This window comes from Rhinichthys klamathensis, unplaced genomic scaffold (genome assembly GCF_029890125.1).
Source record: "Rhinichthys klamathensis goyatoka isolate OS25496 unplaced genomic scaffold, OSU_Roscu_1.1 h1tg000249l_1, whole genome shotgun sequence".
NCBI lineage: Eukaryota > Metazoa > Chordata > Actinopteri > Cypriniformes > Leuciscidae > Rhinichthys > Rhinichthys klamathensis.
The window spans coordinates 2,755,111-2,827,199 of record NW_026606771.1 but is presented as its reverse complement, the minus strand read 5'-3'; the positions used below and the strand labels follow the sequence as shown (position 1 = coordinate 2,827,199).

At 38.0% G+C, this 72,089-nt stretch overlaps 1 protein-coding gene across 1 annotated transcript; it reads right to left on the bottom strand.

The window, feature by feature from the left end:
• Positions 1-44,868: 44,868 nt before the first annotated feature.
• On the bottom strand, positions 44,869-70,096 carry tamm41 (TAM41 mitochondrial translocator assembly and maintenance homolog). Its single transcript, XM_056266468.1, has 8 exons — positions 69,757-70,096; positions 68,841-69,023; positions 65,417-65,509; positions 56,579-56,729; positions 52,962-53,107; positions 48,897-49,062; positions 45,392-45,454; positions 44,869-44,997 (listed from the first exon to the last, which is right to left on the bottom strand). Exons 1-8 carry the CDS (start codon positions 69,892-69,894, stop codon positions 44,921-44,923), a joined length of 1,017 nt encoding a protein of 338 aa, XP_056122443.1. The 5' UTR covers positions 69,895-70,096; the 3' UTR covers positions 44,869-44,920.
• Positions 70,097-72,089: the final 1,993 nt, after the last annotated feature.

Here is a 72,089-nt window from a genome sequence, read left to right as displayed (position 1 = left end):
AATACAAGATGCAATACTTGATGTGGTTTGAATTTGCTTATTGTGGACATATAAGACGATACAATACTTTTTCCCTCTAACATTATTAAGTATTGCCTTTAGATTTTGAATATAATTCGAATTTTTATAATATTTAAGAAAGCCATTTTTACAGCCCTAAACTGCACTGGAGGATTGTAATGCAAAAAAAAAAAACTGGGATGCGTCTCTGGAAGCGTCATTACAACACTGTGCTGGAAGATTCCTCTCAATCCTCTCTAATATGAGATGCAGCACAAGGGCACTCAGTGCGTTTGTGTGGGAGTTAGGCCGGAAAATTACAACTGGCACGCTCTCTCCAATGGGACTTTCCACTTGCGATGAGGTTAACTAAGCTCGAGAAAGTGTGCATGAAGCCAGACCTGAGTTTCACAGCACTGCATGGGTGCATTTATTTACAGAGTGAAATGATAAATACAGATGGTAAAAAATAACCTCTCCCACACTAAAGCCTCATAAAATAAGCCATGCATGCATTCACTCGACTTCAGAGTCAAGTAAACGAGGGATGAAGCTCAGATGGACAAGCTCACGAGGTACTTCCCAAAACAAGCAGCCTATTTTCCCGACTGGCATGTTTCGGCTCGTCAGTCCGAGCGTCATGGCAACGGCGCTGACATCATCGTTTTTGGCAAGAGCCGGAGCTGCTAATAGAGAAAAGCTTTAGACGAGCGCAAACGACCACAACACCCCGACACACGATCGTTTACAGGCGAACCAAGACATTCAGACACCAGATATAATTTCTGATATTGTTTTACTAGTGTGATCAGGACACTATAGTGCATTTATGTAAGTCAGGAGAGCAAAATAAAGTAAACTGTGACATATTATACCCAAATATTCTTCATATAGTGACTACCAGTGAAACTTTGGGATCAAACATTATTCCGACACTTTGAGCTGATCATGTTTTCTTCAGTGTGTTTTCTGTAATTGCTAATGCTCTTTTTACACAGACTGAACAACATGAAGCATTGCTTGGTCACTGGTTGAGCTAAACTGGTATTATCTAATTGTGTAGTTAAATTTAACAGCTGACAGATATTCAACATAATTCATGTGTGAGAGTCTAACAAGGATGGACAAAACCAGTAAAAATATCCACTGATCTGATAACCATATTTATTACCTCATATTTATTACCATTTTCTAAACTATCGCGAATAAACTGTGATGATGTGAGAAATGTTGAAGGTGTCTGAATAGTACATTTTGGTTTGACTGTATCTGTGTGTGTCTCCAGAGATGTGGGCTGCCCTGGTGCTATTCGCCTTTGGCTAAGCCCCGCCCCCCTTAGTTACTGTTGCTACGTCCGACAAACAAACTTCATCTGGGCTCTGGTATCAACATGGCTTATGCTGTGTCAGCTCTTCCTGCTGAAATTTTATCAAACTTTTATAAAGCAGCAAATAAAGTATCCGATAGAAGTAGGCAAAAGGGGCTGCAATATACGTTCGAAGGCTATATTCACGACATACAGGTGAAACGCAAGGAACAACAAGGCATCCAAACAGAGGCAAAAGCATACCGGTCACAGTCAAAAAATGAACCACCGCATATCCTACTAATCGAGACGGAGGCTGCGACTAACAATATCAAGGAGCAACACTGTTCATGCAAAGCTGGGTAGGTCTCTATTCACTTCTATAATCGTTATTACAAAGCAAACGGACTACGCGAGTATAACGTTGTATTTATTAGCAGCGTGTGCTAGCTAGACGACACTTGTCAGGATTTGACTTCGGTTTTGGGAAGGGAAAAAAACGCACACCCCCCTCCAACCTCTCTGGGAAACGCGTATCTGTGTTACAGATGCCCCAGGCACAACGTTTAACCATATTTTTGATAAAACTACGACGGTAATAGCCTGCCGAGACCAAAAATATGAGACGCCTGTGTTAAAGGCAATGGAGCGCTGTGAAAAAGTGTCGGACCACTGTGGGAGCTCGTTCTTGGCTGCTCTGTGATTGGTCAATCTACATTCTAGGGTGTGGCTTAGCCAAAGGCGAATTGTGAAAGTTAGTGGCGAATCATTTATTAATTTATCATCAATGAAGAATGCTGTACAGAGAAAGGCGTCGAATGATGAACACCAGTGTTTGCAGAGGAACAGGGTTGGGAAACACTGAACCACACAGTGGGTTTTCAACAAGCATTAAGTGTTGTCTATATAGCACGCACTACTGGTCTTGAACAGGATTGGTTTCTCAAATGATAAATAAATAGTTTTACAGACAGATGTGAGGTTTCAAGAAAGGAAAAAAATCTGGAGGTGGTCCAAAAATTACAATAATTGTTGTCCAAATAGTGCTCGAGTTGCATTTAATCAACTATCCTGCCATGCACTGATATGTCTGTAGTTATTACTAAAGTGACAGTGATTTGATCAATTTCAGTCACATAAGAACTGAGAAAAATGGTTTCTGTGAATCTGAGGACAGCTGAGCCAAACCTGACACAGGAAATATCACTGTCTAAAAGACCAGAATTAACTCTGAATGTGATTTGCTTTGTATGACAGCAATGTCATGTGGTTGAAACCTCGAAAAATTAGAATATCGTGCAAAAGTTCATTTATTTCAATAATTTAACTTAAAAGGTGAAACTAATATATTATATAGACTCATTACATGCAAAGTGAGATATTTCAAGCCTTTATCTGTTATAATTTTGACCATTATGGCTTACAGCTTATGAAAACCTTTTCACAATATTCTAATTTTGAATTGGGGGTTTTTATATTAAAGATTTATATGAAAGATTCATAGTGCTCTCTACTCCAGTGCTGTAATCTAACACACACCCGGGAGAAAGGAATATGATTTAGAAAGCGCAGAAAACTCCAGCAAAATAAAGTAATTTTATGTAAATTATAGACCTTTATCGACAAATAAAGTATAATAATGGGAACATTGATCTTGAAGAGAGTGTCGTCGCGTGGCTGCCGTAATCGAACGCGACGCGCTGTTTGATGCTGAATGGAGAATGACTGAGGAGAGATGAGTTTCCATTAACTTTAACTTAACGACTTAAATATAAATTTTTACCTCACATTATGCTATTGAGTTAGCCTGGGAAAACCCAGACAACTTCCGGCAAATTTAGATTTGCTCTGGAAGTTAGTCTGGCAAAGAGCTCATTCAAGCCCATTTCTAATCCGTCGAAATCGCGGCACCAATCAGAAACGTTGGGGCGGACTTTACCCGATGACGACAACACAGCAATGGAATTAGGGGTGTGAGGGTTATAGTTGAACACCGTCATTAGAACTCTATAACCGGCAAAACCATGTTATTAAAATATTTTTTTCACAAACATTTTTTATCATAGAGAATGTTGAAATACTAATGTCAGCTTACGAGGGAAACGGAGGTGGAGTTAGTGGTGCTTCGGAGGCTGCTACTGCTGGAGATGATTCGGGAGAGGTCTGTGCCCCTTTACCGATCAGAGCGCGCGCTGACACGGAGTAAAGCCTTGTTTATACTCGACGCGTCCGCACGAGGGCGAAGGTGCGCGCGGCAAAAATGACACGTTCAATGCGCAAGACCCCATTTCTCTTGTCTGTGTGCACGGCTTTTTTTTTGTAACAGCGCGCGTGGCGCCGCGTCCGAGGATGAACGACTTCAAGCCGAATCTGCCAGAGCATGTAGGCTACTACGTCTCACCGCACTGGCACGCAGTTTGCGCGTCTAAATGGCAAAGTTCATTGCAAAGTTTTTTTCTTAAGGTTTTGTTTACTGTGTGATTTATTTAATGGAAAGCACATTTACTTCTAGTTGTCTTGCTGTTAATTTTAAATAAACAGAGCAAGTAGCTAATCAGTGTCTGCTCGTTTATTCAAACTACGATGTTCTATAACAGACGAACGCCGCTCTGCATACCCTAACCTCTCCTTCATCGCTCTGATTGGTTTTAGGTCCATCCAATCGCGCCCAGAGGCATTTGAGCTAGCTGCATCCGTGGCGGGATGATTTTAGGTGTGGCGGCCCACCACGGCAGAATGAATGTAGCAGAAACACTGTAATTATAACACTTTATATAGGGCCATTTTGCATAATGAGAAGTTTCACGTTCAGTACATTTTGCTGACTGCTTATGTACAGTACTTTTACTTAAATACTATTTTAAATATGTAATTAAACATTTTCAATATGGTATTATTACTTTTACTTTAGTAAAAAGATCTGAGTACTTCCTCCACTGGTAGAGACAAGAGGAATTAATACTAGAAGATAACAAGGTTTTGCCAGTGACACTTTTGATATATTTATTGATATGTTATTTTTAATATAACATGACTAAATGAAAAGACAGTCATTAGTGAAGTTAAAGTGAAGTTAGTTAAAGCTTTATTTGCCATTTGTACCGGTACAGCTATACAGGTACATAGGAATTTTTTGTGGCAGAGCTCGTTGAGTCAGCATAAAAGATAAACATTAAAACAAAGAAAAATAGCTAACAAGCTACACAAAACACACTACACACAATAAATAAACTTTAAGAAATACAATCAAGACCTAAAAAAATACATTAAACGAAGGGCATCTTAAACCCATATCAAGCAACCCCCCACACTTACAATTGTTACTTTAAGATTACGATAAAATTTAAGATTGCTCCACGCTGAATGAAAGAAATATTGCACTGTCCCAAGATACTGCGTGACATAAATATTTAAAAACAAGCTTACATTTAGAATAGAATATGCAATGCAAACTAGTTTGGTTACATCTCAAATGTATCATTCTCGTTCTATCATTCACCCCGCCTCCATTACACATCTGTCACACAAGTGTTTGATCACCACATTTGAGTGATCATTGCAAAAAACATGTTTATATATATATATTAGGGCTGCAACGATTAGTCGACGTTGTCGACAACGTCGACAATAAAAATATGTCGACAAATATCTTTGTTGTCGAGTAGTCGTTTGATCTCACGTGACCTAATGTAAGGGCCTGCAATCCCGCGATTTGACCGCTACGGCGCTGTAGCGCTAGTGTAGTGCAGCCCTTACAAATGCTATTGCGGTAGAAGAGAAAACAGCGCGAATTATGACAGTGCAAACGAATCCGAACTAGCAAGGTTTAGGTTTGGGAAAGTTTCACAAAACTTCAAATCAAGAATGCTGTCGTGTGCAATTTTCACGGGAGCACAACATGCATGTTGGAGTGCAAGAGGAAACATCCCGGCAAAAGAGGAGCCGGTGAGAAGTGAGTGTTCTCCAGCTGGAGCTTACTAACCAGCGGCAAATCTCTCTTTATTAGAGAATGCAATACTACTAATAATAGTAATAATATTATCAATAGTAATATAATTACAGTAATGTGATGACTTATTTTGCATAGAATAAAGCTTGATCGAGCTTAGGAGTCAGGGCTGTTTTTATTATTGTAACACTATTAGTATATTAGGTATTATTATAGTCTTATCACTTGCCTGTATTTTGTTCAATAATCATGAAGACTTACAAAACGAGATGTTATATCCTTCCTATGATATAGGAAGAATATCATGGCAGTTACTTTATCATACTATAAATTAAAAGGTGAATGAGAACGTCTCTGTCAGCTCAATTGTCATGTAAAAAAAGATTGTAATTTTATAATTATAAAAAATTGTTTGCAGATTAATATTTTACCATTCTTTGTGTCCTGAAGTAAATGTCCCTTTTTCTGTTTCAGTTCTAAGAAAAGCAGTGGGCCTATTAAACAATGCTTAGAGAGCATTTGTGTGTGATTTGAGTTGGACCGAAATCTGAAAACTTAAAGAGAATGACCTGTTTAGTTGGCTCAAAGTTCATTAAAACAACTATTTCAAAAGCTGAAGTGATTTTCTTTTTTTATACTATAGTTAGAATATGTATAACTCAATGTTTTAACTAATTGGAAAAGCTGAATAATCGTTCCAAACTTACTGATTAGTCTGCGAAATAATCGATGATTAGTCGATTAATCGTTCTAATAATCGTTAGATTAATCGATTATCAAAATAATCGTTTGTTGCAGCCCTAATATATATATATATATATATATATATATATATATATATATATTCTGTTTATGTATACTGTATTCTATATACAGTACCAGTCAAACGTTTGTACACACGAATGAGAAAGTGTCCAAACGTTTGATATACACATAAATAATACTGCTACTGTATTATAATATACACACAAATAATATCGGTCGATATATCTGGCTTTTTTTACTCCCAAATATCGGTATCGGCCCCCAAAATCCCCACCGGTCGTGCTCTAGTTAATAGACTTGCTCCGTTAGTGAAAAGTTTTCAATTCAAATGGCACTGAAATCAAAGTTCGTCTGCGATATACTAATTCCCCGGTCTTCCTCAAAACAAATCTCTAGCTTGATTTCCTCTCTGCGAAACTTCTGAAGTGCGAAAACAACACGCAGACACCTTTCACATGCTAACGCCTGGAGAAAAGAGAAAACTGAACAAAGCCGCTTTCAACCAACTTGTTGAATTTCACACTTCAGTGAGTCTGTATTTTCTGAGACAACCCAGATAAAACCTCTCAACAGCCTTCGCTGGAACTGCAGGAGCCATAAAGATGCCTATCAGTGTTAGAAGAGATGAAGCCAATGTTTGATCTATTGAAAGACTGTCATTATGAGCGCAAGTGATCAAAGTCTAGCTCTACTACTGGAGACTTCAAACGTCAAGCCAGAATGAGATTGTGTTACAGATGTGAGCCAAACCCAAACATTCAGGCCTCGTCCACACTAATACGTTTTCGTTTGAAACCCCGTATTTTTCTCTCCGTTTTGGCCTTTTATTAATGAAAACGAAGCTTTTTGTTTATCCAAAAATGGATAAATTTGAAAAAGCAGTTTTCGTGTTTTAGTGTGGACTGTCTAAATGATGATGTAAGTTTAGTCATCTGACGCATATTGTACCAATAGATATTGATGTTTATAGTACTGTGCCTGTTATCTGCTATTCACTTTCACACTGTTGCTGAAATATGTTCCTTCACACACTCTTCATATCACAGTCCTGCACAGACGACAGAATACACTCGCATCTGCTGTCCTGCGGCGAAACATGAGCAGTTTTAGCGTTTTACACCAAACATATAATAGTGAGTGAGAGCGACCTGGACCATCAGTGGATGAGGAGATATTTTGCTAAATAAAATGATCCTGTCAGAAGAATTGAGCGATAACTTTAATATTTATTGTTCCATCTGTCTCATCTCAGTGAGCTTCTGTGAGGGTTTACACATGCGCAGTAAAGGGGATTGCGTTTTAAACGAAAACGCCATTTTCTAATATATCCGGATTAATGTAGATGTAGCCTCACACACATTTTCTGAAGACAAAAAGACAACATCCAATGCAAATTACACTTTTGGCACTCCTGATCATACTTCCAATGCTTGCAGAACAATGGCCTTTCCTTTCAGCGTCTGAAATCTGATCTTCTCTGACCAGCGATTCATTCGGAGAGATTCATACGTCTCTTTTAAAGCAGAGAGGAAACTTTTAAACAGGTTTGGGTTTATAAGTTATTATTATTAATATTATTTAGGGATGTAACGATTCACTCGCAACCGGTTGAAAATCGATAAAAATGTGTGACGATTCAAGTCGGTTGAAATGTTAAACGAATCGCGATACACGTTTTAAACCGCAGGGCGCGTTTACTATAGCCTACTGTGAAGTTGTGAACCTCGCTTTACAATAGCACAATAGCAGCGAGCACACACTGGCGTGAAGCTAGCGAGTGTTTTCACTTCATTCATGGAACTTGATCTTGTGTGAGCCAAGCTCAACTTCCATAGGAATGAACTGAAAACGCTCGGTTTGCTCCGCTCGCGCCGCACCAGTGTGTGCCATAGACTGGTGTGCACGTGCCGTCAAACAGTAGACATGGCTTTGGCGACGGCAAGCGTAGATGTTGACGTTGACTCATTCAAATCGGAGGTGTGGCGGCATTTTGACTTTCCGTAGACTAATAATAATCACCACCGTGAGTAACACCAGTCACCTCCGTTTTCATGTAAAAGTCATTAATACTACAATTGCGAGAGCCACGGAGATCACAAGGTGCATCAGTGTTTCCGTGGCAACCAGGTGTTGTATTTATTTTACTATCTCTTTCTCTAAATGTGTTTTTTTTTTACTCTTACTAGTGTAATGATACAAATTATAACAAAATTAGAATCTTGCCTTTATTACAATGTAAAACCCCTGTCAATCTGGTACTACTAATTTTACACAGTCTTTTACATAGTGTGCGAAGGTACCAGTGTCCAGCCTCTTGACCAAACAGACAGAAAGACTGAGTTGAAACAACCTTGAAGGGAATTTTTTTAATGTAGTTTTATTATTTGACAAATATATTCTAAATTAAAAAGAAATGTGCAGCATTTTGTCTGAGAAATAATAAAAGGGACACTTTTGTCTTAAATCTCATTTGTTAAAAAAATCGTGAGAAAATCGTATCGTGAAACCAGTATCGTGAATCGTATCGCATCGTGAGATGAGTGAATCGTTACATCCCTAATATTATTATTAACAGTTCTCAGATTTAAAGATATGTTTAAAAGCTTTTAAAGAAAGTATTTGTCAGAGCCCTTGTTATTCTTAATTTTGACATTAATTTACATTTTTACACCAGAGATATATCGGTTCAAAATATTGGTTATCGGTCTACTTGATCTGTAATAATCGGTATCGGCCCTGAAAAACACAACGGTCGACCCCTAAGACACACACACACTAGGGATGTGACGGTGAGGATATTTTCCCACCGGTTAATCGACGTGTGACAACACCGGTTATACCGGTATCAACGGCGGGGGCTTTTAAATCGCTAATTTAAAGGCAAACGTAAAATGCGCGCGTTTGCACAGGCTGTCAGAATGGTGCGGTCGTGCGGAGCAGCACTGTTTTGTTATTGTGCCCTAATTTGGCACTAAATTGGAAACGAAACTAACATGTGCACGGCCGCACGTCAACCGGAGCGAGCAGAACAGAGCGAGAACTTTTCCATAGGAATAAGCTGAAACGCTCGCTCTGTTCTGCTCGCTCCGCACCCATTCAAATTAGCGCCAATTCGGGGCGGATTACTCCACATCACCTTGTCAGTCAGATCCTCACTCTCATGATTAATGAAACCTGACTCCTGTTGCTGATCTGTGCGGCGACTCTCGTTCAGCTCACGATTTATTAAGCAGACATGTTCAGTTTAATAGTGTCTGTTCTCTAACTGAACTAAATGATTTTTTTTTTTTTAAATCAAATCGACAGTGGGGGGCAGTGCCGCGGTGGGCAAGAGATGTAACCGGTGTTGCTTCTGAACACCGGTAACACCGACTATCGTACCAAGCCTAACACACACACACAGATGAGCTCAGCATGCCACCGCTGCTGCTTCTAACACACAGACAGACACACACACACACAGATGAGCTCAGCATGCCACCGCTGCTGCTTCTAACACACAGACAGACACACACACACACAGATGAGCTCAGCATGCCACCGCTGCTGCTTCTAACACACAGACAGACACACACACACACAGATGAGCTCAGCATGCCACCGCTGCAACACGGAAAAGGCCAAACTTTCGTTCTGCTTCTAACACACACACAGACAGACACACAGACAAACAGACACACTCTCTCTCTCTCACACACACACACACACACACACACACACACACACACACACACACACACACACACACACACACACACACACACACAGATGAGCTCAGCACGCCACCGCTGCAACACAGAAAAGGCCAAACGTTCCTCCTGAACACGTCTGATACCTGTGATCCAGGGAAAACATGCTCTCCAAGTCAAGCGATGCATCCATACACAAAATACACACTGCCCTTCAAAGGTTTGGGATCGGTACGTTTTTGGATGTTTTTGAGAGTCTCTTTTGCTCACCATGTCTGCATTTATTTGATTAAAAATATCAAATAAATGTAAAAATAAATAAAAAAAATATCAAATAAATGTTGTAAAAAACAGTTTTAATATGAAATATTATTTCAATTTAAAATAACAGTTTTCTATGTGAATATATAGTAAAGTGTAATTTATTCCTGTGATCAAAGCTGAATTTTCAGCATCATTACTCCAGTCTTCAGTGTCACATGATCCTTCAGAAATCACTCTAATATGATGATCTGATGCTCAAGAAACATTTATGATTATTTTTAATGTTGAAAACAGTTGGGGGTTTTTTCAGGATTTTTTTTAAATGGACATTCATTTATTCTAATTCATAGGGACAGAAATCGCTCAGATTCCATTTAAAATATCTTTATTTGTGATACAAAGAAGAACGAAAGTCTTGCGAAGGGTGAGAAACTGATGACAGATTTAAATTTTTAGGTGAACTATTGCGTTATAACATAACTGTCTACGTTTACATAAATTTTGGATCAATAAAGCATTTTCAGATGCAAGTTTTCATCTCTGCTTACACAATCACACACAGCTGCTGTCCGCTAGGTTAAAAACTAAACTCAGAATCGATTCAGAAATTCTCAGAATCAATCGTCGTTGAAGAGAGAAATCGCGATGCATCCGAGAATCAATTTGTTTTCTCCCACCCCTAATTAGGGATGCAGCGATTACCGGATTTCACAATTAACCGCGCTTTAAAACGTCACGGTTAATTAATCGTAAAGACTATGCTACACCGAGTGTTCTGCAAAGTACGGAACTTTTGCACCTAACACAAAACGAAAACAGTTACACCAGCGGTGCACCAGCTTAAAGTGCCGTGCTCGTCAACCACTATGGCAGAGGGACTAAGCAAGCAGCGACGCTCTATTTCCACCGAAAAAACACCTTAAGTGCGTGTTCACATATCGCGTCTTTTGCGCGCTCAAGTTCGTTATTTCAAATGTAGGCGCGCGGTATGCACGCTCATAATGGAAGCGACGCGCTCGTTTTTTCCAAACGTTTTTTTATCGTGATAAAAACATCTCTACTTTTCAGAATGCCGCAAGCGCACCGTAGGTCAAGTGACAAGAACCAACACAGCAACGACAGACGCCTCCGGAGCGCAACCGCCCTATGGAAACCGCCCTTTTTCCCTTTGGAAAAAGGAGAACGCGGCGTGCAACTTTCAGCTTTCAGTGCAACGTAAAAAAACAACAACAAAAAACAGCGGAATGTTTTGGTTACGCAAGTCTGTGGAAAACAGAATGTGACGTGCTCTCAAGAGTTTCAGTCAGTGAACATTTAACTTAATATCCTATTGCTTTCTCCTGTCTGTGTTGAGTAAATGTTAGGCTTTGTAGTTTTAATATGCCCGGTGTAAAACACTAACATAAGATCATGTAGACTTCTAGGACTACCAATTAACTGCATTTCAGTTATTAATAACACAGCATGAGAGATGTTCTCAGTTTCTTTCTATAATTTTTACTCAAACTTCAAACAAACAAACCAAAATAATGAGATTATAATAGATGATTTTCTAAAGGCACATGTAAAATTTGGATTAATAATTAAAAAAAGAGTATTAAAATAAGTACAATAATATTGGTGGATAACATTTGGACTATATTTGTTTTATTTTAAAAGAAATACATAGGCCTAATATTTAGCTTGCATTTAATTCAATAGAGCCAGCCAAATACTTTGTTTATTCTTATTTTCATTGGGATTTATTATCCCTTTATTTATGTTTTTAAGTCAAATACCAACAATATATTGTTTTCATGTTATCAAGTTTTCTACCTCAGGTTGAAAATAAATTTAGAACAAACTAAAAACTTAATAATTTTGTGATCTATTTCAATCAAAGAGCCCTGCAGCCTTTGACTTAATTTGTTATTTTTAAAAGAAAAATGCTGGATGTTTACAAAGCACTTCTCTTTAATTCCAAAGGAAGAGATTGATTATTGTTTGCCATTTTATAATTTTGTACTGTGTTGTGGCAGCAATAAATAACACATTAAAATCTAGTGTTGAGTGTTCATGTGATATTATACATTAGTAGTGTTGTGAAATTAATTGATGCATAATAATCGTGATAATCGTTAAACCGTGATTATTTCTCAGACAATAATCGTACTTACAAAATCTGTAATCGTTGCATCCCTACCCCTAATAGGGCCATGCTTAAAAATATTCTTGTTTGCCCTAACCCGACCGACCCTGTCAAATTAGGACCGACCCAATTATTTATTTTTTTCCCCTTTTAGTCCGACCGACTTGCCGGTTGTAAACTTGCATTAAGACCGACCGATTTTTTTTTTACTCTTCAAACAACTAATACAAATGCAATAAAATAATATACATTTATTATAGTAAGTATTGTGAATATAAATTGCGTAGGCTACGTTCTTTCTTTTAAATAAAAACCCGTGGCGTCATCTATTATGATTATGTTTACACCATTGGTTTACGCATGTCACACTATGGCCTGTGCGTTCGCTTCGTTTCATTCACTGTCAATGGTTCGCGCTCGGTGATGATGGCTGCGGCGCGGCTGCTTGTGAAATACGTCTGTATGAGCCTACATTTAGTCGCTCATTATTCGAAATTCTTAATGGTCAAATAGGGAATCGATGTTAACGGCCTTTTCTCGGAGCCCGTCCAGCTCGTCATGACATGCCCACCGCGAACGCGCGTCACACAGCAACTGCAGGCTCTGACAAACAAACACACATAAGTGTGGGAAGCCAAACACACCGAAAGGGGGACGAAACGGCGCGGTGTGTTACAGAGTTCGCGCTGCGCTGACTTGTAATCTGCGTGGCTCAATGGACCGAGACGCGCGAGCGCGACAGACTCGACAGCGCAGGAGAAGTCTTTGCTTGCGCCAGCCAATGGTCAGAGCGGCGCGAATTAATCTCACCAGCGCCGCGCTGACCAATAAAACAGCACATCCCATACCGAAATGTACTAAATTGCACAAAAGAAAATCGACCATTCCATAATATGTCAGGACTACTTAATCGGCCTATAGTTTCCTACAATGCGCCTAGCTATTTGACCACACTGATTTCCGTTAATAATAGCAGATGTTTATGGGTCAAATCTCTCACTCTCTCCCTGCAACTTTTTGTTACCCTCCTTTCCTGCCCCTAGACCAGAAAGGGGGCTTGTAACAGTATGGGTCAAATGTAAACGAATGGTGCCAAACGCGCTGTTTTATTGGTCGGCGCGGCGCTGGTGAGATTAGTCATTTTAATTTATTTGTTTCCCTCTGAAAATCCACTTTCATTGAAATCTAGTGGCTCCTTTTTTTCTTTTGATTCTGCCTATTTTTTTCCAAATGAATGCAGCTGGAATTAATGCAATAAATATGTTTTTTTTTTTACAAAGATTTCAAATTGTTTGTGGTCTATAACCTGTATCAGAATGAGGTTCGCAATGGTGCGCCCGAAGGCATGGGGGTTGAAGACCCAGTCAGTGACGTCACGATATGCAAATTTGTTTAAATTCATACCGACCTAATCACCATGACCAAAATTATCCTTTTTTTTTTACATTGAATCTTGAAAAAAATATATATAGACCTACCTACCGACCCTTTTTTTTTTTTTTTTTGCTGTTACTGCAAACCAAAATATTTTTAAGGATGGCCTAGTATCAGTTCAACTCGTCAATGGAAAACATTTCCGCTCTCACATTTTTAAGTGAATATTGATTAAACAACCATTCACAAGGCGACTATTCCATTAACTTGCTCAGTTTTATAATCTTCCCAGCTCATAGTAAAAGAGTCCTCAAAACCATCTCTGGTGTGAAGAACAATGAACATAAAGATAAGAAAGCTTGTCTGTGACCTTTGAATGGCTGCGTTCAATCAGTTCCAGATAAAGCGCAAAAGCAAAGTTCAGCGAAGCCATGCGTCTCACCAGAGAGCTGCACGTTTCGACTCGGCAGAGACGAGAAGTGATGCAGAAACAGAGCTATTTCCAGGGACGATGCTGTAATAGATTAGCCATGTGCTCAGGACATTCTCTGGCACACATTATAAATAGCTGAAGCGGCAGCCGTGCAACAGTGAGCAAAAACCGGCTGTGATTGTGTATTTCCATCCGCTGTCACTGGGTCATGTGACCGGCTGCCCGAGCCGAGGGCATTAAAGCGGGTCACGGCAGATTCTCAGAACCGAAGCCCGTCGAGAGACACGTTCGGTTGCTGCTGGAGTTTTTCCACTTCATGTTTTGAAGAGTTATCTGGAAAACACAGGAGAGCCAGCGACCGAGGAAGACGGTGCTTTCGCCGTCACTCACAGGCGTAAACAATTCACAATCAAAGAATTAATCAGAGAGTTACAGACAGGCCCCCACCACAAATTACAAACGCTTTTTAGCTTTATTAAGCAAAATTTAGAACACCTTTAAGAGAAGCTTTTAAAATCTCACAGTATACACTATTGTCTCCAGGCATTCCTGAAACTCATATTTTAACAATTCAGAAAAGATTAATGAAAACATGAGGAGTCTCTGTTACAATCTCTAAAATTACATTCTGGAATTAGCAATTGAGGCTTAGGATGAGCTGGGTACCAAATTATTTCTACTCACAAGAAATGGTTTAAAAGACAAAAACCTGACAAATGTCTTGCAATTAAGGCCATCCTTAAAAATATTTTGGTTTGCAGTAACAGCAAAAAAAAAAAAATAAAGGGTCGGTAGGTAGGTCTATATTTTTTTTTTTCAAGATTCAATGTAAAAAAAAAAGGATAATTTTGGTCATGGTGATTAGGTCGGTATGAATTTAAACAAATTTGCATATCGTGACGTCACTGACTGGGTCTTCAACCCCCATGCCTTCGGGCGCACCATTGCGAACCTCATTCTGATACAGGTTATAGACCACAAACAATTTGAAATCTTTGTAAAAAAAAAACATATTTATTGCATTAATTCCAGCTGCATTCATTTGGAAAAAAATAGGCAGAATCAAAAGAAAAAAAGGAGCCACTAGATTTCAATGAAAGTGGATTTTCAGAGGGAAACAAATAAATTAAAATGACTAATCTCACCAGCGCCGCGCCGACCAATAAAACAGCGCGTTTGGCACCATTCGTTTACATTTGACCCATACTGTTACAAGCCCCCTTTCTGGTCTAGGGGCAGGAAAGGAGGGTAACAAAAAGTTGCAGGGAGAGAGTGAGAGATTTGACCCATAAACATCTGCTATTATTAACGGAAATCAGTGTGGTCAAATAGCTAGGCGCATTGTAGGAAACTATAGGCCGATTAAGTAGTCCTGACATATTATGGAATGGTCGATTTTCTTTTGTGCAATTTAGTACATTTCGGTATGGGATGTGCTGTTTTATTGGTCAGCGCGGCGCTGGTGAGATTAATTCGCGCCGCTCTGACCATTGGCTGGCGCAAGCAAACACTTCTCCTGCGCTGTCGAGTCTGTCGCGCTCGCGCGTCTCGGTCCATTGAGCCACGCAGATTACAAGTCAGCGCAGCGCGAACTCTGTAACACACCGCGCCGTTTCGTCCCCCTTTCGGTGTGTTTGGCTTCCCACACTTATGTGTGTTTGTTTGTCAGAGCCTGCAGTTGCTGTGTGACGCGCGTTCGCGGTGGGCATGTCATGACGAGCTGGACGCGCTCCGAGAAAAGGCCGTTAACATCGATTCCCTATTTGACCATTAAGAATTTCGAATAATGAGCGACTAAATGTAGGCTCATACAGACGTATTTCACAAGCAGCCGCGCCGCAGCCATCATCACCGAGCGCGAACCATTGACAGTGAATGAAACGAAGCGAACGCACAGGCCATAGTGTGACATGCGTAAACCAATGGTGTAAACATAATCATAATAGATGACGCCACGGGTTTTTATTTAAAAGAAAGAACGTAGCCTACGCAATTTATATTCACAATACTTACTATAATAAATGTATATTATTTTATTGCATTTGTATTAGTTGTTTGAAGAGTAAAAAAAAAATCGGTCGGTCTTAATGCAAGTTTACAACCGGCAAGTCGGTCGGACTAAAAGGGGAAAAAAATAAATAATTGGGTCGGTCCTAATTTGACAGGGTCGGTCGGGTTACGGCAAACAAGAATATTTTTAAGCATGGCCTAAGCATCTGGTAATATTTGTATTATAGCAGAATAATTGACTCAGGGCAGTTGAATTATTAGAAAAATATTGCACAGCCTATGTGTAAAGGCCCTTAATCCTTGTGTTGTGTTCGGATCATTTTGACCCGGAGATGATTAACTAGTATTTTAGGGAGAAAGAAAATGTTATCGCATTGGACTGAAACTTAGTGACTTTGTTCATAAAGGGTATTAACTACTTCTCAAATCTTTTGTGACGATTTTTCATACTTTTTTGTCACCTTATTTTCAGTCTCGGTCGGTCATTTTTGACCGGGAACACGACAAGTGTGACTCTGCCATTTTTTACAAAACACATTTCCTGGTGAAACATTAAAGTAGACTAGTGTGATCAACAGTGCCAATTTTTTTCATATTTTATATTTCCAAAATTATTCAAGAATAATGCTTTTTTTACTCAAAAAAATTACCGTAGATGCCTACTCTCAGATAAATGAGGCCTACGATTAATCAGATGCAAATAGAAATATAAAACCAGTCCTAATTAAAAGAGAACAAGTTGACAAAAATATTGAATCCAATATTGGGTGATGATATAACATAAGTGATTTATAAGCTACTTTTTATAGGTCATTTTTGACCGGGAACATCACAAGCGTGGGTTTTGAACAACACAAGGGTTAACATATTTCAAGCAAAATTGAAGAACGAACTAGCTTTATAACGCTTTGTAAAGCAACTATAAATCAATGAACTTTTATAGCACAATAAAAGAAACAGTAGTTGGCCATTGTGCTGTACAACAGGATAAATATTAGAAAAAAAGACTGCAAAACAAATGATAAAGGGAGTTTACATCGAAAACACCAATCAGAAAATTCAACATTAAAACTAATACGGTGTTTGAAGCCAAAACGCTGCATGAGCATTGAAGGCCAATTATGCAGATGTCAATCACTCTGAAACCCTTCTAGATCGAAAACATGAAAATTAATGTGCAGATGTTTAGCATTTCGCCAATAAACAACCTGCATCATATTACAGAACAAACTGTTAGTAACACTTTATTTTACAGTGTCCTTGTTACACGTTACATGTACTTGCCATAGTAATAACAGTAAATTATGTATAATTACATGCAACTAACCCTCAATCAAATCCTAACCCTATAGTAAGTACATGAAGTTAATTAATATTACTCTGTACTTAAATGTATAATTACACTGTAACACAGACACCTTACAGGGCTCTAGAGTGCGACCAATTTGGTCGCATATGCGACCAAAATTTGTAAGGGTGCGACTAAATTTTTTCCAAGGTCGCACCGGTGCACCTAACGTCCTCGCGTCCGCTGCCAAGTTTCCACGAGCGAAGCGCTTGTTCTCCTTTGTCGGAACTCACAGCACACTCATGGTTGGATCATATCGTGGTCTAAACCAATCAGAGACAGAGATAGGGCGGGTCTTTGCCTCTGATTGGCTGTGGTAGGCCTACACTGCTCCGTGCTGTGTGACTGAAATTGCGACCTGAGCACCAGAGAATCAGTTACGGCAATCAGCATCAGCAAAAGAAACGCAAGAAAACAGACGACGAACAATGAAAAGAAATAGACCCATAGAGTTTTTTCTTTTAGAAAAGTAGGCCTGTTTCCCCCAACACTCTGCCCGGTACGGATGGGTACCGAAACCCGGTATTCAACTTCTGAAAGACCGCTGTATCGATCAGCTCGGACGTGAGTTCTGATGTCGGTAACTTACTGGAGAAATTAAGAAAATACACATACTATTTATTATTACTATAAAGACGTTATTTAAAAAAAGAATTTATCTTGCGAGCCTTTTCTGTGTATAATAATATTACACCATTTTTGCTATTCGCAGTCCGAGAGAGAGAGAGAGAGATCTCACGCGGAGCCACAGCGCGCAAAACACGACAGCTCTGCTTAATGAGTGACGACGCAGAACTAAACATTCAAACGTAGCCTGGTTACACTTTAGGTCTGTGATATTAGTCTGATTTTGTTTTAGATTTCGGCTTCCAAAGATTATAAAAAAATATATTGAGGTAAAACCATTAAAAACTACAGACACATTCGGTCTGGCGCAGCTTCCTTCCATTCGCAGCAGTGCGCTGTCACTTCTCCCTAAAACTCAAACTTAACGACAGAATCAGCTCGTGATTGTTGTAAAATGCAGTCTAGTTGCTAAATTGCGGGACGCGTTTAATAATAAAAAGAGCTATTAAAAGCACAAAAGTCTGCACAAGAGATGCTGTTCCCAAGGCGACGCGCGCTCTAAAAACAGAACGTAACGAGACATAATTATACTTTGGGTTTCATGTGCGTGTCTAAACTATCAAATGTACACAAAAATATGTCAAAATGACCGGCTTGTATTCACAGCTCTTGAATTAATAACTTCAGCTTTAATAAGCATTATCTATCTATGATAAAATATGCAGTGTTATTTTACATTTGATTACTTTATTAGATTTCTTTTTAGACCATACTTGAACAGTAGCTAATGTTAGTAGACCTTCCTAAAATTAAAGCACTGTGTAGGCCTATATAATGTGCATCTTTGTTTAATTGTTTATCTTTGTTTATAAAACAAAAAGAACCGATAAGAATACTGTTAAAGTACCGGATCGCTAAGGAGTATCGGTAAGAGTAGTAATACCGTTAAAACCTTATGGATACCCATCCCTACTCCCCGGTCAATGCTCCGACAACAGCCCAGACATGGAGCTACTTCAGCCACCCGTCTCCCCAGTCCCTGTAAGATGCCAAGCCCTGGTCCTTCCTCGGTGAGCCTACCGAGCCTGAGCTAGAGACTCAAAATAGTTAGTTTGGCAGCTCAGTGAAGCACAAATTTTTTTTTTGTATACAATATAATTGTGCTTCAAATTAAAAAAAAGTATTTACCTACACCTTATTCTTGTTTAAAATCATTTACATAATATATATGCATGTATATGGAGCATGATAAAAAGCTGAGCTTGAAATTGTGGCGTTAAAGGCGACACGAGCCGAGGAAACATTTGGGTGCACCTAAATTTTGTGCTGGTGCACCTAAATAAAAAAGTTAGGCGCACCAGTGCAACCAAGGCAAAAAATTAGTCTGGAGCCCTGCCTTAAAATAAAGTGTAACCAAACTGTTAATAAAGCAGGGCTCAACATTAACACTTGTCAGGGACAAGTGGATTTTTTACAGGGGACAAGGAGCCTGATTAAAACGTCAAAACCAAAAAATAACTAGGAAATTAAATGAATGCAGAATCATTCACATTTTGGTAGTGTAAGTAGCAATTGATAGTGAATAATAATATAGCCTAATATGTAGGGATGTAACGATTCACTCATCTCACGATGCGATACGATTCACGATACTGGTTTCACGATACGATTTTCTCACGATTTTTTTTAACAAATGCGATTTAAGACAAAAGTGTCCCTTTTATTATTTCTCAGACAAAATGCTGCACATTTCTTTTTAATTTAAAATATATTTCTCAAATAATAAAACTACATTAAAAAAATTCCCTTCAAGGTTGTTTCAACTCAGTCTTTCTGTCTGTTTGGTCAAGAGGCTGGACACTGGTACCTTCACACACTATGTAAAAGACTGTGTAAAATTAGTAGTACCAGATTGACAGGGGTTTTACATTGTAATAAAGGCAAGATTCTAATTTTGTTATAATTTGTATCATTACACTAGTAAGAGTAAAAAAAAAAACACATTTAGAGAAAGAGATAGTAAAATAAATACAACACCTGGTTGCCACGGAAACACTGATGCACCTTGTGATCTCCGTGGCTCTCGCAATTGTAGTATTAATGACTTTTACATGAAAACGGAGGTGACTGGTGTTACTCACGGTGGTGATTATTATTAGTCTACGGAAAGTCAAAATGCCGCCACACCTCCGATTTGAATGAGTCAACGTCAACATCTACGCTTGCCGTCGCCAAAGCCATGTCTACTGTTTGACGGCACGTGCACACCAGTCTATGGCACACACTGGTGCGGCGCGAGCGGAGCAAACCGAGCGTTTTCAGTTCATTCCTATGGAAGTTGAGCTTGGCTCACACAAGATCAAGTTCCATGAATGAAGTGAAAACACTCGCTAGCTTCACGCCAGTGTGTGCTCGCTGCTATTGTGCTATTGTAAAGCGAGGTTCACAACTTCACAGTAGGCTATAGTAAACGCGCCCTGCTGTTTAAAACGTGTATCGCGATTCGTTTAACATTTCAACCGACTTGAATCGTCACACATTTTTATCGATTTTCAACCGGTTGCGAGTGAATCGTTACATCCCTACTAATATGTGACCCTGGATCATGTCACGAGTCGCACTGGTATATCTGTGGCAATAGCCAACAATACACTGTAAGGGTCACAATTATCGATTTTTCTTTTATGCCAAAAATCATTAGGATATTAACCCTTTAAGTGTCACCCCCCTTTTTTTGAATATACATGAAAATGCACATTTCGAACTTAAATGGTTGTAATTCAAGAATGCTTTGGAATATAGACGTAAGATTGGTCTTGTTTTAAAGAAGACATTTGGCAGATTTTTGTAGAAGTGAAATAAATTAAGAAAGTGAAACAGAAAAAAAGTTATAGAAGTTTGAGTTTATGAAAATGTACAATGTAAAAAATTTAATTATTCATATTTTATATAAAATATATATTTTCAAAACCTGGGCGACTCTAAAACTGCAAAAAAAATCAAAGCCAAAAATCTGAACAAGTTGTGTTTCAAATTGTAGGTTGATATCTCAAAAAATGAGCTTTCAGTGAGATTTTGTTTGGGCGCAGTACCAAACTTTTTCACTAGATGACAACCAGACTCCATTACTGCCCATATAAGGGCGCCTCCATTTCCATATGTGTTTTGAGTGATATGAACCATTATTTCCACAATTTTCATACAATTTATGAAGTAGACATCCTATTCAGAAGTAATATGAGAAGTTTGGCAGATTTTGATATGATTTCAACCTCTAAGAAACATAAAAAGAACACGTATGTGCGTTTTAGCTTCCTGCCACATCATATAATTTTTTTTCTTTATATAAAAAAAAAAATTCAGACCTTTTTTTTTTTAAATAATTGAATGGATGCTATCTTTTGAACTCTTGGCATGAAAACAAACTGAGGTTTCTACCCTTCTTTCATGATTTTTCATGTTCATCACTATTTCAAAATAAAGGTCTAAGAGTATGAAAATATTATTGTTGCAAATTGATAAATTACGGCTCCTCTGTAATTTATTTTGAAAATCAATCACCAAATATGGAAACTAGAGATTGTAAGCTTTCAAATGATATATAGTTTGTCAAGATTAGTTTAGGTTTAGTATAGGATATTACTGTTTTAAAAATGTAAAGGATTTGGGCCCACCGGTGGGCCCGTGACACTTAAGGGGTTAAGTAAAGATCATGTTCCATGAAGATATTTTGTAAATTTCTTACCGTAAATATATAAATCATGTATTTATGTGAGTGAAAGCAGCACAATCACCAACATAAATGCACAACTTTAAAGGAGATTTTCTCAATGTTTAGATTTTTTTGCACCCTCAGATTCCAGATTTACAAATAGTCGTATCTCGACCAAATATTGTCCTATCCTTAATTTCAAAACCTCCGGTTCTGTTGTGGATCCGCGTTCACGAGTCCGCAGTGACGCTGGTGACGTGTATCTGGTGTGTCCGTGTATTCGGGTTCAAATAAATATGGCTGGGCAAAAAAATGCAAGTCCTTCCTCTGCGTGGAAATCCTTAGACATGTTTGTGAAGATTGTTTTGTTTCCAGCGTGCGTCTCCCTCAGACTGTAAACGAAGCTCGGGCGCACCAGATAACACGTCAGCAGCGTCACTGAACGCGGATCCACAACAGAACCGGAAGACAATACAATGCTGAATAAAGTCGTAGTTTTTGTTATTTTTGGACCAAAATGTATTTGATGCTTCAAAACATTCTAACTAACCAACTGATGTCACTAGGCCTGTCGCAATAGTCGATAAATCAATTAATCGCACGATAAAAAAAATGAGCTCGATAATTTTTCCGGACGCGATAATTTCCATTTGCATGCTTGTTTGTTTTCCTCGTGTCTCTCTCTCTCTACCAAAGAGACTGGATGACAACTCTCGGTTCCTTAGCTTGAACTAGAGCTTAGATTCTCTGCCCGAGCTCGAACTTGACCCGACCCGGCCCGACACTATCCTCGGGCCGGGTCCTTGATCTAGAGACGTGCACTCCCAACGCAATAGAATGCGGCGCAGCACTAGATTTGATGGCCAAGTGCGAGCGCGGGCGGTAATGCACTCACTCTGTGTGTGCGGTTTGCGGGAGAATAAAACGATTCGCGGGACTCCCGCAAACTAGAAATATCTATGAATAAAACATATAAAAACTAATAGATTTTTATCTGTTGCAGAAAAGCAACAAGAACAAATAAAACAAAATAGAAACGATTTACAGGCCAGAGTTTCTATTCATAACATGTTTGCAGCGTTGAGCGATGTAGCCAATGGCAGACATATGTGTTGATTTCTTGAATGCAATGGCCAATCAGAAGAATTTAAGATAGCCTCCCCTCACACCTCAAAACGGACTTTTTGTTCAGTGCTGAATTCTGTATGCTGGCAAATCCTCTAATTATAACAAACAAAGTGTGGATATTATGAAAGATTCATTGTGCAGTCAGCTTTATTGATAATAACAGAGATGTGTGAGATCGCGATGAACTGTCAGCTTTTTAGGAATTATTAAGGGAGCGCACTTTGCTTTAATAACAAATAATTTAGGGTTGGGTTTGGTTTACATCCATTTTATTTATTGTTTTTGGTATTTATTCAAGTGTTTTTTTTTGTTAACAGAGACATTGCTTTTATTGTTTTTGGTTGTTTTGTTCATTTATTGTGGATATTTAAAATGTTTTCCATTTTCAGTGTTAAATAGTCTTTAGAAATAAAAGTTTATTGATCTTTGAAAAGGTGTACCTGCATTATTATGCCATTATCATTATTTTAGATGTAAATGGTCTCGGAATGACAATATTATCGTTTATCGCAATAATTTCTTGGACAATTTATCGTCCAGCAAAATTTGTTATCGTGACAGGCCTAGATGTCACATGGACTACTTTGATGATGTCTTTATTTCCTTTCTGGACAAGGACAGTATACCGTACATACATTTTCAATGGAGGGACAGAAAGCTCTCGGACTAAATCTAAAATATCTTAAACTGTGTTCCGAAGATGAACGGAGATCTTACGGGCTTGGAACGACATGAGGGTGAGTCATTAATGACATAATTTTCATTTTTGGGTGAACTAACCCTTTAAGGTACAATTCTTGCATAGTGTGCCTTTAAGACGCAATATTGACTGTTTTGTTTTATTTCAGCGGCGAAAATAGATCACAACAGAACCATAACGCATCTCACAGGAACAATTTAACCGTGTTTCATTACGGAATGATGCAGTGTTTTGAACGAATCGGTTGAGTCAAAGATTCAATGACTCATCCATAAAAAAACACCTCAACGAATCAGCCGTTTGAACGAATCGCTTTGAACGAATGCCTCAAGGACTCGCTCATTAAGACTGGCGGTTCAGTTTCGTGTTTAAAAGTAACATTCTTTACAACATTTCTTATTTGTATATCCAAAAAATATTTAGAACAATCTCATAACATTATTTAATGCGGTTTAAATTATTTAGGCCCTAATCTGATTGGTAACAGCCCTATAGAGTCGTATTATTGGATTTTAATTTATTGATCAAATTTAAGAATTTAAAATAAAAGATGACGCATATATTTTAAACGATTAGGGAAAAATGTCCTTTATAAAGCTTAAAATATCATAAATATGCAGATTTAAATGTTTCAAAGCTGACTGAACACGGATAAGAATATTGCTTCAGAATAAATTATATTTACAACACACACAAAAAATCCTTTTTTCAGGACAAGTGAATGATCAATTTACTTGTCCGGATGACAAACATATGAAAAGGCTTAATATCAAGCCCTGAATAAAGTAAGTGTCTTTTATTTGACCTGATGCATGAAATGTTGTATATTTCCAGGATCGTAAATCTCAAGCCCATCAGATGAAGAGGCATTGGTAGATCATGTCCGGGCGAGTAAACGGGTCTAGAGGAGGACTGGATCACATTTCTACTCTCTTGACATCTGATGGTCGACAACAGCAGGCTAGTGTAGAGATCCACGCTCAATTTACCTGCTTTTCTACTCCATCCACAGCTCTATTGAACCATATGGCCTCACATGTTACTCAAGATAAACCCAAACACAATGTACCACAATATTGATGAACCGTGAGAAAGACAGAAGGCGAGTAGAGCCATGAGTAAATGCTCTGGATTGCAGAACATGTAGCAAAGGAATCTGCATACTAAACATTTCTCATGCACACTTCAGATAATAACAGTAATAATACATTTCTGGTCAATATTACATGTCTTTAATAACCATATGACACAATTTACTTGCATACTTGCTTTTGGTGCATTGTAATTACGTTTAAAGTACTTGCATTTAATTAAACTTTGTAGTTACACTGCTAACATAATCCAACTATTTCCCTATAACCCTAACAATAACTTTACTCCTCAAACAAACTACACCTCTAATTTATTAACTATTTATTCCAGAGCAATCTAAGCCATAGTATTGTAATTATTTAATGTTAGTACATGAAGGCAACCTCATGTAAACTTTAAAGAAACTAAAATTCAGTTTATAATATTAAAAAGAACAATTCTGAGCCGATTCCTGACACGTTCTGCACTTTACTACTTAAAAAATAAAATAAAAAACACAAAAAGTGGCCAAAAGGGCTGAAATATAAACATTGATATTTAAAAAGCATTCATGAATACGTGTTTATTTGGTTCTGTAAGTTAATGCGTCTCCATTTCTTTCAACAATCTTAAACACTTTTTACCTTCACTAGCCTAAAATTGACTAATTTTAAATATTGCGAATATTCCATGCATTCACTTCTCTAAAATGAGCATTTAGAAACATAATTATATAGCTAGGCCTAAATGGTGTTTTCTACATGACGTCAAATAGTTTTGGGAAGTTGGCAACACGTCTGTTGTTATTATTGTTTTTCGTGATGCAAAAAAAAAAAAAAAACTTTTTCCCCCATGAACAAACGAATACTTAACTTCTTCATTCTTCTTAAACCTGAACCTTAAACACCTTAAATCTAAAATCTACGTTAGAAGTAAATAAGCATCGTAAAAGTCGCGTGAAAACTGAAATAGAGAAAAACTGCGCGCTCGCGAAAGTCTAGAGACTCGGTGACGTCACGGGCGTCCGTTATTTTCACTGACAAACACTTCATTTCATTAACCAAGAGTCAGAAAGCAGTAAATGTCTTAAATCGTACCTTCGTAGCACAGGATGCCAATGTTGTTGTTCATTTTGTCGAAGTACTGGTTCAACAGGTCCATTTCGGTAAAAAGCATTTATGGACTTTTAGTCGCAGAAAAACAGCTTCTCTTTTTCTCTCGTCAGGAGCGCGTGTAAAGGCCCAGCCTTTAACTTCAAACAGAGGAAAAATAACTAGTATAACCCGACCTGGTTGAGTACCTAACGAGTAGAAGTACTCAAACGCGAGTTTAAAGAAACTTTAGGAAGTTTTAGCGTATGAAAAGAGTTGTATTTAAGGACAAAGGGGTCGCGCCAGTTCTCCTCACAGCCCGCTGTAAGTCGACTGACACGCGCAGCCTATGAGCGCTGAGTCCTCCTCACGCTCGCCAAATCTCGCGAGAGTATCCCCCCTCCCAAACGCATGGGAATCAAGAGAAGAAATGTACAAAACTAAAAACAAGTTACTAGGGAAAGTCGTTTAAAACATTTTGTAAGTAACTATTCAGACTTGAGTTACAAATGTAACTTGTAAGATTTGTTTTTTTAACAGCCATATTTATCAATCATTACCAATGAAATTGTTATTATTGTAATCATTCTATTGAGAGTAAGTAGTCTATGTACCTATACCTATAGGAACTAATAATCTAAAAATAGTTACTTGTAGCCTACTTTTAAGGAATAAATTAAAACAACATGCACAGGAAGGAATATCTCCAGATTATTATTTTTTTAAACAACTAAACTCTATGGATCCACTTCTGTATTAAATCTTAAATGAACAATATTGTCATTTTTATGCAATGATCAATATGCTATCAGCTCAATAAGTCACATACTATAATTATTATAGAATATTCACAAGACAGAACCAAAATTTGAGTACATATGCTTTAATATCAGCTCCTAAACTCAATGTGAGCTGATGTGATTTATGACACTGCCCTCTGCTGGTGCCTCGTATCATGTGCAGAAGAACAGCAGGCTTTATAAGGGCTGATAACTCACTGATATAGTGATTTACACATGTTATCAGAATAATAACCATGTTATTATCTGGCTCAAAATTGGAGACTGGGGCTCATATTTCTAAATATAATATCTAAAAGGATATTGAGTAAATACTTCTTGAGTTGTCCTTTATTGGCATATACTGTACTGTAACAAGTGTTGCTAAAGTCAACAGATTTAAAGTCCCCCTGTGGTGGAAATCCAGCTTTTAATGTTGTTTATGTGTCTATGTGGTGTTTTTAATATGCTTTAAGACAAACCATGTGTTAATTCATAAGTCAACAGCATTGCTGAGTATTTTCTACTTAAAACTGCAGTGAACCAAAGACAGTCTCAAAAACACGGTTTGAAATCGCTGGTGTTTCTGACGTCACAAACGACCTTGTAACCAATCAGATCAACGTGTGATCGATCGTCAACCAGTGGAGTGAGGAAAAAGGTGTTTTTATGGATTTAATTGATTAGTCTTTTCGATTATTCATATTTAATTAAACGATTGAAATGGAATCCAGAAAATTAAAATGGAAAACACAGAATTTGGTAAAAAATAAATTGTATTTCATGGGTTATAATTCTGTTATCATTCACTCGCCCTCATACAATAGTGAGAAACAGACTGAAATTGTAATGTTTATTTGCTAAAAGCTTGACTAGCTCAACATCAACATTGTTACTGAACTGAATCAACAAAATGAAACTGAACTGAAACAACACTGAACGGAACACTGAACTGAACACTGAACTGAACCAACACTGAACTGAACCACTGAACTGAACTGAATCAACACTGAACTGAACTACTGAACTGAACCACTGAACTGAACTGAATCAACACTGAACTGAATCAACACTGAACTGAACCACTGAACTGAATTAACACTGAACTGAACCACTGAACTGAACCACTGAACCACTGAACTGAACCACTGAACTGAACTGAATCAATACTGAACTGAATCAACACTGAACTGAATCAACACTGAACTGAATCAACACTGAACTGAATCAACACTGAACTGAACCACTGAACTGAACCACTGAACTGAACCACTGAACTGAACTGAACTGAATCAACACTGAACTGTACCACTGAACTGAACCACTGAACTGAACTGAATCAACACTGAACTGTACCACTGAACTGAACTGAATCAACACTGAACTGAACTGAATCAACACTGAACTGAACCGAATCAACACTGAACTGAACTACTGAACTGAATCAACACTGAACTGAATCAACAATAAAATGAAACTGAACTGAATCAACACTGAAATGAATTTCATAGGGCCCAAAAATTTTTATTTTTTATTAAACTTTTAATAAATTGATTTCATAGGGCCCCCGACTGAAACAGGAAACAGGAAACCATGACTTCTCACGTGTTCCTGATCACGGAGGTCTACTTTATACCTGATCACGGAGGTCTACTTTACACCTGATCCACGGAGGTCTACTTTACACCTGATCCACGGAGGTCTACTTTACACCTGATCCACGGAGGTCTACTTTACACCTGATCCCGGAGGTCTACTTTACACCTGATCACGGAGGTCTACTTTACACCTGTTCACGGAGGTCTACTTTACACCTGTTCACGGAGGTCTTCTTTATACCTGATCACGGAGGTCTACTTTACACCTGATCCACGGAGGTCTACTTTACACCTGATCCACGGAGGTCTACTTTACACCTGATCCACGGAGGTCTACTTTACACCTGATCACGGAGGTCTACTTTAGACCTGATCACGGAGGTCTACTTTACACCTGATCCACGGAGGTCTACTTTACACCTGATCACGGAGGTCTACTTTACACCTGATCACGGAGGTCTACTTTACACCTGTTCACGGAGGTCTACTTTACACCTGATCCACGGAGGTCTACTTTACACCTGATCCACGGAGGTCTACTTTACACCTGATCACAGAGGTCTACTTTACACCTGTTCACGGAGGTCTACTTTACACCTGATCCACGGAGGTCTACTTTACACCTGATCCACGGAGGTCTACTTTACACCTGATCCACGGAGGTCTACTTTACACCTGATCCACGGAGGTCTACTTTACACCTGATCCACGGAGGTCTACTTTACACCTGATCCACGGAGGTCTACTTTACACCTGATCCACGGAGGTCTACTTTACACCTGATCCACGGAGGTCTACTTTACAACTGATCCACGGAGGTCTACTTTACACCTGATCCACGGAGGTCTACTTTACACCTGATCCACGGAGGTCTACTTTACACCTGATCCACGGAGGTCTACTTTACACCTGATCCACGGAGGTCTACTTTACAACTGATCCACGGAGGTCTACTTTACATCTGATCCACGGAGGTCTACTTTACACCTGCTCCACGGAGGTCTACTTTACACCTGATCCACGGAGGTCTACTTTATACCATGTAAATTGAAATATACTTTCACTTAGCCTAAAGTTGTATTCATTAAAATTTGTAGGGGTGCCAATAATTTTGGAGAAAACCACATTTCATTAATTCCGCATTAATATTTTGGGTAAATTAACTGAAATTAAAGGTTAGATTTTTCTAAAGATTTTGAATAAGTGGCCAAAACTCATTTTCACAGTCAGTGTTGATCATCATCAGTGACAGATCATCAACTCTCCACGTATGATCAATAGCAACACTTATGATTTGGCAAACACACTAAAAGGCTTTGTATTAGGAGTGTTAAATCTGAAGCAGGAGGTAATGCTGTTCAAAAGGCCGCTGTGTTGAAACACGAAGCTAAGATGATTAATTCTTACTCAAGCTAATGCGGTTTCTCTCCTGTGAGCATCAGATTGGATCAGACTGGGAATGATCACGTTACTCCCTCAAATTTGGCCTGTTTGAACTCCATCGAGTATATAATCATAAACTGGGATGCACCGGATTAATCAGGGCGTTTCACAGCCTTTCTGTCTCCAGGATCAGATAAAACAAGTCGAGTCGATGTTTAAACACATGATCAGCCTTTAGATTGTGTCATATCTGACTAATGAGCCGTTTCCATGCCATTAATCCATTAAAAACTAAGTCAAATCCAAGCCTTAATCAGTCACAGGCTGTCAGTCGAGATCAACATAATACAACCAGTGGCATTACTTAAAAGTTCACTCAAACATTATCATTCTGTTATCATTCACTCACCCTCATACAATAGTGAGAAACAGACTGACATTTAAATCATTATTTGCTAAAAGCTTGATCAGCTCAACATCAACATTGTGACTGAACTGAATCAACGAATTGCGCTGAATCAACACTGAACTGAACTACTGAACTGAATCAACACTGAACTGAATCAATACTGAACTGAACTGAATCAACACTGAACTGAATCAACACTGAACTGAACTGAATCAATACTGAACTGAACTGAATCAACACTGAACTGAATCAACACTGACCTGAACCAACACTGACCTGAATCAACACTGACCTGAATCAACACTGACCTGAATCAACACTGACCTGAATCAACACTGACCTGAACCAACACTGACCTGAACCAACACTGACCTGAATCAACACTGACCTGAATCAACACTGACCTGAATCAACACTGACCTGAACCAACACTGACCTGAACCAACACTGACCTGAACCAACACTGACCTGAACCAACACTGACCTGAACCAACACTGACCTGAATCAACACTGACCTGAATCAACACTGACCTGAATCAACACTGACCTGAATCAACACTGACCTGAACCAACACTGACCTGAATCAACACTGACCTGAATCAACACTGACCTGAATTAAAACTGAACTGAGCTGAATAATGACACTTTTGTCTTTTTTTTTCAGAGCTGCTCTACAGAGCATGTGAATGTGTCTCATATTTGATGAAGTTTGCATCATTGATTCTGTTATTTCCCTATTGATCCCTGTGAAGCTATACATTGTATAAATGAATTATGAAATAACTAGAGAAGTAGTGGCGTTCATTACGTGTGTGTCAGTGTGTTCTTCTAACTCAAACGCCTGATTCAGTTCACACAATGGTGTGTTCTTTGACTTGGAGTGATCATCAGCTTCTCAAGGAACGAACCGATTCAATGATTCGTTCTCAGCAGTCGAAGCTTCACTGTGAGGAAAACTTTACTGAATAGCATCACAAACACAACAGCTGTTCTGGTACTTTAAGGTGCTTTTGAATCTTGACAGCCTCAACATGAGGACGAACAGTGTTATAGGACTCTGGATTGTTCCAGTAGTTCTGTAAGAGAAACAGCCTCTCAGTGTGAACACTACACCATATGAACATGATCCCTCTGAGCCGAAAGTCACGTGAGCGTTCACAGGAGTCAGTCCTGTTCCACAGTCACAATCTCACAAAACACCAGGAAAGGGTTTAGTAACAGAAGAAGCAGCACATTTCTGTGGAAGCTTTTTCCGCCACAGAATAAAAGAAGTCGCAATTGTCTTTAAAAATGTTCTATCTCAGAATTGCATGATATAAAGTCAGCATTGCATGATATAAAGTCCCAATTGTGTGATATAAAGTCAGAATTGTGATATAAAGTCAGAATTGCGTGATATAAAGTCGCAATTGTGTGATATAAAGTCAGAATTGTGTTATAAAGTCAGAATTGTGTGTTATAAAGTCAGAATTGCATGATATAAAGTCAGAATTGTGTTATAAAATCAGAATTGTGTTATAAAGTCAGAATTGCTGGGACCCAGGAATAGACTTTTGTCCACTGTAGTGGACATTATATTTTAGTGTATTTCTCTGACACCATGCATGTCACAATTTTATTCTGGATGTCCTGTAAAGAGCACATTCAGGGCTCTACAGAGATACCAAATGTCTAGAGGTTTCACCATGAAAAACAACTTCTCCTTGGTCTTTAAAAATGTCTAACATTAATTTAGTGATCAAATGTAGCACTCTTATGGAAATATGATAATATATTGTAATTATAATTTAAATCGAACTACTTTTCAAATTGTATTTCATCAACCAACATCTCAGGAAAACGTTATGGGGTTTGGAATCAAAAAATGACTTTCTACAACAGAAAAGGGCATTGATTTCATACATGTCCACTGTAGAGGACATCAGGACTTAAAACATGTTCATCAGGCATTCTGGGAGACACTACAAGTGAATATGTAAATAAATTATACATCAATATTCCAATGAAATATTAGATATTATTATTAAAATGTTGCTAATTATTACTCCAATTCTTACACTTCTTTTTTTTCTTAAATGTTGCTCCATGTGCAAATTAGATACAGTGTATGGATACATTGCATTGAATGGGAATATACATTTATGCCCATTTTACCCACATATTGCATAAAGTAAAATGGTGTATCAATTAATTCTTTCATAACATAGTTGAGAATCATCTTTTTACAAATTTTGGTTTAAAAAAATCCTGAAACCCCAAAATGTATTGGTGATCCCATTGTATCCCAAATAATCCCATTGTTTTTGCCTATACATATAATTTTATGTAATTTAATTGTTTTAACAACTGAGTCCTGGTGTCCACTACAGCGGACATAGTATAACATATGAATAAAATATAATTTTTCAAAAATGTTTTTTTTTTTTTTCATTTGTTTCTTATGCTCTCTAAACAATGTGATGACATGAAAAAAAAAAAACTAAATTAAAAAAAGTTTTTTTCTGGGTTTCAAGAGGATATAGTCAGAATTGTGTTATAAAGTCAGAGTTGCATGATATAAAGTCCCAATTGTGTGTTATAAAGTCAGAATTGTGTTATAAAGTCAGAATTGTGTTATAAAGTCAGAATTGCATGATATAAAGTCCCAATTGTGTGTTATAAAGTCAGAATTGTGTTATAAAGTCAGAATTGTGTTATAAAATCAGAATTGCGTGATATAGACTGGAAGAGTTTGGTTCGTGTTGTTCGTGTCGAGAAGACGCTGTTTTCTGCTGACAAATCCACTTTGATGAGATTGATACGGTAAAATCTACGACATCGTTACTGTTCGGATCACTGTGTGTCAAGAGCTGAGATTCAGATATGATAATGAGCGTTTGCTTTCTGACCAATCACAGCAGAGCAGCTCTCAGAGAGGTGGGGCTTAGAGAGACTGAATCCTTGATGGAAGCGTTTCAGACACTGAGAGAAAGAGCTGATGCTGCAGTGGAGATTATGAGGACATTACAGTGTTTTTGACCTTGGATGAATGTAAACCTGTAGTAGGAGACGCCAAAACAACATTAGGAACCATTAAAATAGCATTATAGGGGCACTTTAAATCAGTTTGAGCAACAGTCCCCCTTAATCTCAGACCCTGCTGTTCTCTAACATGTGAATAACCCCAAACACACACACTCTCTCACACACACACACACACACACACACACACTCTGCATTCCTGCGCTTCATGTGCCGAGCAGCTCCTGGTCTGTAAGATACAGTGAAACAGCTGCACCGCAACCTCTGACCTCTGCTGACCTCATTCCTCATCTGCCTCACACACACACACACACACACACACTGTGTGCGTTTGCTGTTTTGGGATTCTGGGAATTAGGAGGGACTCGGACTTTCTTAAAGTCAACATGAAAGGGAAGTTGTGCTGGTGTTTTCTCCTCTATTGTGTCGTATATAGAGTGAAACGCTTCTGGAACAAGAACACATGTGGGCGGGGCTTGATTGGATGGTTGTGGTTTGCTATTGGCTGATCTCATGTGAGTGACAGGTTGCTCCGCCCACATCATCAGAGAAGAGAAGAGATGCTGCGAGAGCAACTTATTCTGATTCAAGATTCTTAACAAAATAATGATGTGTATATTTATAATGAAAAGCAATATTTCAAAATCAATTTAGATTTCATAGTGACTAAGGCTTTATTGGTCTAACAGCAATAATTTCAACATGACGTCAGTCATATGTGCTCCATAAATACAAATGCCTTTTACATGGTAATTATAGTGCAACTATATTTACAACATATGAAACACCAGCCTAGAAGAAGAATTAACAATGTACTCGTCTCCGTTTCAGTGTCTAACAGCAACAGTCCTCTGCCATCCACACGCTAACTCAACACACACACGTCCATGAGTAACCAGGCAACTTCACAAGGTGAAGTGTTAAAGAAATTAATTAGTAATACACACACACACACACACACTACAAAACATCTGGCACACTTGACTGAATGTGAGTCTCGGGAGGTTTTGAACTAAAGCCTTTGCTGAATTTGACTCGCCTTAAATTTGAAGAGAAATAATAATTTCAGTGTCACGTGTTTTGCTCACTATTCCTGTTTCAACGCATTATTTTTTTTAAATAACAGATTCCGAATGATTTCTGTAGCCATGATTAAATAGCAAGTGTTTGTGTTGATGAATGCATGTGTGCAGATCTAAATAATGATCTTAATAAAAACAACTGCTTCAATATCAAAACACTCCATTAACCACAATATAACTGCAACTACATGTAGGTTATAGTTTATGTTTATTTGTTATAATTTTGATGATTATGGCTTACAGCTTATGAAAACCCCAGAATATTGTGAAAAGTTTTCATAAGCTGTAAGCCATAATCATCAAAATTATAACAAATAAAGGCTTGCCTTGAAATATCTCACTTTGCATGTAATGAGTTTATATAATATATTAGTTTCACCTTTTAAGTTGAATTACTGAAATAAATTAACTTTTGCACCATATTCTCATTTTTCGAGTTTTCGAGGCAACTGTGGATCGACATTCAGTATTATAATATTTTCCTTATATTGTGATCATTACGAGCACAAGTAATCGCTGCCTTACACATTCACTCTTTGCTTAACTGAATATGTGTTGTTAAATAACCACATAAGTTAACATGCTATATTACATCTGTATATCACTGACATATTGATATTCCTTTGACACGCATCTCTGACTGATGACAGAATCCTTCATAAACTATAACAAGCATTTGCTTTGAAATCATATTTATTGTGAAACGCACAATAAATTATTATTATTTTTACTCCTGCAAGCTTTAGTCCACATCGGAAAAAGATCGGTACTTTCCTTTCTGAAATCTATCGAGACAACAGCTTGTGTGCCTCAACAACAATTGTGTGTGTCCCACTTCAGTGACCTTTAACCTTTGACCTCTGGCTCCAAACCCCGGGGTCACCCATGTGTGCTGCTGAAATGAGCCGAGGGCCCCTGATCGGGACGCTTACAACACCACCAGGGAAAATGCTGTTTTTGGCATTAGACTGAAGCTTATGTTTCGACCTTATGTTTCTATTTAAACCCTTTAATAAGGATGCAATGCCTTATTAATGCTCGCATCCATTATTTTGTAAAACATTGTTCTTTCTCAGATAGTTATAAGGCATATATAATCAGACACAATGCAAGGGGACAAAAAGCACTCAGGAACCAATGGGCGACAGCACACAAAGGGCTTAGTCTATTAACACACACACACACACACACGGGCCAAATCAATCAACTCCAACACACTCCAACTCTAGTCAACTCATTTTAGTAAGCTTATTTTTCATTCTTAAATGTTAGTGATGCTTAGAGCATTGCTAAGAAGTTGTGGGTGCCCTGAGTATTATGTTACTAAACAGTTGCTAGGGTGTTGTGGGTGGTTCCCAGAGTGTTATGCAGTTGCTAGGGTGTTTTGAGCAGTGTGTTACAATGAGGTTGCTAGGGTGTTGTGGGTGGTTGCCAGGGCATATCTATGCAGTTGCTAGGGTGTTGTGGGTGATTCTTAGGGCGTTGCTATGCAGTTGCTAGGGTGTTTGGGGTGGTTTCCAGGGTGTTGCCATACAATTGCTAAGGTGTTTTGAGCAGTGTGTTATTATGAGGTTGCTGGGGTGTTGTGGGTGATTATCAGGGCGTTGCTATGTAGTTGCTAGGGTGTTGTGGGTGATTCCCAGGGCATTTCTATGCAGTTGCTAGGGTGTTTAGAGTGGTTCCCAGGGTGTTGCTATGCATTTGCTAAGGTGTTTTGAGCAGTGTGCTACTATGAGGTTGCCAGGGTGTTGCTATGCAGTTGTTAAGATGTTTTGAGAGGATTCTAGTGTGTTTTATTGCAGTTGCTATGGTGTTGTGAGTGGTTGCCAGGGCATTGATATGCAGTTGCTAAAGTGAACAGAGTAGTGCAATTCTATGCAATTGCTAGGGTGATTTGGGTGGTTGCCAGGGCATTTCTATGCACCTGCTGGGGTGTTGTAGGTGGTTACTAGGGCAAAATGCTTTCATTATTTAGAAGCTGAAAACAAAAACAGAATCCAAAACATCCATGTGATTTCAACAGATGACATAATGCAGAAGACTCACTAAAGGAAGGCAGAAACTAGATCCTGACGGCCTCAACAAAAGGACTAGGGTAATTATTGACTCGACTCCTCAGTGTCCTTGTGTTTGGGCATTCCACAGAACAATAACACAGAAATATCAATCCTTCATTAAGAGGAAAGAAAAATGGCCCAGGGACTCAAAGGTCAACTTCCTGTTTGGATCCTGTTTGGACTGCAGGTGCGAGTGTGAACACACACACGTGAACACACACACACACACCCACACGTGACGGACTGACCCACCTCAACGCTCTGACACTACACTGAGACTGTACTGTACTTCTGTTCAAGAGGTGTGTGCGGTTATGATTCTATCACACAATTAAAAGCAAAAAAAAGCTAAGCAGAGAAAAGCCTCACTGCTTGCATTGGGAAAATATGATTTGATATGCCGATGTGACAGATAAAACTATATTTTTATTTACTTAGTAAGATTCAGGACCACTAAAAAACTGAAATCTAAATTCATCAATTTTGAGGTGAATCATTAATTTAAAAAAAAAAAATATTTTTTAAAAAATACTTTTCCATCAAAGTGTTCTATATATCAAGCATAATTATTAAGAATATGATGCATGCATGATGCATGATACATTATACTAATTATTTAATACTTCTTATCATTGACTATGTTTGAAGTTTTCAAAATATTAAGCAGTACAGTTACAGTAAACTACTTTTCTAAAGTCTGAGCGGCTAGTAAGGTTTTTTAATGTTTCTGAAAGAGTCTCTTCTGCTCACCATGATCAAAAATACAGTAAAAACAGTGAAATATTATTCCAGTGTAAATCAGCTGTTTTCTATGTGAATATATAGTAAAGTGTAATTAACTCCTGTGATCAAAGCTGTATTTTCAGCATCATTACTCCAGTCTCCAGTGATCCTTCAGAAATCACTCTATGATGATCTGATGCTCAAGAAACATTTATGATTATTATCAGTGTTCAAAACAGCTTCATATTTCTTCAGGATTATATGATGAATACAAAGTTTACATCAGCATTTATGTTAAAATAGAACTTTTGAATGTCGATAATGTAGTTCTCATATTTTTTTAATAAATTGAGTTGAAATCATTGATTTATGTTTTCATGACTCAACAGAGGTAAAGTTCATCCTGAAACATCTATCATTAGAAATCCATTCTGAATGTGACAAAAAGTAAACATTGATTCTCTTGTCCAGGATGAGGATAAACCAGCTTGCTTTAATCGCTGCTAAAAGCACGATGTGTGTGTGTGTGTGTGTGTGTGTGTGTGTGTGTGTGTGTAATGGCGTTCTGAACACAGTGTAATTGCGCTATTTTGCCTCGGGCGTCTGAGAGCAAGCCGTCACCTGAATCTGCAGATAGAGATACACACCTTCCCTGTGACTGAGCATTTCTACACTGAAGTGAGCGAGTGTTTGCTGGAGCTTGTCAGGGCCAAACGTGCGCGAGCGTGAGCAACGGATCCACGCGTTCCTGCGAGTGAGAACAATCACAAAAGCTTGCAATAAATGCAAACGAGCAGGAGGAGCTGCAGTGAAAACAGGTCAGACACACTGAGGAGACAAAGACACAAAGACATGACATCAGCCCTGCGCTAAACAACACACACACATACACACACAGCGGGGGGAGGGAGAGGAACAACCGCCATCACAACCTTCTTTTGTAACTTTTTTTTTTCAAATGTGACCCTGGACTACAAAACCAGTCACATGGGTAAAAAAATGTTTTAATTGAGATTTATACATGATCTGAAAGCTGAATAAATAAGCTTTCCATTTATGTATGGTTTGTTAGGATAGGGCAACATTTGGTCGAGATACTATTATTTGTAAATCTGGAATCTGAGGGTGCAAAAAAATCGAAACATTGAGAAAATCTCCTTTAAAGTTGTGCATTTATGTTGGCGATTGTGCTGCATTCACTCACAAAAATACATGATTTATATATGTACGGTAGGAAATTTACAAAATATCTTCATTGGAACATGATCTTTGCTTAATATCCTAATGATTTTTGGCATAAAAGAAAAATCAATAATTTTGACCCGTACAGTGTATTGTTGGCTATTGCCACAAATATACCCGTGCGACTCGTGACTGGGTCTGTGATCCAGGGACACATATGTTGAACATTAACAGAAAGGCATTAATAAATGAACGTTTTACAAACAAGACTGAGCTTACATTCAATCATCACAATATGCATACCATTCCCAACAGAATACAAATATACACTGACTGACTGCTTTAGGACTTTATCTCTCTCAATGTCTCCAAATATACTAGAAATTCCTCCATAAAAAAACAATCGTGGAGGAATTTAGAACATTTTTCATTTGTGTATGTAAAATTTCAGCAAAAGCAACACATTATTTATTACATGAGATACCTTTTTATCCTTAATTAACAAACCAAACGTAACAGTTTCCCACGACAGTCTCAGCCTTACTTTGTTGCATCATGTCAGATAGTGTTTACCAAATTGCACTGAAAAAACAAGTGTTCAACCGTTTCTATCTCTAACTTGCATATTTTACATAAATTTGAATCCCCAACATTAAATATAATTCTTAAAAATTCTTTTGCAGGGTATATATGATTCAAAATGTAAGTGCACCTCTTTAGATTTAGGATTAACGGGGAATGAAAGGAAATAAGTCCTAATTTTGCACACTTCCTTCTCATAATACCAGTCCTGGGAAACCTTGTTGTACTAAACAGTCTCTCAAAAATTTGTTAGAACATTTTCTGTCACCAAAGCGTACATTTTCTTTACTAAGTTCTTGTATTTTAGGTATTATGATTGAATCGCGATCCCAAACTCGCGGCTCTGACACCGTGACCCACTTTCCCTTCCCATTCTGGTGGTGAAAATCCAGCTTTCAATGTTGTTTATATGTCTTTTTTAATATGCCTTAAGACATGTGTAAGTTCATAAGTCGACAGCATTGCTGAGTATTTTCTCCTTAAAACTGCAGTGAACCAAAGACAGTCTCAAAAACACGGTTTGAAATCGCTGGTGTTTCTGACGTCACAAACTACCTTGTAACAAATCAGATCAACGTGTGACCGTCAACCAGTGGATCTCTGAGCTGAGTGAGTGAGTGAGTGGAGGCGGGGCTCATTTGCATATTCATAGAACCGCGCATACTAAATGAGGTGAGGGTGTCGAGTTACATTCAAGCTATTTTAAGGCACAAAAAAAAACGTTTAAATATGTAATTTTGGAGATCAAAGATGAGTTTTAAGGGATAAATTATTTACTAAAGGGCGACTTTAAGAGAAAACTCAAGTGAATAAGAGGGTTTTTTTACGTTAAAGTCGCCATGAAATCAAAATGAACATTCTTGTTTTCTAATGTAATATTGTGGTAATAATCCTCTTGCAGCATCTCTTCTCTTCTCTGATGACGAGGGTGGAGCTATAACCTGTCACTCACATGAGATCAGCCAATAGCAAACCACAACCATCCAATCAATTCCACACAGACACAATCAAGCCCCGCCCACATCTGTTCTTGTTCTGGAAGCGTTTCACTCGATATACGACACAGGAGAAAAGAGCATGAAACTCCCTTTCATGCCAACTTTAAAATACTTTCTACTATCTCTGCTTATAGACAATTAGAAGTAAACCATTCATAGGTTGATATATGAATATAAAATAAATATATAGGCTTTTGAACACAGAAACACTGGCTCAACCAATGACCAATATGTTAGTTCAGTTTAGTTAAAGCTGAAGATGTTTAGGTGGGAGTTAAAGCAGTCAATACATTTCATACTTCTAACCAAATCCTGTTGCATCAGTGAACGAACACGACAGCCACACGAACAGACGCTGTAACATGTAGATGTTGTTGCACAATGATTTCCAGCAACACTAAATGCCGACTGAGAAGGATTTGATTCTGCTTAATCTAGGAAGGAATTCCTGAGGGAAACACAGCGTGTTCATGTCAGGCCGGAGGAAGCTTTTTAAAGTCCTATTCTTTCATAACGCTCGTCTCGCGATCATATATCAGTGCATTGAGCTGAGCAACAACAGAACCGAGAGGCATTTAAGAGAGTCGAGGGCTTTATGTGGAGCATTTCTCATGTAAATGATCACGGACTCTCAATGCAGACACTGAATAAAGCCTTATGGAAATCCAGTAGCGTTTCAGAGATTACTTACTGTACGAGGAAAACTTACTGTATAAGGAAAACTTACTCCACGAGGAAAACTTACTTACTGTATGAGGAAAACTAACTTACTGTACGAGGAAAACTTACTGTACGACGAAAACTTACTTACTGTATGAGGAAAACTTACTGTACGAGGAAAACTTACTTACTGTACACGGAAAACTTACTGTACGAGGAAAACTTATTTACTGTATGAGGGAAAACTTACTGTATGAGGAAAACTTACTATACGAGGAAAACTTATTTACTGTATGAGGAAAAATTACTGTACAAGGAAAACTTACTGTACGAGGAAAACGTACTTACTGTATGAGGAAAACTTACTATACGAGGAAAACTTATTTACTGTATGAGGGAAAGCTTACTGTATGAGGAAAAGTTAGGCTACTGTACGAGGAAAAGTTACTGTACGAGGAAAAGTTACTGTATGAGGAAAACTTACTGTACGAGGAAAACTTACTTTGAGGAAAACTTACTTTATGAGGAAAACGTATTTACTGTACAAGGGAAAACTTACTGAATGAGGAAAACTTATTTACTGTATGAGGGAAAACTTACTGTGCGAGGAAAAATTATTGTATGAGGAAAACTTACTGTACGAGGAAAACTTACTGTATGAGGAAAACTTACTGTATGAGGAAAACTTACTGTATGAGGAAAACTTACTGTATGAGGAAAACTTACTGTATGAGGAAAACTTACTGTATGAGGAAAACTTACTGTACGAGGAAAACTTACTGTACGAGGAAAACGCATTTACTGTACGAGAAAAACGTATTTACTGTATGAGGAAAAATTACTGTATGAGGAAAACTTACTGTACGAGGAAAACGTATTTACTGTATGATGAAAAATTACTGTACGAGGAAAACTTATTTACTGTATGAGGAAAACTTATTTACTGTACGAGCAAAACTTATTTACTGTACGAGGAAAACTTATTTACTGTACGAGGAAAACTTACTGTACGAGGAAAACTTATTTACTGTATGAGGGAAAACGTATTTACTGTATGAGGGAAAACTTATTTACTGTATGAGGGAAAACTTATTTACTGTATGTTGGAAAACGTATTTACTGTACGAAGAAAACGTATTTACTGTACGAGGGAAAACTTACTTATTTACTGTATGTTGGAAAACGTATTTACTGTACGAGGAAAACTTACTGTACGAGGAAAACTTACTGTACGAGGAAAACTTACTGTACGAGGGAAAACTTATTTACTGTTAGAGGAAAACTTATTTACTGTACGAGGAAAACTTACTGTACGAGTAAAACTTATTTACTGTATGAGGGAAAACGTATTTACTGTATGAGGGAAAACTTATTTACTGTATGAGGGAAAACTTATTTACTGTATGTTGGAAAACGTATTTACTGTACGAGGAAAACGTATTTACTGTACGAGGGAAAACTTACTTATTAACTGTATGTTGGAAAACGTATTTACTGTACGAGGAAAACGTATTTACTGTACGAGGAAAACTTACTGTACGAGGAAAACTTACTGTACGAGGAAAACTTACTGTACAAAGGAAAACTTACTGTTTGAGGAAAACTTACTGTATGAGGAAAACTTACTGTATAAGGAAAACTTACTGTACTGTACGAGGAAAACTTACTGTACGAGGAAAACTTACTGTACGAGGAAAACTTACTGTACGAGGAAAACTTACTGTGCGAGGAAAACTTATTTACTGTATTTACTGTACAAGGAAAACTTACTGTACGAGGGAAAACATACTGTACAGGAAAACTTACTGTACGAGGGAAAACATACTGTACAAGGAAAACTTACTGTACGAGGAAAACTTACTGTACGAGGAAAACTTACTGTGCGAGGAAAACGTATTTACTGTATTTACTGTACAAGGAAAACTTACTGTACGAGGGAAAACTTACTGTACGAGGGAAACTTACTGTACGAGGGAAACTTACTGTACGAGGAAAACTTACTCCACGAGGAAAACATATTTACTGTATTTACTGTACAAGGAAAACTTACTGTACGAGGGAAAACATACTGTACAAGGAAAACTTACTGTACGAGGAAAACTTACTGTACGAGGAAAACTCACTGTACGAGGAAAACGTATTAACTGTATTTACTGTACAAGGAAAACTTACTGTACTAGGGAAAACTTACTGTACGAGGAGAACTTACTGTACGAGGGAGAACTTACTGTACGAGGGAAACTTACTGTACGAGGGAAACTTACTTACTGTACGAGGAAAACTTGATGAGGGAAAACTTATTTACTGTATGAGGAAAACTTACTGTACGAGGAAAACTTGCTGTACGAGGAAAACAGACATTTCATACATGAAATAGAAACAATGAAATAGTTTTGTCAAAAGACCAAAATAAAACAACTGGTGATTAGGAGTGTAACAATATATCGCAATACAAAAATGCAACAATATGTATCGAGGATAGTGACAATATATATTGTGTGTAGTTCACCCACAATGAAAATTACTGTGTGAGAAAAAAATTCAACTTTTCATAGTTTTAGTGTCAGTACTACATTAAACTACTATATATAATGTTGAATATAATGTATAATAATGCAGTGGGGATATTTGTGAATCCTGATAATGCCAGATGTCTGATGTTTCCAGTAAAAGTGTCCAACATTATTTTAAATATGTCTAGTCAGTGACAGTGAAAGCATATTCGTCTATGATAATTCTGTATTTTCAGCTTCAGAATCATGAATATTGTTATTCTGGTGTCTCTATTGTCCTGTGCTTTGGGTTTCAGCACCAAGTCCAGACCTCTTCATTTACACACACAATCAAACTATTCCGATCAATCTCTGAAATGGACTCACGTTTCTCGTCGTCTTGATGCACTAAAGATGCTGCTCTCGACAAGACATCCAGAGGCGTTTCCATCCTGGCCCAGACCCTGCGCAGGAAAAGCAGAGCGTTAAAGCCATACTTCACCCAAAAATGAACATTATCTCAAGATTTACTCTCCCTCAAGCCATACTAGGTGTTTATGACATTCATCTTTCAGCCGAACACAATCAGAATTATATTGAAAAATGTCCTGGCTGAGCCTGAGATTTTGAAGCGCATCCATCATAACAATAATCCATACGGATACAGGGGTTAATAAAGGCCTTCTGACGCCAAGAAAAATATCCATATTTATCACTTTATAAACTATAATCACTGGCTTCCAGTAACGGCCATGACCTCTGACCCGACGCATGACGTATTGGCGAACATGGAAGCGCAGAGAATTGAGCAAAACAAAACACCGGTCACGAATTAGACTTCTAAAAGGAGCATTATTAAAGAGAAATGTGGGAGGAGCTTGAGTTTGTTGTTTGAACCGCGAGAGGCGTCGACTCTCAGCTGAGCTTACTACTCCTACATCATACGTCATGCGTGGGGTCAGAGGTCATGCGTGGGGTCAGAGGTCACTCTTCCACCAGAGCTCAACTCGTGTATGGCCGTTAACGCAAGCCAGTGATTATTATAGTTTATAAAGATGTAGGCCTATATTTTTCTTGGCTTCAGAAGGCCTTTATTACCCCTGTTATGATGGATCCGCTTCAAAATCTCAGGCTCCATTCAATCCCATTATAAAGCTTGGAAGAGCCAGGATATTATTTAATAAACTCTGATTGAGTTCGGCTGAAAAAAGATAGTCATAAATAAACATATAGGATGGCTTGAGGGTGAGTAAAATAAGGGATAATTTTCATTTTTGGATGAAGTAACCTTGTAAAGTCAGCAACACGTGAATGTAACATTATTTTCATGACGTCGCATCCAGAAGTAAACTATATCAGTAAATACTGGGAAGGTCTTTACACAATCCACATGTTTTCTCGTGCCAGAATAAACAGCGCAAACATGAATGAGAACTGAAAAACACTGCTTGCTCTTCCCACACTGAACATTCCCAGAGCGCATTCCACACACACAGCTGAGCGCCTTCCTACAGGAGATCCCAACTTTACAATGGGAATTATAACTTCGGGAATGCGCTTTGTGGACGCGCAGAACGAGAACGCGCCGCTAGCGCTCAACCGCACGCGCGCGTTTCCTTAATAATGTTTGCGGTGCGTTTGCATTTTAGTCGCGCGCTTTTAAGTTAGTCATTAATGTTTTACTATCAATTGCTCACACGTTACTTATTAATGTGTCGCATGAAACTGCGTGACCTCGCATGTTCTGGAACTCTCGGGTTGTGTTACAGTGTAACGTGTTGTTGTCTTCGACTCTTTCCGTACAAGTGCTGCTTTATTTGCGATTCCTGCTCCTGTAATGATCCTAAACTCCGTGTATAACCACTCTTTCTTACATGTTTAAGAACAAACTACGTACCACTTTGAAAAGCCACTTTGAAATCTCCACAATCACAAAGTCGATGAGAGATCCCGAGCAAAATAGTGGGGCTAAATCCAGTGGGAAAGATCCAGGGTTTGATGCGGTAATCCAGGAGTGTGTGTGTGAGAGAGAGAGAGTGTGTGTGTGTGAAGCAGAGCTGTGAGGAAGAATGCTTGGAATGATGGAATTCTCTTCCTAGCAGGTGATGAGAGCCGAGCATTCTCATTGGTCGAGGTCAAGGGATGAGATCAGCATACATTATGCTAATGAGGGAGTGACGTCATCGTGTCCTTGCAACAGGTACAACGTGAAGGGGAAGTCCGCAAATACACAAACACACACTTTACAAGAATATTTTTAGAAAGGTTTATTGACATTTTCTTAGGAATATAAGACTATGAATGGATCCAGTCATTAGTTTCATGCTTAGACAGTAATATTTCCACAGTTGATATTTATTTACAATGTTTGACACGGTTATGAGTTATTGTGAAATGCGTTTGGAAATAATTGTCAGTCACGAGGGTTTTCTACGCCAGCCTCTCCACATTTTCTGCAGCTTTCTTGCGCTGTATGACACCGTTTTGAAGAGACCTGTAAAACAAGTTTCAACATCAGTGTGTCACTAATAAATGTGTAATCAATATATGAAAACGCCAAAATATTTCAGAAACACCAAAACTTATTCTTGAGTGAATCATCAAAGCATGGAGGATTTCAGCTCTATTTACTGTTACAAAAAAAAGTTTACAGTATGAGCAAATTAAAAACATTTATAAATGTCTAATAAATATCTGGTATTGTAAAAAAAAGAAAAAAAAAGAAATAAACATCCTTCTATTATGCTTTGAGGACATGATTATATCATACTTTTGATCAAGGATAGAGAAAATCAACAAAAAAAATTCAACACACAAGTGATCATCAATGTTTCGTCCCACATCTGAAGAATAAAGGATCAGATGACCTCTGAACCCTGAACTCTCACCCGCGGTGGCGATTCCTTTGGCACTCTGAGTTAGACTGGAAGTTTTCACTATCGATGAGATTCCTGTGAAAACAGTGTAATTATAATTTGGCAATTACAAGAAGTATATCAAGCAGGGATGCACAATATATCGGCCACCATATCGGTATCGTTATCGGCCCGACGAGAAAATGTGGCTGACATATTAAAGCTGATAAATAATGTATTATTTCCTTCAGCTGAGACGCTTCAGATGCACACCGTTCAACATGATGGTTTTGAATTGCTTGAAATATGATTAGAATCACTTCAAAAAAATTAAAATACAGTAAAGTGCAACACAAGTCTGTCATATCGGCTACATATTATAATTAGAACATTATAGTTGTGTGTTTGGGACATGGATTTTAATAAAATAAAATAAAAGGATTTATATTTATCTGCCAATATATCGGTTATCGGCTTTCAAATATAAAGAATTATCGATATCGGCCAAAATGTTCATATCGGTGCATCCCAAATAACAAATAATCTGCATGCAGACCTGCTGTCATTTTTAAAAGTTATTAGTGAATAAATATATTCAACCTAAGTATTATATAACTGAAAAGTGAAATAACTTCAAATGAAATGTATGGTGAATTAAAACAACTTTTGCTTTATGTTGTGAGATATTGTCATGTTTCAGTATTCCTTACTAAATTATGCAATTCATTCTAAACATTGACAGATGATTTTATTTACAGAAGTGGTAATTTCACCAAAATCAAGGTCAAGATCAATAATGCTTCTCACAGTGATTGACAGATGATAGTAATATTCTGGCGAAATGCATTTCAGCAACTCTTAATACTGGAGAGTCAGGAGTTAAGCGTAGGGCAGAGATACAGCCAGGTGTTTGTGCGAAACGCTGACGGTTATTATGACAATGAGACATGAGGGTGAGGCCGTGGAGAAACTCAACACCGACTAAACCCAGCCGGCCAGTTTGGCGAGTCTCTAAAACCACTGCTTGCTTGCCCTTTCATTCATCTCGGGTGAAATGGTTTATTTCGCGCTGTTTATCCAAGTAAATCCAGCTCTGCAGTTCTTCATGCGTTTATTAGACGGCGTCAGTGTTTAGTCCCGGATATACTCACGGAAAACTTCTTTACGTTCTTCGTCCGAGGGTAAAAACAAGTTGGAAACACCTTTGCAGTGATATACTGTTAGTACATGCGCTTAGATGAATGTGTGCTGCATTTTCTTCTCAATAACAACATAAACACCATGAAAATGAGAAAACAGTACAGATGCACCGACATGGAAATTTTGGTTGATACCGATAACCGATAATTGACAGACTTGATAATCATAATAAATGTTTCTTGAGCATCAGATCATCATATTAGAGTGATTTCTGAAGGATCATGTGACACTGAAGACTGGAGTAATGATGCTGAAAATTCAGCTTTGATCACAGGAATAAATTACACTTTGACTTTACTATATGTTCACATAGAAAACAGCTGATTTACACTGGAATAATATTTCATAATATTACTGTTTTTTATTGTCAAATAAACACAGCCTTGGAGAGCAGAAGAGACTCTTTAAAAAATATTTAAAATCTTGCCGATCCCAAACGTTTGACTGGTATTGTATATATACACATTTTTTTTTAAAGAGTCTCTTTTATATACACACACACACACACACACACACACACACACACACACACACACACACACACACACACACACACACACACACACACACACACACACACACACACACACATCAGGGCCTTTGGAACATGTGCAGTGGCTTTAACACTGATATTCACATCTGGTTGTTGTAACATACACACACACACACACATCAGGATCTGGTTGTTGTAACGTATATACACACACACACACACACAAACATCCGGATCTGGTTGTTGTAACATACACACACACACACACACATCAGGATCTGGTTGTTGTAACGTATACACACACACACACACACAAACATCCGGATCTGGTTGTTGTAATGTATACACACACACACACACATTAGGATCTGGTTGTTGTAACGTATACACACACACACACACACCAGGATCTGGTTGTTGTAACGTATACACACACACACACGCATTAGGATCTGGTTGTTGTAACGTATACACACACACATCAGGATCTGTTTGTTGTAACGTATATACACACACACATCAGGATCTGGTTGTTGTAACGTATACACACACACACACACACATCAGGATCTGGTTGTTGTAACGTATACACACACACACCGGGATCTGGTTGTTGTAACGTACACACACACACACACACATTAGGATCTGGTTGTTGTAACGTATACACACACACACACACCGGGATCTGGTTGTTGTAACGTATACACTCACACACACACATTAGGATCTGGTTGTTGTAACGTATACACACACACACACACACACACACACACACACCAGGATCTGGTTGTTGTAACGTATACACACACACACATTAGGATCTGGTTGTTGTAACGTATACACACACACACACACACATCAGGATCTGGTTGTTGTAACGTATACACACACACACACACATTAGGATCTGGTTGTTGTAACGTATACACACACACACACACACAGGGATCTGGTTGTTGTAACGTATACACACACACACACACATTAGGATCTGGTTGTTGTAACGTATACACACACACACACCAGGATCTGGTTGTTGTAACGTATACACACACACACACACACATCAGGATCTGGTTGTTGTAACGTATACACACACACACACACACACCGGGATCTGGTTGTTGTAACGTATACACACACACACACACATTAGGATCTGGTTGTTGTAACGTATACACACACACACACCAGGATCTGGTTGTTGTAACGTATACACACACACACACACATTAGGATCTGGTTGTTGTAACGTATACACACACACATCAGGATCTGTTTGTTGTAACGTATATACACACACACACATCAGGATCTGGTTGTTGTAACGTATACACACACACACATCAGGATCTGGTTGTTGTAACGTATACACACACACACACACACCGGGATCTGGTTGTTGTAACGTATACACACACACACACACACACATTAGGATCTGGTTGTTGTAACGTATACACACACACACCGGGATCTGGTTGTTGTAACGTATACACACACACACACACACATTAGGATCTGGTTGTTGTAACGTATACACACACACACACACACCAGGATCTGGTTGTTGTAACGTATACACACACACACACATTAGGATCTGGTTGTTGTAACGTATACACACACACACACACACACACACATCAGGATCTGGTTGTTGTAACGTATACACACACACACACACATCAGGATCTGGTTGTTGTAACGTATACACACACACACACACATTAGGATCTGGTTGTTGTAACGTATACACACACACACACACACACATCAGGATCTGGTTGTTGTAACGTGTATACACACACACACACACACACACGGTTGTTGTAGCGTCACCTTGCTGTACGACGGATCCGCAGTCCGGGTCCTGTGCCACTTGCAGCAGGATCTCCTCCACGTCCCGGTTCTTCCCGGGCCGGTCCACCAGCGCCGTGATGTTCTGCTGGAGCGCGCGCGGGAGAGCCATGAGCTGCGTGAACTGGCCCTCGGGGCTCTTGTCCACCTGACGCACGGACATCGTGGAGGTTAGCATCATGAAGATCATTAAATCATGAAGATTTCGTGACACCAAAGCTGCCAAGTAGTTCTTACATACTATGTATTTTTTCACATATTGAGTATTGTTTTACAAATTGGTCATTAACTAGCATATCTTAATTGATAAAAAGGCATTGGCATTTCACCATTGCGATATTTTAGAGAGACAATTTTTATGCTTTGACAATTTCAAACGTTTCAAGTATGCTTGTTTGGTGTATAATTAAGTGTTACACAATTGTTTTTGCTATGTTGATTGTTTAATTGTCTTTTGTTTGCACCACCACACGGACCTCCAAACAACATTATGTACTGTATAGGGTTTCAGATTTATATGTAATAAAAATTCTTAAATTATTTTTGAGCTCATCGTCTTCCTAATTTGTTTTTTCACCAGTAATGCTGATGTTATGAGCGCACAGGTGTGTGTTTATAGAGTGTTTTACAACAGCTTCAAATGCAGCTCAGCCTCACATAATCTACAACCACAACTGTCCATTTTAAAACATCATGATTTCATCATGATTTTTACCCCAAAATTGTAAAAAAAAAAAAAAATTTGCAATAAGAAAATAAAGCAGAGATTTTTGGCATACTGACATTTTTATGAAAATAACACGAACAAGCCCTTTAGTGTCAACTACATAATTGAGTGACTTTCGAAATATTAATGCTAATACTCGCAGTTTTCAGCGCTACACACACATCGAAAGCGTGCGCACAGGAAAGGTGATTTTGATGTGATTTTAAACCATTCAGCGCTGCAGGCGTGTGTACTATTGGACAACTCTTAAAGTGACAGTACTAATATTCCTGCCGTCTCGTTTATAACACTAATCAAACTACAGAAGACAAAGAGATTATTCACTCGTTCTTGACTGAATAACTTTTGTAAGTATATTTGTAATTGATATTTTATTTATAAAATGCAGTGTTATTTTACATTTGATTACAGTTTCTGTACCTGAACACCTGCTAAAAATCTTAAAACACTGTTTATTTCAATCATATCTTTGTTCAGGTGTATCTATTTGCTGCCATTGCTTATTTGTTCTTTTTTAATTACTGAGCGTTTACTTGTCTTTAATACACTCACCTAAAGGATTATTAGAAACACCATACTAATGCTGTGTTTCACCCCCTTTCGCCTTCAGAACTGCCTTAATTCTACGTGGCATTGATTCAACAAGGTGCTGAAAGCATTCTTTAGAAATGTTGGCCCATATTGATAGGATAGCATCTTGCAGTTTATGGAGATTTGTGGGATGCATATCCAGGGCACGAAGCTCCCGTTCCACCACATCCCAAAGATACTATATTGGGTTGAGATCTGGTGACTGTGGGGGCCATTTTAGTACAGTGAACTCATTGTCATATTCAAGAAACCAATTTGAAATGATTCGAGCTTTGTGACATGGTGCATTATCCTGCTGGAAGTAGCCATCAGAGGATGGGTACATGGTGGCCATAAAGGGATGGACATGGTCAGAAACAATGCTCAGGTAGGCCATGGCATTTAAACGATGCCCAATTGGCACTAAGGGGCCTAAAGTGTGCCAAGAAAACATCCCCCACACCATTACACCACCACCACCAGCCTGCACAGTGGTAACAAGGCATGATGGATCCATGTTCTCATTCTGTTTACGCCAAATTCTGACTCTACCATCTGAATGTCTTAACAGTAATCGAGACTCATCAGACCAGGCAACATTTTTCCAGTCTTTAACTGTCCAGTTTTGGTGAGCTCTTGCAAATTGTAGCCTCTTTTTCCTATTTGTAGTGGAGATGAGTGGTACCCGGTGGGGTCTTCTGCTGTTGTAGCCCATCCGCCTCAAGGTTGTGCGTGTTGTGGCTTCACAAATGCTTTGCTGCATACCTCGGTTGTAACGAGTGGTTATTTCAGTCAAAGTTGCTCTTCTATCAGCTTGAATCAGTCGGCCCATTCTCCTCTGACCTCTAGCATCAACAAGGCATTTTCGCCCACAGGACTGCCGCATACTGGATGTTTTCCCCTTTTCACACCATTCTTTGTAAACCCTAGAAATGGTTGTGCGTGAAAATCCCAGTAACTGAGCAGATTGTGAAATACTCAGACCGGCCCGTCTGGCACCAACAACCATGCCAAGCTCAAAATTGCTTAAATCCCCTTTCTTCCCAATTCTGACATTCAGTTTGGAGTTCAGGAGATTGTCTTGACCAGGACCACACCCCTAAATGCATTGAAGCAACTGCCATGTGATTGGTTGATTAGATAATTGCATTAATGAGAAATTGAACAGGTGTTCCTAATAATCCTTTAGGTGAGTGTAATGCTTGAAATGTATATTAGCTTGGCTAGTTGTTTTTCTATGGTGTGAGTGTTATAGCCTGTAGTTTTTTTGTTCAGCTACAATTAAATGTTTTGCAATAAGACTAGATGTGAATGATATCTACGTTTTTTTAGTTTTTTTACCTTATTGGAATCGAAATTAGGAATCGATAAGCAGACTCGAAATTGGAATCGTAATCGCTAAAATTAAAAAAATACCCAACCCTAATTTCAAACAATCTCTAAGCTCTCCAGTAGCTCACTATAAAAAGCGAAAAATTATGAATTTATAGGGCAGGACAGGGAGTTTGTTGAGGTCAATTTGGAGAGAAAGACACACGCCTGCGCACATATATATTCAAATGCGAATACCTATAGACTAAACACGTAATACGCATGTGCACGCCGTCAGCGTTTACACAGATTCGCGTTTTTGAAGTTTGTGCGGAGATGATAACTTTTTTTTGTTTCACAATTTTTCACCGCTTGCACCTTGGAACCTGTTTCAAGTTTGGGTTCTCGAGCACCAGACACTGTTGTCGTGCAAGTGAGCGGCCGGAGCGCATTAAGGGTTTTCTGTTAGAACGGTGTCGTGTTAGCGGCCCCTAAGCTAATAACTAATGATCGTTGCGATGGAAGTGAATCAACCAAAACTAACTTTAGCTGGACAATAACTTTATTCTAGAGCTGCTGTAAAGTCAAAACAATCTCTGTTACTTTAATATCCTATTATCACTGTAAAGCTGCTTTGAAACAATCTATATTGTTAAAAGCGCTGTATAAATGAAGACTTGCCCTGACTTGACCTGACCTGACTTGACCTGATCTGACTTTACTTAACCTGACCTGATTTGACCTGACCTGACTTAACCTGACCTGACCTGACTTGACTTAACCTGACCTGACTTGACTTAACCTGACTTGACCTGACCTGACTTAACCTGACTTGACTTGACCTGACCTAACCTGACTTAACCTGACCTGACCTGATCTGACTTGACTTAACCTGACCTGACTTGACTTAACCTGACTTGACTTGACCTGACCTGACTTAACCTGACCTGACCTGACCTGATCTGACTTGACTTGACTTGACCTGACCTGACTTGACTTGACTTAACCTGACCTGAACTGACCTGACCTGACTTGACCTGATCTGACCTGATCTGACTTGACTTAACCTGACTTGACCTGACCTGACTTGACTTGACCTGACCTGACTTAACCTGACCTGACTTGACTTAACCTGACCTGACTTAACCTGACTTGACCTGACCTGACTTGACCTGATCTGACCTGACTTGACCTGACTTGACTTGACTTGACTTGACTTAACCTGACCTGACCTGACCTGAACTGACTTGATCTGACCTGACTTGACTCAACCTGACCTGACTTGACCTGACTTGAGCTGACTTGACCTGACCTGACTTGAGCTGACTTGACTTAACCTGACCTGACCTGACTTGACTTGACCCAGGGATGAGCAAGTGAATCTGCCTGATATCAGAGGAATAATCCCCAGGGATTGTAAACAGAGGAGTGTCTCTCACCTCGAGCCGGCCCTGCTGAGGCTTGTACACCACCTGAGGACACTCCTGAAGGATCTTGCTGTATAACCTGCGGAAATCATGCATGTTGTCTTTCACGATGTTGGAGACCTTGGCTTTATCCTCACCTATCACCATCCTGAAATCCCCTACAGCCACACAGAAGAGAAGCAATAAAATACATACTTATAGATATCAACATACTTCCACATTTGATTACATTAAGAATTGCAAAAGATTTTTTGTATTACAAGTTTCCTGAAAAGCTATGTTAAAAAATATGCAAATTAGGTATTGTTTAATTAAATATGCATTGATTTGCATCCATTTTCAAAACAGAAATTTGAGCATTGGATAAAGCCAGGTTAAAAATACTTGTTTTATTTTAATGACATATTAATCATCTGGTATTGGTCGTGTTTTTGTTGTTGTTGTTGTTGTTTATCAATTAAATGAATGTATTATATTTTAGTTCTACAAAGTTTCTTTGTTTACTTAATATTTTGCATTTTTAGGGGATTTTATGGTAGTAAATTATATTTATAATCCATTTATTTAGTTTTTGAGCATAGACTTAAACGGTCATAAATCTTGAATCCTTTGTAGTTTCAAACTTCTTCTTTTAAAGTTCAAAGTTCTTCTTTTTAAAGACGACACTTGGAAGATTATTGCTGAAGTGAAGAAAAGTTTAACCCTCAGGTGCAGTTCAGTCATTTTTTACCAAAAAATCATGGACATGATTCGAAAAGTTTAACGTGTGACGTGGTTAGACTGGTTTATTTCTTTTTTTACAACTTAATTTAGTAGCCAAATTGGCCGGTGTGTGAAAAAGTTCATTCCAAACCCTGATTAGAACTACAGCATAAATATAATTTAGTACCATAAAATTCCCTAAAATACAAAATATTAAACAAATAAAACACTCAAACTAAATTATAGTAGTCATTTCGTTGAAATAAAAAATAATGGTCATTTTTGACTGACACACGAGCAGTAACAGAGGGTTAAAAAAAAGTGAACTTATATTTTTTTTTAGAATTTTATGTTTATTGTTATAAAAAAATTCACAAAAATACTTTAAACAATTTTTATATGAAATATATATTTTCCAAAACACCTTTTATTCTAAAACTGTGAGAAAATCAAAGCCATAAATCTAAACAGTGTTCAAAATTTGAGCATTCAGTGTAATATTATGAAGCTGCAGACTCCCTGCATCTACAGTCCCCAACCGAGAGTCCCGCATTCTCAGACCCCTCGTTTTTCGAACACAGCGCCTCCTGCTGTTCGAAATATCGTATAACACCCGCACACAGAGTACAGCGCACGCTTATCCAAATGCAATTAAAAACAATAAGATGCAATATTACGGTCTCCAAATAAATGATCCAATAAATATTTGCGTTCCCTGCTTAATGCATGTGCCAAAAAAAACTCATTGCGATGGAAGGGATACAATTACAGATTGAACTATCTTCTGAAATATAGTATGTGATATTATATTGCTACAATGTTTTTTTATATTTTTTTATTCAAATTCCAATTTTTCTTTCAGTTCAACCTATAATGGTCTAATTAACATTACAAAATCTGTTTTTTGATATTTTGAATGCGAAGCAAAACAAATCAGAATAGACAAAACACCAATAATAAACAATTCTGTACTTTATTTAATGATCACCTAAACATAATCTTGCTGTAAAGAAAAAAGGAAGAAAAAACTGTGTTCGTGACTTTACTTTTCGTCTTCAATTGCATTAAAAAAACTAATTTATAAGTCGCTTTGCATAATCATAAAATGATATGTTGCTGGGTTCGGCAGGGGCGACTCCATCGATGTATGGTGTACCCTGGAATAGCCTACAACAGTATAGGCCCGATAGCACATGTCTTATGATGTTTCAAAAAGAAAGAACAAAAAAGAAAAAAGATGTTTGCAAATGTTACCTTCATGTTGCACTGCTCTGTTGAAGTGTCCCTTGAGATGTTTTTGAACTTTGGACAACTTTGTGGGTTTGAAATATATGGGGGCCGGGGCACAAAATGGGCAGTGGAAATCACTGCAGCATTTATGACATATCTACAAAAAGTCCAAGGTTAAAGGCTAACGTTAGCTATCAAAATATTTTCTCGGGGGAAGAGGGCGAAAAAACATACATTAACGGCTCAAATCTTGTTACAAACTATCTTTACAAATATTAAATGGACTATTCATATGTTGTATCGATGAGCTAAATTAGTTTTATTAAAAAATAAATCAAACGAGTAGGCTACTACGATTCGCTAAATAAAATTGAAGATAGCCTACTTACGTTTTGGCTTAAGTTCTTCACATGTTCTTCACATGTTTATCCGATACAATTTGATAGGAGGCGCTGTCTCGAAAAACGAGGGGTCTGAGAATGCGGGACTCTGGGTGCAGGGGGACTGTTAGTCTCAGCCTCAGACGTCACGCCCACGGAACGTTGGCTAAACGTCTGATGCATATGGTACACTTAACTGGAAACACTTCAGGAATGTCGAAGTCGTCATCTGATTGGTTGAATTTTATCGGATTTCCGGGGGCGCGAGTGTCGCATTTATTTTCGGTCCGCCGGGAAACAAAGCGCAGACGTGTGATTGCGGAAGAAAAACTGTTGTGTTTACATGAGTGACAATGAGCATTTATCAAGATCAGCTAAACGTAGGATTCTCAAAAGTATGCGAGGTTCACGGCATAGACTCTTGAAGTTTTCTTCTCCTTCTTTGATTTTCTATGCTGACTGACTTGTTGCACGCTGGTCTGTTGTTGTGGGGACATTTCCACGCCCCGAAACGTGACGCTGAATGAAACGATCTGTAATTGGTTGTTTTACATGTCGGTCAAACGGCCTTATGGGCGGGCCTTGGCCAAAGAAAGCTGCTATGAATTCCAGACCTTCAGCCGTCAGTCTGAAGGTCTGGCTACGCGAGACTAGGGGACTGTAGATGCAGGTCTCCGAGTCTGCAGCTTCATACTACTCATTCAGTGAGATGTTGTCCGGCTGCAGTGCCAAACGCTTCCACTAGAGGAAACTCGTCTCACTCATATCCAATGCGCTCATTTCTGACCGGAAACAATACAAGAGTGACTGTTTTTTTTTCCAGGACCATTTAACCTTTTCAAATCATGTCCATGTTTTTTTTGTGTGTGTTTGTGTGTTCACACAGCAAGTGCCAAAACCTTTACCAAGTTTCGTACCACTACGACGAAGTAAAAAATTCTTTAAAAAAAACAAACAAACAAAAAACCTAAAATGACCACAGAGCACCAGAGAGTTAAAGGTTTTTCAAAGAGTTTTCTTTTCATCCCTCCAAAAATCAAGTGAAAGAAAATAAACAAATGGATATACATGACCAGCTCATCAGAATATAGAGGAGTCTGGTGTGTGTGTGTGTGTGTGTGTGTGTGTGTGTGTGTGTGTGTGTCTGTGTGTCTGTGTGTGTGTGTGTGTGTGTGTGTGTGTGTGTGTGTGTGTGTGTGTGTGTGTGTGTGTGTGTGTGTGTGTGAAGCTGCTGAAGTGGAGATTTCTGACTGAACGGCCTCAAAAAACAAATACAGATTAGAGTAAAACTGTAAAATGCATGTGAGAAACACTCGCCAGAGTAGGACAGTCCTGCGATCTGGAGGAACAGGTCTTCTTCTGAGAAGCTCTCGGGCAGCATGAGGAACGAGGCGGTCACGGCACTCTTCAAGTTCCCCACGAGAGCGGAGCGCAGTTTCCTACTCTCATTCTGCAGCAGAACTCGAACCTGTGGAGGAACACACCACCAACTCACTCACACACACTTGAGGAGAACAGTATCTGCCCTTACAGAAAAAACACATGAATTTCACATGTTATCACATGTTTTCCACATGTGCCCACATGTGACCACATGTGACCACATATGCCCACATGTGACCACATATGAACAACATGTCATCACATGTGAACAATGTTTCACCACATGTGAACAACATGTCACCACATGCAGTAATGTTCGACCACATGTGAACAACATGTCACCACATGCAGTAATGTTCGACCACATGTGAACAACATGTCACCACATGTGAACTTAATGGAACACGTGGCACATGTGGAAAACATGTTATAGGTAATAATGTGGAGCTCATGTGAAATATATTTGCACGTTGTAATAGGTTTTAACATGTGAATTATGTTACCACGTCACAAATACTGTACATTTTTAGCTTCAATAGCCTTTTTCACACAAAATGCATAGAACATAAAGCTTATAATGCATGTGTATATACTAACACTTATATACACGTATAGTTTTTAATGAGTTTTTGCAATACTTTTATTTCAACACTGTTTACCATTTCTAAAGCTATATTGTAAATATATTTTACATAATCAACAGTATATTATATTTGATATAATCAATAGGCTACTGCAAGCACGTTTTCAAATAAAATAAAGTGGATATTAAACTTTTCATTTTAAGTGCTGCATGATTTTGACGTGGTTTAATCAATGCCGTGCGCGTGAACTTTCGAGTATTTCAAACACTGGAGCGGCCGGCGCGCAGAGTTGCCATGGAAACGGCGCGGGACCACTGCTACTGGTAAGCAACAAAACTCCCTCTCTCGATGTTGTTTAAACTTTTCACGGCTTTTTCCAGGTGAGATTAGTCTCTAAAATCACACGAATAATACTCACAACTGTTTTTGACATTTCTCTTACTTGTAATTGACACGATTCTGTTAAAAATTTACATGGTGTAGTGTCTTCGGAAAAAGTCCGTTAGGATCTCAACCGTTTTCTGAAGAGGTAGCAGCTAGCTAGGCTAACGTAATGTTAACTCGGTTGAACTTTTATTTATTAAAGTTTGGGCTTTTAATCACCTCTTATGTGTAGATGAGAGGTTTTGTAAAGGTTTTACTTGGAAGTGAGCTAATTTATTTAACACAAACGTAAACATAACGTATCGGTGATGTTACTTTCAGGAGCAAGAAAATTGGCTGAAACTAACGTTAGCTCAATGGTAACGTTAAACACATTTTGATTAAAAAATGTTCTGTGATTTCAGTAGTAACAAAATAACCCATAACAGAGAGAAAGCTCCACGACTTCAACATTTCTGGAGAAAGCTGCTGCCGGAGAAGTAACGTTAGGACACAGGTGAGCCGAGGAAGCTCATTAAATAACCTCATTTTATTTCTCAATTTGTTTTTTTAAATTGTTTATTTTAAGAAGGTTTTGACATCCAAACGAAGTTACACCGTATGAGCAAAATTAAATGAATAAGTAAACCCAAAAACAAATTCTGTTATCCTAGTTAAGAAATTATATTCTGTATATTCTTTAAATTCTTTCTCTTTTCTGCATTTCACCTCTGCTGTAGCTTCTTTCCTTTCAATAAACCTGGCATTGCATTGTTGGCTCAGTGACAAATGGCTTGTTGTGTTCTTAGATCCTTCAGTGCTGATGCCCTTCAACGGAGCGGAGTGGAGCTGATCTTCATCTCTAAAGCACTATTGATGAACCATATGATTAGTAAGTAAAACGCCAAACATACACTAATGTCAAACATACACTAATTGTCTTGGTACAAATGTTTATGTCTCTTTCTCTTATGTTCACCAAAAAACATTAAAAACAATAATATTGTGAAATAATATAAATAAATAAAAACTGTTTTCTATGTGAATATATTGTAAAATGCAATTACTTCCTATGATCAAAGCTGAATTTTCAGCATCACAGCTTCACATCATCCTTCATAAATTATTCTAATATGACGATTTGATGCTCAAAAAAACATTTATGATTATTATCAGTGTTGAAAACAGTTGTGCTGCTTCATATTTTTGTGTTTTTCAGGATTATTTGATGAATAGAAAGGTTAAAATAACAGCATTTATTTGAAACAGAAATCCTTACTCTCTCTTTTGATCAATTTAATGCATCCTTGCTGAGTAAAAATATGAATTTCTTCTTTTTTTTCTGTTCATTTTTAAATCTATCATTGACCCCAAATGTTTGAACATTAGTGTAAACTACCCTTCATATGTTTGTGGTCTATTTAACAATGAATCCTGGAGGGGAAAAAATGGTTTAAACTGTTACAATGGTTTACACAAACACATTAATCAGCACAACTGTTTTCAACATTGATAATAATCAGAAATGTTTTGGATGTTTACATGGTAAGAATGTATAGAATTCAAATATAAAAAACACTGACTCGTTAGGTCATGTTTACTCATTAAAGTCAGATGATTTCCTATTAATTCAATAGAATATGGTGACTTCAATTTACATGACGTCATGAGCAATCAAGTCATTTATATAGATCAGTGAGTAGTGCCCAGCATATCCAAGTCCACTAAAGGAGATTTCTCGCATTTTACCCCTAAACTCTGGAATATGAAGGTAAAAGAGTATCAAGACTCGAGCATGAACAATAAATACTTGTATGCTAAAATTTACACTCACAGCTCCAAAGTGAAAACCTCACCTAATATGCAATAACGTTGAAAAGATCACGGTTTCTGTCCTGACGAAAATGTTCTATTTTTTATTTTATTTTTTGCTTTGCAGAACAAGTCTGTGACTGACTTAATGAACCCAGTTGCTTTGGATCATGCTCAAAGATGTAAGGGCTACAAAAAGTTAACCAGAACTCTTATGGACTCCATCTTCTCTTTCGAAGAGATGGCAGCATGAACGGAAAAAAAGGGGTTGTTGGTGAAAAAAGAGCCTTGACCTACAAAAGGTGCAGCTAATAATTGGTAAGCATGTCTGAATATCTTTTATCAATAGTTATTATATATGACAAGCGCTGAGCGCGTCCGTCAGCGCCAGCCATAGCGCGGAAAGCACAGTTTGAATCTGACAGTTATGTCACTTCATGTCAAACTTGTTTTCAAATTTTAATGTAATCAATCTCATTTCTTACAGACCATGTCAAAAAGAGGCACCCAGGCATCGGAGGCACTGAGATCAAGGTCTGCATGGCACAAAAGTTAAAAGATCTGAGGAGACGAGCAGAAAGGTAATATTCAGACGATCCAACATCCAAGTGTGATCCCCATGTGGTCTGTTCACATTTGCGAAACCGACATGCGCGAGGACTGATGACTCAGTTTATTCCTCAGTCTACATTGTGATCTAATCACAAACTGTCAATAGTTTTTTTTATAAATGAGACGCACCACTCGTCTTATACAGTTGTTTAAGCAAGATGTATTTCCATAGCATATTTACGTAAAACGTTTAATGACATAATAACATTACAAATGAATAATAATTAATTATTAAGCCCCATAAAAATGCTTTTCAGAAACCTACGGGGTGACGTCACGGACACTACGTCCATATTTTTTTTTACAGTCTATGGTTTGCACTGCCCTAATCTTTGATCTTTTTCTATCCCAAAACAGGATGCCTGCTGCAGGAGACACAAAGGACTGAGACAACACACTTTCACAAACGCACACCACACACACACACATGCGCGTATACCTGCGTTTTTTGCGGCTTTTTATGTATAATTTTAATTTGGTTTTGCTTTGTTTGTTTTAAACATTCAATTTGTATTGCATATTTTGAAATGAAATAAAAAGTGAAAAAAAATTTTTTTTGAATTATTTGTTTTAATGTTGGGAAACATTAGGCTATAGAGCCTACACAAGAACATGGTAGGCCTACCGTTTTCTGTGGTATATTGCTTAATGATTTTTACATGGATTTCACATGAAGTTACAGGTTTACATGGTGTGTAGCTTTAACATGGATTGTTGATGGGTTTCAAATGTCATTCTATGGGTTTCACATGAGATATTTTACATTTCACATGATATCTCATGGGTTTCACATGTGATTAAATGTTTCACATGGGAATTTTACGTTTCACATGTAAGCTCATGGATTTCACATGGGAATTTTGGGTTTCACATGCAATCCCATGGGTTTCACATGTAATCACATGGGTTTCACATGCAATCACATGGGTTTCACATGCAATCCCATGGGTTTCACATGTAATCACATGGGTTTCACATGCAATCCCATGGGTTTCACATGTAATCACATGGGTTTCACATGTAATCACATGGGTTTCACATGGGTTTCACATCCCATGGGTTTCACATGTAATCACATGGGTTTCACATGCAATCCCATGGGTTTCACATGTAATCACATGGGTTTCACATGCAATCCCATGGGTTTCACATGGGAATATACATGGGTTTCACATGAAAATGTTCCAAAACCACACGTTTCCCATGTGCAAATTACCTTTAACATGTGCAAAGCACATGTGTTCCACATATTTCACATGTTAAATTTCACATGTGCAAAATCACATGTCCACGTTGTCACATGGGATCACATGTGTTTTTGCACATGTGAAACTCATGTGGTTTTTCTGTAAGGGTGACACCGACACCACACACACAGTCAGACCACAAATCTATTCAGACACCTTCAACATTTCTCACATTATCTCAGTTTATTCTATAGTTTAGAAAATGCTAATAAAATATGACGAGTTATCAGATCAGTGGATATTTCACTGGTTTTGTCTGTCCTTCTGTTAGACTCTCACACATGAATTATGTTGAATATCTGTCAGCTGTTAAATTTAACTACACAATTAGATAATACCAGTTTAGCTCAACCAGTGACCAAGCAATGCTTCATGTTGTTCAGTCTGTGTGTAAAAAGAGCATTAGCAATTACAGAAAACACACTGAAGAAAACACGATCAGCTCAAAGTGTCCGAATCATTTTTGGTCCCAAAGTTTCACTGGTAGTCACTGTATGAAGAATATTTGGGTATAATATGTCACAGTTTACTTTATTTTGCTCTCCTCACTTACATAAATGCACTATAGTGTCCTGATCACACTAGTGAAACAATATCAAAAATTATATCTGGTGTCTGAATACTTTTTGGTTCGCCTGTAAGTGCCCAAAATTAACCATTTCACTGACAGCCGAGAGATTTCTCAGTTTCTCATTTTTCTCAGTTATTTTGCTTTATTTCCAGATTCAATCATAGACTCTTTCTTACACACTAGAGCTCGTTCACACATGCGCACTCTTCAAACACGACACTTTAAATCTCTTAACAAACTAAAAGACGTAAATGACATTAGTATGTGTTCTAAATAAAAGATATAGATTGCACTGAATGTCAGCTTGCTTATTTTGCTCAAGATCAGGATTTGTCCACATGTCATGAAAACTGGAAACTCTGCTTATAACCACAGCTCGAGATCTAGATCTGTCAAACACACAACTCTGCGATGCTGTTGGCGAATGTTCGTTGGCGAACGATGCTTTCGGGAAACACACCCCAGGACGGTTAGTTTGCAGGATTATAGGTGAGGATGTGAAGAGTAAAAACTGCAGGTTCACAACAACAGATCATGCACACAGAAGAGCCGAGACCCAGAGGAGGCATGCGCCGTCTTTAAAACAAAGACAGCTTTTCTTTTAGTTTTCACCCCTGGCCTTGATTGGGATCTTTTTTTCCTTGTATTGTTTCAGATATACTTTATTGTGTGTTTTATTCACAATCTTGATACGTACCAAACATAAAGGACAACTGGGACACATGCAGGAACAGGGGAAATGTGGGAGATTATGTGTTCTCGCGTATGAGAGATAATGATCTAGTTGTGAGTGAGGTGTCTCTTGTTTGTTTAAAGAAATGCTTGATTATGTTTCCCGATATCTCACTATGAGTGAAAATACACTGGGCTTCACCCCTTTTGAAAGTTTCGTGTCTTTCGTAAAGGGTATTTCAATTTGAAATGAGGTTCAGTAACACAGCACAGTAAGTCTGGAAAATGGGAGCTTTATTACTTTGGACATGAGGGGGAAAGACTAGATCTATATAAGACACTAATCACAGTTATAACCCAAGTACTGGATTTAAAGAGGCAGTGACATCAGCAATGTTCCCTCTAAGCTGCGCGTGTGCGCGGCCGCACACTTCTGATGCCTCGGCCGCGCACTTCTAAGCGGCGGCCGCGCAGAAAAGAATAAAATGACACAGAGGACTGACGCGAAACGTGTGGGGAAATCCATTTGATTGTAGTTTAAGTGAGAAATAATTGCAGTGCTCTGGTCCACCGCTATAGAGAGAAAACTGGTGAATGCAGTTTACAGGTTTCATAGAAAGAGAATGATGTGAGCACGTGTGATTGGCAGTGAGTCGTGTGTGCGGACCAAATAGCTCAATACGAGAGGCAAAGAGAAACGCAAAGACATGTGAAATAAAATCAAATCATAATGTTTTAAAGAAGAGTGGTTTGATTAAAGTGGTGGAAATAACGGTTATGGACACAGAACGGTAACAATTACACACCCACCCGCGTGCAGATTCAAAATACATAGTTTAAATAGATGTTTTTGTCTGTGGGGGAGTTTCAGGGATGGTTAGATTATAAAAGATTAGATTATATTCATTTTTCTTGAAAATATTTAGCTATTAGATCTATTTAAATGCTTTGTTTTCATAATAATTTACTATGTTAACAAATTTAAGCATTTAAACTGATATATTATATCACTCCAAATACTTCAATTCGTTTTTTTTTATATTATATTATGCCTATATTTTATTATATTATAAGCCTAAATAAAGAATCTCACAAGGGTATTGTTTAGGGCTCCTTGCCATTAAAAAGTTTGAAACACCCTGCTAAAGAAAATATTGGAAATTCATAAGCAATAAACAATCATTTAACTTTGATGGTTTAATGCTTCCTGTACACAATTAATTGACTGTCAAAAACACTTTATGGTTTTCCCAAACCATCTCGGTGTAACAGCTTGCTTTTCTTTTATACTATATTCTATTATTGTAAAGAATTGAACTGTCCTGCAGAAGATTTTGTAAATTATTTTTCATAGGATTTCTTGGTAAAGACTGTACAGTTAACAGCACTGTAAAAAAATATCAGGTAACCTAAAATGTGCTTCATTTAGTGACTTCTTAATTTGTTAAGAAGCTTGTTTTTCGAAAATATGATTTAATACCAATAAGTTACATCAAGGGTCAAATAAAATAGAAATGGCACATTCAAGTTAAAAGTTACAACTGAATGTTGAAACCATTGTGTTTCTACATGCTGTACAGGTCAGGTTTAAAGAATATTTTTGCTCAGGTGGCGAAAAATGTCCGCCCAATAGAAAAAAGTTTTGCTCAGCAAGAAAAAAAATTAGAGGGAACATTGGACATCAGCAAAGCCTAATCAACCCAAGCTAGTGGATATTAAGTCACACACTACGGGACGCCACATCAGCGCATAGAGATAGAGATCTGATTGTTTACAACTGACATTATTTTCAGTCCTGACCGCCGAAGTGACATTACGCCGTGAGAGTGTGTGAATGTTTAGGGTGCCGTTTGGGATAGAGCCTCACATTACCAAACTTTGTTGAATCCCTGCCGCCATTTTGAAGTGCGTGCAACTTCGTCAAGTAGACGAGGGAAGTTTATTTGGACAGAGCCTCGACCCTTCGTCTACTCACTAGGGCGAAATCGAAAAACGATTGCACAATCGATCGGACCAACCAACACAAGTTTCGAAAACGAAAATAGGGAATCCATTTTAACTGCCTTTTTTTTCTTTTTCTTTTTTTTACCAGAAATGTGTTTATTAGGTTGACAGATCATTACAATGCACAGAACATGTAGGATGTTGGAAAATAACAATGTCTTTTCTGTTCACCAAATGCTTTTTAATATTCGCTATTACTTCAATGCAAGTGAACAAGCGCGCCGTAATTTGTTGCGTAGTGACGTGTGTGTTCAAGTAAGCCAGAAATGAGCAGATTCTGCGCAATACGCTGTATTTAATATATCATGAGGACTCACGAGTTGCGTATTTGCGCTAAATCGGAGCAGATTTGGCTTACACGAACTTCCCCAGCAAAGTGAGTAAACATAGAAACACGCCAGATTGGCTCGTGATTTGACAGCGTTACCCGTCGCCAAAGTTCATTTTTACCCGCATTTGGCGAGTCGGAGGGTGTTAATCTCAATCCCTGAATGTTGCGCTCCTGTTTGTCATTGTTCACGAAACTTCACGCCAATAAATCATCAGAAATATTGCTGACTTGTGTGCGTCTCAAGCACCCTCTTTACGTTCGTCCTAATGCCTGTTAGGTGTCCGTGGATTTGCCTGTATTTGGTGTTGAAAATGGAAACGTCTTTAGACATGGAAAATCGATTTTACAATCGATTCAATGAACACTTATGTCTCAAAAATCGAACAGGATTTTTTCACAAAAGTGACAGCCCTACTACTCAACATGTTCACTTCAGGCAAGTCCATATCCCACAATGCACCGTGAATGTGACGTCACAGCAGATCGCGTTTAATTTGCACACAATCTAGTGTATGATATTTAACCACATGATACTTGAGTGTTACGGCACCCCCGATGGGCTGGGGAAACACTCACAGGTTTGTGTAATCGGCCCGCGACGTACAGCGTCTTCCAGTGGAGTAAATCATCGATCAGAGCTTCGGTGCTGATGACGCCGTACTTGATCAACTGCAAACACAACATACGTCAAACAAACTGCATCTCGGTGTTTTCCCTCTCCAAGGCTGCATTTATCTGATCAAAAATACAGTAAAAACAGTGAAATATTATTCCAGCCAGTGTAAAATATAGTACATTACTCCAGTCTTCAGTGTGACATGATCCTTCAGAAATCATTCTAATATGATGATTTGATGCTTTAAGAAACATTTATGATTATTATCAATGTTATTTTTCAGGATTCTTCAAAGAAAGTTCGAAAGAACAGCATTTATTTGAAATAGAATCTTTTCCTACATTAAAAATGTCTTTACTGCCACTTTTGATCAATTTAACGCATCTTTTCTAAACAATATAATTCATTTCTTTAAAGTCCCCCTGTGGTGAAAATCCAGCTTTTAATGTTGTTTTTATGTGGTGTTTTTAATGTTGTTTATATGTCAAAACATGTGTAAATTCATAAGTCGACAGCATTGCTGAGTATTTTCTCCTTAAAGGGGTCATATAATGGTACATGCACTTTTTCAAGTTGATTGTACTGAAATGTGTGTTGGCAGTGCCTGTACACAACCATCATATAATGATAAAAATCTATCCAGTGTTTTTGTTTTAATCTCCTTATATGTTTTCCCCTGCCTCAAAATTGAGCCGTTCGACCGTGTGATGTCAATAAATCGGACGCCTCCCACGATTGTTGATTGACAGCAGCGTTTCAACACATCCCCGCCCTGCGTGAGCTGTCATCGTAGTCCGTCATTGTTGATACGCTGGAGCAGAATGGCGTCTAAGCGATTGTGGTGTTCTGTTTTTGGGTGTAATAACGAACAGAGTCATTCTGATGTTCCTAAATCCGAAACGCTGAAGACGCAGTGGCTGAGTTTTGTTTTCGAAGGGAATATGCTTTCATGTTTGCGCGATTCACGAATCTTTTCTCACCAGACTGCTTTATAAACGAGGATGAGTATAAAGCTGGTTCTCAATATAATTCATAATCCCACGTTTATAATGAACAACGTGTTATGGTTATTGTGTTATTACAAACTGAGTACGTATACATCAGTAAACACATAGCGTTCGTACATCTCACTAAGTTACTCTAACGTGACCCTGCCAGTACATATACAAAGATAGATCAAAGTGACATTACGTTAACCAACCATTCAGAAACGTCCTGTTCGAGCCTTAATTGTCAAACTTCTTTGCGGCCGTCATCTTGTTCCGGGTCCGACTCCGGTTCATACTGATACGGTTGCACAGATGTGTCCTCAGAGACTCCCGCTGCCATTCTTTCTCCAAAATATACCCTCAACTGTTGTCAAGGCAACACTCGTGCGTTGTGTCAAAACGCCCGCAGAACAGAGGGGCGGAGTCAGCGAAGCTCATTATCATTTAAAGGCATATGCACTGAAACGGCGTGCTGAAAACAGAGCTGTTTTTGACCAGGTAAAATGAGTGTTTTCTTAGGATACTAATGAGAATTTTTAATTAAAGTATATTACAAACTTTTCATTTAGACCCTAAAGAATCAAATTAACTTGTATGAAAATGGCATTATACAGGGATTAAAGTGAAAAAAATTCTTCTGACTGAAATTTTTTTCAGGCCAAGTCATATTCCTGTAACTTTATTTAAATAGTCGAGACCAATAGCGTTTTAAGGGAAGATGTTTAAAACCGATCTAATATTGAGTAATTTAAAAGCTATTTTAATCTATGAAAAACAATTACTTATCTTGACAAATAATCAACCATCTACATAACTTTTCAGTGCATGTTTTTATTTATCTTATGAGACCAAACAATGCTAAACTATATTAATATATAGTTTGTGCCATGGCAAATTGTTTTGGCTGAGGGCAAAGTGAAGTTTTATAACTTTATTATGTAGGCTATATTTAACTTTAACTTTGTAGCCTATTACAGAGCTGACTTATGTTTAATTGAATTGTTTGCTTTATTTCTCATTGTATAGCTTATTATAGCCTACCTATTAGGCTACTACTTTTGAACGGGATATTAGCATTAAAACTGACATTTAACAAAAAAGAGACATGGTTGTGTAATGTTATATATTCTAAAATATATAAAATATTATATTACTATGCATTCTCTTCACTGTATGTGTACGCATAATACAATAAAACGATACAACCCTGTCTGTTTGTTAAATGTCAGTTTTAATGATAAATAATGTTTCATATTTTTAAAATGAAAACAAAAAGAAGCAGGTTTGTGTTTTAGCTATATTTCGTGTTGTTATAACTATATGATAAATCAATGTGCGTTGCCTGAACCACATTTGTGTGGCCATTTATATGTTTATGATAATAATTATGTTCATTTATAAAAGAAAAGAGGCACAGTGGTGTTGATGAAAAAAGGCAGAGTTGATAACCGGAGTAGCCGCGTGCTGAGTGACGCGATCAAGAACGCGCTGTTAGCAGCGTCCTCTCGTCCTCGGGAGTTTGTTCTCCTGAGTCGAACTTGGCAAGTCCGAACTACCAAGGACGCAAGTCCGAAGTTTGCGTACTTGGTATTGAGAAACGACCAATATTGACCCGCGTTCTGTTTTCTATCATGGGACCGCAGCAAACGAGCTGTAGCCTCGCCTGACAAGATTGAGTGAACAGGGTCCAGGGAGCAGTTTTTCCGTGAGCGGGAATTGAAAAACCGGAGTGGACCATGAGCAAAGTGATTACAGAATGCTTAGAGTGGAGAGAGGAACGTGCTTTTGCTCCACTCCAGGCTTTATCACATCCCCCCTCAGCAGGGTGAATACGCATCATCTTTCCTTAATTTAAGACCTATTCAAACTAAAATTAAGACATTTATCACACTGTTTGCGAAATGAAAGCCTATTTACGGCCTTAAAATTATGAAAAGTTAATTTAAGACATAAGGACAGACGGGAACCCTGCAATTGACGGATATCCGTCATAGACTCGCTGCAATTAACGGAAATCCGTCGTAGCGACGGAGAACTTTAATCCCTGCATTATATGACCCCTTTAAAACTGCAGTGAACCAAAGACAGTCTCAAAAACACGGTTTGAAATCGCTGGTGTTTCTGACGTCACAAACTACCTTGTAACCAATCAGATCAACGTGTGATCGTCAACCAGTGGATCTCTGAGCTGAGTGAGTGAGTGGAGGCGGGGCTCATTTGCATATTCATAGAACCGCATATATTAAATGAGGCAAGGGTGTCGAGTTACATTCAAGATATTTTAAGGCAAAAAAACGTTTAAATATGTAATTTTGGTGATCAAAGATGAGTTTTAAGGGATAAGATGATTGACTACAGGGGGACTTTAAAAACAAAACGTGTGTGAGTTTGATACCCGGTCATCCGCAGGAATCAGTGTGTTGAAGTAAACTCCGGCTCCACACTCGCTCTGGATTCTGCTGATGCGTTTCGGCCCCAGGAACCTGAGGAACGAGTAATGCTTGCGGTTCTCCATCAGGTTCAGGGTGTGCCATGTGACCGGATCGTCCACGGCGAACACAAAATCCAGCATGTTCTTCTGAAACACAAAACACAAGCACTTCTTAGGAATAAACACACACTACCAGTCAAACGTTTGGGATCGGCAAGATTTTTTATGTTTTTGAAAGAGTCTCTTCTGCTCACCAAGGCTGTTTATTTGATTAAAAATACAAAAAATACAGTAAAACAGTGAATATTATTCCAGTGTAAATCAGCTGCTTTCTATGTGAATATATAGTAAAGTGTAATTTATTCCTGTGATCAAAGCTGAATTTTCAGCATCATTACTCCAGTCTTCAGTGTCACGTGATCCTTCAGAAATCACTCTAATATGATGATTTGATGATCAAGAAACATTTATGATTATAATCAGTGTTGAAAACAGTTATTTACATTTTTATTTCAGGATTCTTTGATGAATAGAAAGCTCAGAAGAACAGCATTTATCTGAAATAGAAAGCTTTTGTAACATTAAACACTACCGTTCAAACGTCTGGGGTCAGTAAGAATTTTTATTTTATTTTTTGGGGGAAAGAAATAAAATAAATCAATACTTTTATTCATCAAGTATGATTTAAATTGATCAAAAGTTACAGTAAAGACATTTATAATGTTACAAAAGATTTTAAATAAATGCTTGTTCAAAATCATCATATTAGAGTGATTTCTGAAGGATCATGTGACACTGAAGACTGAATTAATGTATTTTAATTCCAAGTGACAGACTTTCTTCAGATCATAACATTAGCATCACGTGAGGCGTTTCTTACCCTCATCTGACCTTGACAGATTCCATTCTGACTGAAAACAGCAGATCCATAAGCAAAGGCCAGACTGCAGTCCTGAGGAAACTGACTGAGAATCTTCCTGAAGAAAACACTGTTTTTCTGAAGAGCTGGAAGAGTCATAGCGGAGAATAAACACACAAACTCACCGACCAGCGCGTGTTTACATCGCGTTCAGAGCTACAACACCTCACTGTTCCCGGCTAGAACACACAGGCATGATGTTAATAACGAATATTATTAATAGTGATATTGTTAACTAATTGATTTTTGTCTTCTGAATTATTTAAAGATGTTAGATTCTTTAGACTGGTAATTTCACCGTCGAGCTCTGAAAAATGTCGGGTGTTCAGCTGATAGTTCTCGGGCGCCTCCGTGCGGTCTGGCGCAGCAGAATTTACCATTTATTAAAGGGACAGTTCACCCAAAAATGAAGATTTTTGTCATCATTTAATCACACACACTCAAGTTGTTCCAACCCCGTATGAGTTTATTTCTTCTGTAGAACACAAAATAATGTATTTTTAAAAAGCCCCTTGTTATTTGTTCCTACTATGGAAGTTAATAGCTGCCGTCAAATGTCTGGTTAGCAACATTCTTCGTATTATTTTGTGTTCAAGAGAAGAAAGAAACTTATATGGCTTTGGAGTAAATGATGACAGAAATCTTCATTTTTGGGTGAACTGTCCCTTTAAAGTGACGATCGAGGCACGCGTGCGAGTGACGGATGACGCAACATTCCATCAAACCCATCCCGACTGGTCTAAATAAACACCGTGACCGAAATGCCTATAATTAACCCAACTGATACAGTATGTGGTAAAAATGTGTTCTTTACAGTCCAAAAACAATAGCAAATCTATTCGTTTTCTCTATTTATAAAATGTAGGTTGTCACTTGTCACCAAATCTTCCTCTACTGCTTATTGGACTTAATTTCTTAATGGCCTTGATTGGGAAAGTGTTTGGTTATTAAATCATTATTTTTTTTGTTACAAACAAGGTGAAAGAAATTTATTTCATGACAATGGACAAATTCTACCCTGTCGAACATGTCCGTAGTAAGTTTGAGAAAGACGTTGATGGTGTTTCTGCTCTTTGCGCTGGAAACAGAAGGCCTCACATCTTCTGTAGCCTATTTATGTGGAGAAGTTATGCTGTGACGTGTCTATGTTTATTAAGGGTAAAGTACTCTTTAATTTTGATTTGCATTTTGAAAATGTAATGTTTGGATCTGAAGTATGATAAGAGTGCGAATAAGTCAAATTTGACATTCATAAGTGTAAGTTTCTAACAAAATCCCCTTTTCTCAGTAGGCCTTAAAGGATTTTTACTATTACTTTTCTACTATTCAATCTAGTGCTCATGGAAAAGCTATTAAGAGTTTCATTTGTGTACCTTCTTTAAAATCTTTGAATGATACAAAGGTCTTGTATTTTTGTGATATATATATATTAGGGCTGTCAAATGATTAATCACGATTAATCACATCCAAAATAAAAGTTTTTTTTACATAATATATGTGGGTGCACTGTGTATAATTATTTTACCGGTATATATATAAATACACACACATGCTTGTATATATTTAAGAAATATTTTCATGTACATACTGTATATAGATTTATATATAATTTATATTATATATAAATATAAATATTTTATATATAAATAATATTTTTTTCTTAAATATACATGCATGTGTGTGTATTTATATATATACAAAATAATTATACACAGTGCAACCACATATATTATGTAAAAAAAAACTTTTATTTTGGATGTGATTAATCGTGATTAATCATTTGACAGCCCTAATATATATATATATATATATATATATATATACACTAAAGTTTGGGGTCGGTACGATTTTAAATGCTTTTAAAAGAATTCTCTTCTGCTAACCATGGCTGCGCTTATTTGATTAAAAATACAACAAAAATCAGTTATAGTATTAAATATTATTCCAGTGTAAATCAGCTGTTTTCTGTGTTAATATATAGTAAAGTGTAATTTATTCCTGTAATCAAAGCTGAATTTTCAGCATCACCAGTGTCAGTGTCTTCAGTGTCAAATGATCCTTCACAAATCAGTATAATATGAGGATTTGATGCTCAAGAAACATGTATTATTATTATCAATGTTGAAACAGTTGTTGGTCTGTCAGTTGTACAGTTTTTTTGTTTTTATTTTAGGATTCTTTGATGAATAGGAAGTTCAAAAGACTTTTGTAACATTATAAATGTCTTTACTGTCACTTTCGATCAAATTAATTATTCCTTGATAAATAAAAGTATTGATTTCTTTCCTCCAAAA

Excerpts from the sequence above, each read along its gene's own strand:
- tamm41 (XM_056266468.1), bottom strand. The coding sequence starts at position 69,894 with ATGACTCTTCCAGCTCTTCAGAAAAACAGTGTTTTCTTCAGGAAGATT. Across the intron at positions 65,510-68,840 it reads TGATTCCTGCGGATGACCGG|TTGATCAAGTACGGCGTCAT; the intron begins GTATCAAACTCA and ends TTGTGTTTGCAG. Across the intron at positions 45,455-48,896 it reads CGGATCCGTCGTACAGCAAG|GAATCTCATCGATAGTGAAA; the intron begins GTGACGCTACAA and ends CTGTTTTCACAG.